The sequence below is a fragment of the Mus musculus genome, chromosome 8 (assembly GCF_000001635.26).
Source record: "Mus musculus strain C57BL/6J chromosome 8, GRCm38.p6 C57BL/6J".
Classification (NCBI taxonomy): domain Eukaryota; kingdom Metazoa; phylum Chordata; class Mammalia; order Rodentia; family Muridae; genus Mus; species Mus musculus.
In genome coordinates this window covers 75,092,811-75,164,069 of record NC_000074.6, presented here as the reverse complement: position 1 = coordinate 75,164,069, position 71,259 = coordinate 75,092,811, and the positions used below count along the sequence as shown (strand labels likewise).

General features: G+C 46.8%; 2 protein-coding genes across 4 annotated transcripts; both read right to left on the bottom strand.

Moving 5' to 3' along the window:
* Positions 1-35,630: 35,630 nt before the first annotated feature.
* Positions 35,631-54,602, bottom strand: Mcm5 (minichromosome maintenance complex component 5). Of its 3 annotated transcripts, none has more exons than NM_008566.3 (17): positions 54,449-54,561; positions 54,196-54,370; positions 53,854-53,980; positions 53,642-53,770; positions 51,354-51,526; positions 49,750-49,905; positions 48,052-48,218; positions 46,377-46,548; positions 44,702-44,813; positions 43,147-43,290; positions 42,793-42,858; positions 42,356-42,532; positions 40,966-41,078; positions 40,101-40,229; positions 39,127-39,269; positions 37,706-37,833; positions 35,631-36,847 (listed from the first exon to the last, which is right to left on the bottom strand). In NM_008566.3, the coding sequence occupies exons 2-17, from the start codon at positions 54,360-54,362 to the stop codon at positions 36,746-36,748; spliced, it is 2,205 nt and encodes a 734-aa protein (NP_032592.2). In that variant the 5' UTR covers positions 54,363-54,370; positions 54,449-54,561; the 3' UTR covers positions 35,631-36,745. The 3 variants fall into 3 exon arrangements, 2 of the variants coding, with proteins under 2 accessions (NP_032592.2, NP_001289469.1); NM_001302540.1 differs by having other exon boundaries at positions 54,473-54,561; XR_001778410.2 differs by having other exon boundaries at positions 36,373-36,847; positions 40,101-40,248; positions 54,449-54,602.
* An 8,874-nt stretch (positions 54,603-63,476) lies between these two features.
* On the bottom strand, positions 63,477-70,452 carry Hmox1 (heme oxygenase 1). The gene is made up of 5 exons (NM_010442.2): positions 70,298-70,452; positions 68,094-68,214; positions 66,729-67,220; positions 65,205-65,304; positions 63,477-64,184 (listed from the first exon to the last, which is right to left on the bottom strand). Exons 1-5 carry the CDS (start codon positions 70,318-70,320, stop codon positions 64,051-64,053), a joined length of 870 nt encoding a protein of 289 aa, NP_034572.1. The 5' UTR covers positions 70,321-70,452; the 3' UTR covers positions 63,477-64,050.
* Positions 70,453-71,259: the final 807 nt, after the last annotated feature.

Sequence of the window (71,259 nt, the reverse complement as noted above, 5' to 3'; positions counted from 1 at the left end):
TCTCCCTTTTTAGACTAGGAGACAGCATCAGATCTCCAAGGTATTTTGGGTTAGGAAGGATTTTTATGTGATGATAAACTCCTAGGGTTGTAAAAGTATATACACTCAGGTTAAAAGAAACTGACTTATGTCTAACTACTTATCTCTTTGCTAACTGTTCAACATTAGCCTTCTAGATAAATTTGATAATTAAGGTTTATAAATTTCTAAAGTCTATTCAGGTTAACAGTAATAACTTAAAATTATATGTGTAGCTCTTTGTCTTTGCTTACTTTATTAAGTTTTAGCTATTTAGATAAACTAAGTCTCAACAAGAAACTTGATATTCTGCAATGGTGCACTATTGAAAAGGATCAAGAGTTTCTAGTCTCTCTATGAACTTTGTTTATAGTTTAAAGGTCATTGCATTGATGGATTAAAGTTTTATTTGGATGATAAAAAAATCTTCAATTAGCCAGGCATGGTGGTGCACACCTTTAATCCCAGCACTTGGGAGGCAGAGACAGGTGGACTTCTGAGTTCAAGGCCAGCATGGACTACAGAGTGAGTTCTAGGACAGCCAGGGTTACACAGAGAAACCCTGTTTGGGGAAAAAAAATCTTCAATTAAACTTTAACCATCCTGTCTTAATTTGGGTTTTATTGCTGGGAAGAGACACTGACCAAGGCAACTCTTGCAAAGGAAAACCTTTAATTGGAGCTGGCTTACAGTTTCAGAGGTTCACTCCATTATCATCATGATGGGAAGAATGGCAGTGTGCCATGATGGAGGAGCTGAGCAGAGGGGGATGGTGTGACACTGGCCAGACTTGACCATATATGTCCTCAAAGTCCCACCCCCAACAGTAACATGCTTCCTCTAATAAGGCCACACCTCCTTAAGTGCTGCTCCCTATAGCCAAGCACTCAAACACATGAACCTATGGGGGCCATTCCAACTCTAACCACCACACGTTCCTTGGAGCAGGAATATCCTCATTCTTTTTTCATTGCAACGTGCTAAGCAAGCTAAAGCCAGAAGCCCTGTGGCTGAGTGAGCACCAGGAGGAGAGCCTGAGGGGCTACCAAGCCCTGGATTCTGTGCCTCAGTGACAGGTGGTCCTCTGGTGACAGTCTCAGGAGCCAGGGTGCTGTCTGTGGATGGAAACTACTCTAAGGTGTGTGTCATTGCACGGTCCCAGGGGCTTCTTGCCTCAACACTGTACAGATGGTGCCTCTCCTCCCTTCAGTGGACAGCATCTGTGGAATTGCTTCTTTTCTTTCTTCTAAGATCAAGCTGGTCTTGATTCATGTAGCTGAGGTTGACCTTGAACTCCTGATCTTCCTGGCTCTACCTTCCAAGTGCTGAGATTGCAGGCTCATACCATCAAGCCCAGGGACAGTCTCTAACTTTGCTCAGGCCTTTTGTTGGGTCCTCTGACATAGAACTCACCAACTCCTCAACCTCAGGAGATCCAGCGGAGAGCTTGGGGGACAGACACATGGTAGAAGGAGGTCTCTGCCCTCCCCCTCTCTCTGACCTCCATTCTCCTTCTTCTCATCATTCCTCTGACTTTGTCAGAGCCCAGACTAGGACCTGACATGGGATTATAGGGGAGAATGTCAGTCCTGAGCTGGGAGAAAGCTGTGATTTCCCAGTGTCCTTGCACTGGGTCCCATCTTCACCTGGCCTTTGTGTATCTTCCAAGTTGAGGACACATGCTGCTAACCAACTCATCTTCTTCTAGCACCCCTTCTGGGTGCTCAGGGTATGGGACCCAAGTATTGTGGGAAGCGTTCTTTGGGCCTGTGTGGTTGAACCTCATCCCGGTCACTAATGTCCAGATGACTTTGAGCAAGAAATCTGTCCTTACTGCCTCTGATGGCGGGATTACTCTTCACCTCACCTCCCAGGATGGTGTTGAGGTAATTGGGTGAGTGTGACTTGCAAGTGTGCAAGTCCATCTTGTGCACTTCAGTGGGACCTCTGTGAGCTGCAAGCACCCACTTCAGGCTGCATTTGCACTGTTGCTCTGCCAGGCAAGGGCCTGAGGCAGCCGTGCTTCTTTCATTCCAGCCTCGATTTTCTCTGCTGTTAAGTGGATGTAGTCGTCAAACCTATCATGATAGAACTGTGAAAGCATACAGTGGCACTGCCTGGAGTTAGGCATGAGGGCCTGGCTCTGTCCGCCATGGCTTCATGGGCATCTGTGGAACTGGAGGGAGAGGCTGTGGGGAGGGAGGGTTGTCACCCACCTGCTGGGTTACACAGGGCCAAGCAAAGACCCAAAAGAAAATAACACAGCCACAGAAGACCCACTATAGATACCTCTTCCTCAGAGGTATCTGTTTCCCTATTCTCTCCCAAGATTCCCTGGGGAAATGGCCATGGGTATAGACTCTGTGTAATCAAGAGAATGAAGTGGCTTTCATCTACTCATCCCATATAGGCAGCCATAGTGGAGACAGTGCTGGGGAAGAAAGGCATGAAGTCGTTAGTGTAGACTAGCTGGTGTCTGGATGAGTCACTTGGCCTCACTAGGCCTTGTCATCACCACACCATGGCAGAGTTGGGCTGAGAAGATATTGATCAATCCATATTTGTCAATCCATTCTGGAAAACCATGTCTATGGTCTGAGATGGCTGTTCTGGGTCTCAGCTCTTATCATTGCCCAAATATTTTCTTGCCCCTCTGCGAGTTGCTGCCTTGAAATGCCAAACCCAGGCTTCTCTGAAGACACTGGGTCGTCCAGGCTCCCTGGTATCGACACCTTGCCCCTATACCTGTGCTGCAGCCCAGAAGAGGCAGACCTGATAAAACCATGTGTGGCCCCACTCAGAGGACAGTAAGAACTCATTTGTGGTAAGCATGCCACATGCTGGGCTATGGGCAAATAATGGAAACAACGCCATGAGGTAACATTCATGGATCCACTGTATGAACAAGGAAACTGAGTCCCAGAGAGGCCAAGCCACTTCCCAAGGATGCTCAGCTGGTGTGTGGCTAAGCCAGGATTCTTAGTCCTGGGAAAGTGGCTCGTCCTGTAACTCAGAGCTCTGGGGTCAGGAGGCTCTCTGGGCTCATGTCCTGAGTATGAGGAATAAGGAGAAAGCTCAAGGCCAAGAGACAAGGACACCTTGCAGCAGGTGAGCGTGTGAGCTCTGTCCTTCTCAGCCTCTTGCTTCTGAGGACTGCCTCACAGCAGACTTTCTGTCACAGGTTCTAGGTCCTGGCAGGGTCAGTGGGAGAACCAGCAGGTCAGTAGGGTTTAATCACCACACAGGGCCTCCTAAAGCCAGCCCAGAGTCCCAGAGGCCTCTCAAATGAGGGCCAGGACAAACCTGCTGTCCAAGACTGCTGAACAGACTAGTCAACTGCACACCTCACTGGAACATCACGGAACAGCCTGGAGTGTGCCCTTTACCATCAGGAGGCTGAAGCTGGGCTACATAACAAGACTCTGTCTCAAGAAAGTAAAATAAACAAAAAGAATACTGAAATAATCTCACTGGCTCCACACATAATCATAGTGTGCTAATAAAAAGTGTTAGAGCACTGGCTGCTCTTGCAGAGGACCGGGATTCGATTCCCAGCACCCACATGGTAGCTTACAATGATCTATAACTCCAGACCCAGAACACTTAACACCCTCTTCTGGCTGCTATGGGCACTGTATACACGTGGTGCAAAGACATGCATGCAGGGAAAACACTTATTTATAGACATAAAACTAAAATGAGAATTTTTAAGATCTATTTTTATTGTATGTGTATGAGTGTTTTACCTGCATGTATGTCTACATATGTGTGCATGCAGTGCCTGCAGAGGCCAGAAGAGGGTAGAGGGGGCTGCTAGAAGGAGGTCAGTCAGCGTGTGCCAGCTCTACAGCAGATGTCTCGTCAGAGTGGGTGCCTGAGCCCTGTTTGAGGTTACAGCCTAAGCACACTGGAGAAATCAGCATGGAAGATCTAAAGGCCCCTTCTATGGCTTATGTCACTTAGCCTTCCTGACACCGGTGACATTGTCCTCACTGGCAAAATTCCTATGCATGACAGTATACCACAGCACAAGCCTGGGTGTACTTTCACTATTTGACTTTCCCAAACCTGCTCACAGCCTGCCCAGCAGCGACAATCACACTTCGCTTGCCTGCGGCACGTGGATTACTCAGTCAGGAGGAGACAGAGTTTAGAAACAGCTTAGGGAACAGAGTGAAACTCTGTCTCAAAAAAAAAAAAAAAAAAAAAAAAAAAAAAAAAGAAAACAATCAAATCAATCCAAGGACGCATGGATGTGATGCAACTTGGAGACCTGTCTCATGCCACCTGAATAGTAACATTGTGGAGAGCACATGAGAACATCGTCTTCTCGGACAGGTACAGCTCAGGCTAGAGTACATCTCAGCCAGAGAAAGGGAACTCCTACCTGCAGGCACATCTGCCAATCCATCTCCTACCCCTTACCTGGCCTTGACTTCACTCACTGTCATGAAAGACAATGGGAGAAACAGGGTCAAAACTGGATTCAGCCGCTCGATGCACACAACATGCTCACATAGCAGGTCACAGCTTCATCCCTGAGCAGACATTTCATTTTCTCAACCAATCTCTGTCTCTCTCCACTCTTACCCCAAACCCTGAGGAACAATGATGGTGCTAGTGTCTCCATGAGGGACACAATGTGCCTCACTCACATGGCAGGGACCGTGGAAGGGGGTTTCACCAATGGCCTGACCCCAAAGCCTCACAAGCATCTTAGAGGACATGTGTCTAGGAAGGAGGCTGACCCTCCTAGGCTTCTTGCTAGGTGTGCTGCTAGGTTTCCTACTCTGCCCCAACTTCCCTGCCCCACATAACCTCAGCCTGAAGACACAGAGCCTAGGCATCCAAATTTCCTCCTGACTCATCTGTCACCTGCTAGCAGAAGCTGAGTACTGCAGGAGTTGAACCGTAAGCTAACAGTTCCAAGCCCATGGAGTCTCACCTTCAGTTTTAAGCTCATGAGGCAAGTAACTTATTCCCTCCCACCCTTCTCTGATGGGGATATCTCAGGCTGGAGTGCACCAAGAGCATGCTAAGGGTCCCATCCCCAGGTCCCCAAGGGCCAGGGCCTTACCTCACAGTCTTCTGTGATTACAAATAGAACAAACCAACCTAGTATCATGCTGGGCAAGGACCAGCTCTCCTCATCTCCATGGGAACCAGAGAGCACAAGTTCCAAAAGGGCGATGAGTTCCTGAGACACACAGCCTAAAAATCAAGTTTCTGTCCAACAATAACAACCCACCATGAAATTCTGCCATGAGACGCTGGTGAGATGGCTCAGTGGGTAAAGTTCATGTGACAGGAGCCAGGGGATCAGAACCCATCTGAATGCCAAGCAGACATAACAGCCCACCCATAGTCTTAGACTCGAGGGAGACGCAGAGGGCCTGGGGCCCTAGGTAGCTGGACTCAACTAATATAGGGTCAGTGAAAGATGTAACTCTGTCTAGCTCTGCCATTCACCAGCTGTGCAAACCTAAGATATCTTCCTTAATCACTCTGAGCCCATTTACTCATGTATATGAGGAGTCTATTATCCAGAGGCATGATAAGACTTGACTGATTGATTCTGTGATAAGGATGGAGCCAGGCTTTCAAGCTGTTAGGCAAGTGTTTCCTTTGTTTTGGACAGTTTACCTGTTGCCCAGGCTGGCTAGGAGCTTGCTATGCTGTGAAGGATGACATTCTGTTCCTTATTCTTTTGCCTCCACTCCTGTACTGGGATTATAGGCCTATCTTCACGCAATCACATAACAATGAATTGTAGAGTTGATATGTGTCCCCAACCTGGGCACTGCACACTGATCTTGTCTTTCTGAGCCTCACTTTCTCTTTAGAAATTGAGGCAGGGAGTTCAAGGATCTTTCAGGACAGAAGCTGCTGTACCTGTCCCCTCTGGCAGGATAGTAGCTCCAGCTTGCTCTTCAGTCCCCCAGATGAGTGGCACTCCAAGGCTCACATGGCATTTGGCATGTCAGTCATGTTGACATCTCCTCTCTGCCCCCTCCACCCAGCACGTCACCGTGTACGAGTGGGATGCTGAGTGGGTGCTGGGTGCCAGCAGGGGCAGCTCCTAGGAGACATGCATTGATGAGCACAGTTCCCCAAGATCATTGCCCTTCTGGACCTAGAACAGAGCAGGCAGATCGCCTTTGGGCAAAGCTGCCTGGCCCCAGCTCTCAGGAGTTTTTAGTAAGTGCAGGATAGAGGCCAGGATCTTTGTATGCAAAGAGAGCAGCAACTTCAGAGGTCTCAAGTTCATTATCTCTGTGCTGAGCTCCTTTCAGCTGTCAGCCTCCCAGGGAGCAGAGAATAGGATTCAATTAGCAGCTTCCAGGGAGCTTCGGGAATGTCCCCACGGAGTTCCCCTGGAGTTCCCTAGCCCATATAGCCATACACTCTACCTGCCATGCTCAGCTCAGCAGCAACCCAGGGAGAGGCACAGGCACTTAGTGAGATGGGCAACTGATTTGGAGTTACACGGTAAGGAGGGACTTGGTCAGGGTGCCCCTCAAGCTTGGTAAATCTTATGTTGCACTGCAGGAACTCAGCTCCAGTGAGACCAGAGTCCCTGAGGACTCCGCCATTAAAGTGCTTGCCTTGCAAGCATAAGACCTGAGTTCAAATGCTCAGCACCCACTTAAACAGCTGGGTAGTGTGGCATGGCCCTGCAATCCCAGCACTGAGAAGAGGAGACAGAACGACCCAATAATATCTAACCTTGTCAAATTAGTGAGCTGCAAGTCCAGTGAGAGATGCTGTCTCAAAAAATAAGATAGAGACCTGACATTAACCTCTGACCCCACACAAATGTGCACATGCATAGATATGTCATATACCCTAAATTAAAAAAAAAATCTAATTATTGATGATGCTTACAGTCAATGTACCTCACAGCCAGTGTCAATTTGCCAATGTCTAGTGACACTTTTGGTTGTTATAACTGAAGGATGCTGCTGGCATCTGATGGGTAGACAAGCACTCTGAAGTGGCCAGGCAGCCCTCTCCAGCAGGGTGACATTTCTGGGCATCAGTGGTCCAGCATCTGAAAACACAGTAGCTACTGGAAGCCAGTCTTAGACACCATATCTATGACCTGTAAACTGTAAGCTCCACCTGCTCAAAGGCTAGGTAACTTCCTAGAATGTTGAGAGTTCTTGAAGAAGCCTTATGGGAAAGTACACTGGCCGCCAGGTTTGTCCTTATAAACCCCTGAAACACTCAATCACAGTCATTTCAGCCGGGAAATTCCAGGATATGATCCTAACCAAAGTCCATCTCTTGGTCAGTACTTAATATTTAATAAGGTGGGACTGGTAAGATGGCTCAGTGGTTAAGAGCACTGACTGCTCTTCCAGAGGTCCCAAGTTCAATTCCCAGCAACCACATGGTGGCTCACAACCATCTGTAATGGGATCTGATGCCCTCTTCTGATGTTTCTGAAGACAACTACAGTGTACTCAAATATATAAAATAAATAATTCTTTTAAAATATATTTAATAAAGCTTGTTTTAAATTTGGCCCAAAAAGGTGGAATTGGTTTTTCTCCAAGATTAATAAAACCACCCAACAACCTAACAGGATACATAATGGCAGAGAATAACTTAGGCTCAGAGAGGCCAAGGAACTTGTCCAAATTCACAGAGTTCCTAAGAGATGCTTTTCTGGGACTCCACTGTGTGCCCTCAGAGTCAAAATGGTCCTCCAAAATGTTCAAACACATGCATGCACAGATTATGATGTGTTCTGGCCAGGCTCAGCATCCAAGGGGGCTCCTTGCTGATCAAGTCTTTGATACCCTGTTTTACTCCCTGGAAGAGAAGTCCCCAGAAAGGTCCTCACACACTCCTGTGCCATGTGTCCTGCTCCTAGGAGGGTAGTGAAGAGACTGTACAGGAGACACTCAGGGGCTGTTCTCCTCTGTGACATCTGCTTATTTAATGGAAAGGACAACATTCTCCAGGACACCATTGTGGGGTAAATATTTACTCATCAACAGCAGCAGGGCCTGAGATGAACCCTGAGACTGTCCCACAGCTGGAGGGTGTGGCAGGGAGGGAGGCAGGCAAAAAGCATAGTAGTCTCCTGATGCACAAGCCCATGGAGTCTCACGTGACAGAAGGCACTGCGACCTATAGAACTGTCTCATGGTCAGGAGCCCAGGGCCCTCCCTTTCCAATCCTTATGCAGTCTCTCAACCTCAGACAGGTGTTTCTGGGTCTGGGATGAAATGGGTGGCAGTAAGACAATAGGAGAGGTAGGGAAGATGACAACCTGATGTGGGGGCCAGCATGGCTTTCTGAGTGTCTCTGTCCCTTCATTCATCTCTGACTCTGCCCCTCCATCTCACCATCCCTCTCTTCCCTATGCCTCTTTCTGATTCAGTCTTTCAATCTTTCAATCTCACCTTCCCCTCCCCCACCCATTCTGTGTGTGTGTGTGTGTGTGTGTGTGTGTGTGTGTGTGTGACTGTGTGTGTGTGTGTGAGTGTGTGTGTGTGTGTGTGACTGTGTGTGAGTGTGTGTGTGTGTGAGTGTGTGTGTGAGTGTGTGAGTGTGTGTGTGTGTGTTCAACTCTGCCTGTCACTTTCTATCTATCCTAGGTGTTCTTTGTCTATCCCTCTGTGTCTTCACTGTCTGAAGGGACAGCACTGAGACATAGCAAGGAACAGAGCTCTGAGAGTTGGCACTGGAGGCCAGTTCTCCACATCTAGATAGGGACTGTGTGATCTGCAGGGAGGTTGGCCAGCTGCGATTTGCCCAGGACTGCTGGACAGTAGCAGAGGGTCCAGGGAGGACAGAGTCAGGCAGGAGGCTATGAGGCAGGAGTGGTACCGGAAGAGCCAAGAGCAGGAAGCCACCATGGGCGTTTTACCATCTGTCCAACCAGCAGCTTAAACTGAGCCCTCCATTTAACCACTTCAGTTTCCTCATTTGTAAAAGCAGGATAGTGATGACTCCCTGTCAGCGATGGGGAAGGTGCTAAGGTCACACATGAGGGAAGCCAGCTGTGGGACCACGTGAGCCCATCCCTCCCTCTCAGCACATAAATATTTGCTAAGAGGGAACAAGTCTTGCACCAAACAGAGTTATTTCAACTTCCATCTGTTTGCACAAGAACTTGCCATCCTGGGACAGGTTGGATGGGAAGGAGGCCTGATCCTAATATGTACACAGAGCTCAGTGGAGCTGTTATGCCCTCAGAGACAGAAGTTCTATCCTGATAGTTCCTCTCAGTCCTACATGCCATATGGATACATACACTAGAGGCCATGAGACATTTTATTTAACCTGGAGCAAGCACGGCCCTAAGTGCCTCTTGATCACAGCCAAGCCAGAGGCAGTTACTCAATATGGTGCTACTTGGTAACTACTTTATATCAAGCAGACAATCACAGCACAGCAGCAATACCATTTCAGAATGGACACTAGCAATGAATCTGGTGAGCACAGGTGGTTGGCCAAGACCAGCAGCAAGGCAGTCTGCAGTTTAGCTGGTACAAAGGGCCAGAAGTAAGTCTGAGCTAAAAGGCATCTGGCAAGCCAAAAAGATAGTTGCTGGCCTGCTGCAGTTAGAGAACCATGATGGAGTGAGGCCAGGACATGCAGCACAAGTTTGCATGAAAGTGACAGTAGGTGCTATGGTAAATCTCCATCCCACTGCCTAGGGTTTGGTTGTCATATAAGGTTAGAGGAGCAGGGTGTCAGAACCCATCATGTGGTTGCTGGGAATTGAACTCAGGACCTCTGGAAGAGCAGTTAGTGCTCTTAACTGCTGAGCCATCTCTCCAGCCCCCACTTTGACTCTTTTAAAGGAAGACATTTCATTGGGGCTGGCTTACAGGTTCAGAGTTTTAGTCCATTGTCATCATGGTGGGAAGCAATGGTGACATGCAGGCAGACATGGTGCTGGAGAGGTAGCTGAGAATTCTACATCTTGATCAGCAGGCAGCCGGAAGAGAAAGCAGCACTGGGCCTGGCTTGAGCATTCCAAACCTCAAAGCTCACGTGTAGTGTCTCACTTCCTCCAACAAGGCCACCCCTCCTAATTGTGCCACTCACTATAAGCCTACAGGGGCTGCTTTCATTCAAACCATCACAGATACTGTCCATACACTGAGACAACAAAGTTTGATTTAAATATTTCTGTTGCTCTAGCAACCTTCTCAGCTGGTTCTTGCCATCATTCTTGATCTCAAACAAGGATGGGAACGTCTGTTTCAGTTGAAAGCTTTTGGTTGCCAAGGACCCCCTTACAGCATCCTGGGAGTGCAGGTGGGCTTCAGGTGAGGGGTAGGGTAGATCTGTCTATTGTTGGCCCAAAATAGGCAACGATGAGACCAAATGAACTTCTGGGACACAGTGTGAAAGTGAGAGGGGCATTTCAGGGAAGAAAGGATAATGACTTGCAAAATGTCTTAATTCATCCGCTCCATCATGCAAGTGCCATTCATTCATTGATTCACTTGTCAAAATCAGCTAGCCAACCGTGCAGTGGTGGCACATGCCTTTAATCCCAGCATTTGGAAGGCAGAGGCAGGCAGATTTCTGAGTTTGAGGCCAGCCTGGTCTACAGAGTGAATTCCAGGACTGCCAGGGCTACACAGAGAAACCCTGTCTTGAAAAACCAAAAAAATAAATAAATAAAAATTCAGCTAGCCAAGCACCCTTTCTTTTTACCTGAGGGTCAGATGGATGGGAGACTAGAACCGCTGCCACATATGCAGCACGTCCACCTAGAGGAAGAGGGACTCAGACAGGCCAGTTTCTCATCTGAACTTATCTGGAAACAGCCTAGGAACACAATTGTATCTAAAGATATTTGAAGTTCCAAGGAGATGGCTGGGCCAATGGTCTAAGTTTCTAACCCTGAGACAGGGTTTTCCATTCCAGGCCTAATTAATCCTCCCATGAGGTGAAAGGGCTGATCCTCAGGGTGGGCAGTGGTAGGGCATCAAGGTGGTAACTGAGCAGAGGATGGAGAGGCAGCAAGCTTGGGAGGAAGGTCCCATCTTCCCCAGGTTTGTCAGGCATAAAGGATCTAGGATCCAGGGGCTATTCTCCCAGCTCTAGGATCCAGGGGCTATTCTCCCAGCTCTAGGATCCAGAGGCTAGTCTGTCAGCTCTCTGAACAACTTCACCAGAACTTCCTTCCCCTATTTTGCAGATTAGAGGTTCAGGGAGGTTGAGTAAGGTCACCCAAAAGTACACTGCTGCTGGGAATCCACCCGTGGGCTGGTTCTCTTTAAATTTCCTCATTTAATTCTGCCAGCATCCCAGGAGGCGGACTGCATTATCTTTATTCTGCTGATGAGGAAAACAAACCTGATTCTTGATAGCTACTGGGAGCATGAAGCTACTGGGAACATGCAGCTCACCTGTGGGCACACAGATATGGGGAGAACAAACTACAGGGAGCTACAGAGAGCACTCTGCTATGGGAAGCACACAGCTCACATGGGAGCACTCAGCTCCTGAGAGCATGCAGCTATAGGGAGCATGCTCCTCACCTTAAAGCATGCAGCTATGGTGAGGCCACAACTATGGGGAACACACAAGTCTTAGGAACATGCAGCTACAAGGAGCATACAGCTCACAGGAGCACATGGATCTTGAAGGTATGCACCTTTGAGGAGCACACAGCTCAGCTGGGAGCACTCAGCTCCTGAGAGCATGCAGCTAAGGAAAGCCCTCAGTTCTGGAGAACAAACAGGTCCTTGGAAGCATGCAGTTATGGGAAACACACAGCTCCTGGGAGCATGCAGCTATGGAAAGCACACAGACTCACCTGAAGAATGACCAAAGGCCTTGCAGCCTGGGACCCAAACCCAAGCTTGGTTCCCAGCAGTCAGGGCTGCAGAGAGTCCACACTAATTATTGTGTTTCCTCTCCTCTCTCTCTCTCACATAGCCCCGCTGCTGATCCTTCCATCTACACAGTGCCCTGAGCCTCATTCTTCATCCAGATCTCTTCCCACACTCAAAGCCTGCTCGAGAGCACTCAAGGCCCATTGTACCTGAAATGTCTAGATGTATGGGAAGAGGGGATGAACACAGAGGGATGACCAAACTGAATGATGACACATAGAGTTCCTTCCTGTCTTCCTACTTTTCCTTATGTCTGAAATCTCCCACGAGAAGTATTTTTAATGTCAGGCTAGATAGCAGATGTCTGTAATCCCAGCACAAGGGACACTCGGGAAGGAGGAGTGCCACAATTTCTAAGCTAGCCTGGCCCACATAGTGAATTCATGGCCAACCTGGATTACAAAGTGAATCCCTGTCTCCAAAAACACAATTAGGGGTCTAGAAAGATGGTTTGGTGGTTAAGAAAGCATATGGCTCTTGCAGAGGACTGGAGTTTGACACAGGTCAAAGGCCAACAAGGGGCAGACTGCAATTCAGATTGGGGCAGCCCTGGTGTTTTCAGTGATAACTCTCTAACACACACTTGCTTTCAGCTTCCTATTTCAAGATGAACAGGAATTGCTGTGGGCTGGTGACTTGAGGACAAGACAATCCGGAAAGTACCAAGGCAGATCTTCCCAGGAAGGTCTCCAGTTCCTGGAGCTTCAGGCTTCTCTCCTCAGGTGCCCTGGTTATCCCCTGTACACGGTTCAGTGCCCACAGCTGGCACTCTGCTTGTCTATCCTGCCTCCAGGCTGTGGGCCATCAGAGTCATTTCTTCCCTGCCAGCCATTCATATTCGCAGAGCCTGAGCACTCTGGAGGCTGAACACAGAGACTGGGCAGGAAACAAGGTTTTCTGGACTACTGGTGTAAGACTTAGCTCTAGAGTCAAACTAGAGGCTTTCCTTTGGCCCCACATCCGGACACTTGGGCTTGTTGGTAAGGAATGTAGAAGGTAAACTCTTCAGCTAGGTCCTTATAGAGCCTCTATCTGTGGGAGGGCAGCAAATGGTCTTTCCTTCCCCTGAACCCTGCCTCCAACACCACGCTGCTTCTTCCCTTTGCTCACTTCCTATTCTGTTTGGGTGTACCCACTAAAGCAGAATTTAGGATGCCTCCTCTGGCCATTCTGCTCAGTTTTGTTTTTAATCATTTTTGTTGCTGTTGTTACAATTAGTGTGTGTGTGTGTGTGTGTGTGTGTGTGTGTGTGTGTGTGTGTGTGTGTATGTGTGTGTGTGTGTGTAAAAGACTGCAGGCCAGCTGCAGTGCACATGCAACAATCAGAAGACAACTTGCCCAAGTCAGCTCTCTACATCCACCATGTAGGTCCTCAGGATCAAACTCAGGTTATAGAGTTTTTCTGAATAATCCTGGCTGTCCTGGAACTCACTCTGTAGACCAGGCTGGCTTTGAACTCAAAGATCCACCTGCCTCTGGCTCCACAGTGCAGTGATTAAAGGCATATGCAATTACTGCCTGGCTACTTTTTTTTTTTAAGATTTATTTACTTATTATATGTAAGTACACTGTAGCTATTTTCAGACACACCAGAAGAGGGCATCCTATCTCATTACAGATGGTTGTGAGCCACCATGTGGTTGCTGGGATTTGAACTCAGGACCTTCAGAAGAGCAATCAATGCTCTTAACCATTGAGCCATCTCTCCAGCCTGCCTAACTACTTTTTAATCTTTTAGATGTATTTATTTTATGTGTTTGAGTGTTTTGGCTGCATGTGTATATGCACTAAGTACCTGGTGCCAACAGAATCAGAAGGCAGCTTTCTTCTGAAACTGGAGTTACGGATGGTTGTGAGCCACCATGTGAGTGCTGGGAACCTAACCCAGGTCCTCTGCAAGAGCAACTAGTGTTCTTAACTTTTGAGCCATTCTTCAGCCTCTTGATTGGTTTTTGATTATAATTTGAAGAGCCAGGCATGAAGAAGTATTTACTGAGTGGACCCTTCATTTTTTTTGGCTGTGTCAGCTTAAAAGTGTGTACTTGCAGGGTGCCAGGCAGTGGAAGCATGCAAACAAACAAACAAACAAACAAAACAAAAAAACCCAGAGACACACAGGAAGAAAGAAAATTCCGGAGACACCTTATTGATAAAGAACTGCAGATCAGAGCAGAGCTGGTATTGGCTGTTGAAATGTAGTGTGGCTGGGTGGCATTCTGAGTACTCACTCCAGGTTTCTAAACATGTCTCTCATAGCTTTATAATCTGTCCCAAGTGCCTCCAAAAGTACAAAAGGGCTGTGGAACATACCAGGGTCCATAGTAGAAGCAGATGATACAAGATGTACCTACTTACAAGGTCACATTTATTTCTGCCTCATTGAAAGGCCAAATGAGACTCAGAAAGGTCACAGTACCAAAAAGAGGCAGCCCTGGGGCCAGGGCTAGGACAGTGTGACCCCTGGGTCAAGGCTCTCATGCAGACAATCACTCTCTAGTATTAAGGTAGTCTACCTACTGAGCCCCTACTTCCTCTACACTAGCAGAAGGTGGTCACATGGGCAAAGGAGTCAGGGAGGGAGACTATTCCCTGGATTGTCCCAGACATGCCTGAACTAAAAGGAAGCAGGAAAGGTCCCGATGGCTGATGACGGCTCTGTCTCTCATTACACTTGGTACTGGCGATGGTTGCTGTTACTTTGAAGGTCCATACCTGCCTGTCTCTAGCACAGTGTCTGCCTCATGCCTGCCCACCTACATGCACTCAGGCCCTCAGGAAGAACCCCGAAAGCCCACCTTGGGTACAGGGCTTGGGGTTCTTCAGTGGCCTCTACCATGCCTAATCCCAAATATTTTCCAAGCATGGTCAAAGGCACTGGATACAGAACTATGCACACCTAACAGCAGGCTCTGGATCACAGCAGGTGCTTTGTCCTTTGAAGTTCCAAGTTTATATCTTCTCAGCTGAGTCCTGCCACATAAAACAAAACATGACTCCTGTCTCTAAGCCTTCCAGTCACATGCCTAGAAGCCCTGGATCCCTGGCCTGACACCCCTTCTCTACCACCTTTCCATTTGCCAACTTCCTCTCCTTTCTCTCCACCTCCCTTACCTTCCATCCCTTCTGTTCCCTAGCTCTAACCAGTTCTAACCCACAACACTAATGCCAACACAGATGGGGTGGTACCCCTATTGCTTGCCAGACACTCTGGGTATCTTTAATAGCACCATCTCTGCCCCCCATTTTACAGATATGGCACTTGAGGTACTAAGAGGCTTAGTAACTTGCCAAGATTGCTGCATCTGTGGTGGTAGAGTAGGGTTCAAGAATGTGGCCTGCGGGCTAGAGAGATGACTGCTCTTGCAGAGGTCCTGAGTTCAATTCCCAGCAACCACATGGTGGCTCACAACCATCTGCAGAGGTATCTGATGCCCTCTTCTGGTGTGTCTGAAGACACCTACAGTGTACTTACATATAATAAATAAATAAATCTTAAAAAAAAAAAAAAAGAATGTGGCCTGGCTCCCTCCTGCCACACGAACAGTCCCAGTCCCAGCCCAGTGCCACAGACACTGTGGACAGCCAGCAAGGCATCATGATCTGTTGTTGGGGGCTGGTCTTCCTGGGCTGAGCCAGCTCTGGCTGCTCCTCTCACTGGCTCCAGCCTGCCTCTAGGCCACAGAACTTCTACCTCCTGCCCTGTGGATATTTCAAAGTAGTAGCTTTGAACGATCATACCTGCAAGCTAAGCAGTGTGATTCCTCTTCTCACCTCTTTGCAGGCACTGCCATCCTCTGCACAAGCCCTCTCCCTTTGCTCTCCTGGGCAGGGCCCTTTGGACACAGGCTCCTATGCCACTGCCTCGCGCTCCTGCTCAATGACAGGCTCTGGGGTTACCTAGATTACAAACAAGACAGTCTGGCTGTCTCCACTGAAGCATGGGCTTCTATACTCTAAGAGTATTCTGGGCTTAAAGTAGGCCATCCCACATGGCCCTGAGTGGACTGTAAGGTTCTGAAAGTAGTGTCATACAGCATGTCTGGCCATGTCCAGTATCATGGAGACACAGTTAAAAATCTTCACTCTGCCCCTGAGCCTACAGTATGTACGAAATAGTCAGTCCTGAGCTACAGCCACTGAAAGTCATTGAGGATCAGGTAGAAGCTAGGGTCTGGGAGAGCATCTTGCTAGCATGCATCCCCCTTCTGCATGCTTCTCCAAAAGGCCTTGGCCAGCCTCCCAGCCCTGAGGCCCCTGCCCTGGCTCAGGTCTGTCTCCAAGCCCTACGGTTCCTGAGAGTTTCTGCAAGTATCATTACCACCAATTTAAGGGTTCTGACATGATATGAGGGAAGCCCAGGACATGCCAGGCCCCATTGCACGCTGTATTAACATTTCAGAAATGCTATCTGTGGGGATTAAGACTAAGAACAACTGTGAAAACCTGCCAGTGGCCCCTAGCAACATGCAGGTCCAGGTGAGCCTCCCTTTCATGATGGTTAATATTGTCCACCTGACAGGATCTGGCATCACTAAGATTCCAACTAAGAGACAAACCTCTAGATATGTCTGCGAAGGGGTTTCTAGACTGGGGTAGTTGAGGTGGAAATATACACCTTAATATAGGTTGTATCACTGCATTATCCAGAGTTCGAAGTTGAATAAAATGGAGAGAGACCCTGTACAGCAGACAACTTCCTGAACAAAGCACAAATTGCTCAGGCTCTAAGATCAACAATTGACAAATGGGACCTCATAAAACTGAAAAGCTTCTGTAAGGCGAACGACACCGTCAATAGAACAAAATGGCAGCATATAGATTGGAAAAGGATCTTCATGAACTCTACATCTGACAGAGGGCTCATATCCAAAATATATAAAGAACTCAAGACATTAGACACCAACAAACCAAATAACTGAAGTAAAAACAAAAATGGGGTACAGAGCTAAAAAGAATTCTCAACAAAGAAATACTGAATGGATGAGTAGCACTTAAAGAAATGTTCAATGTCCTTAGTCATCAGGGAAGGAAAGAAGGAAGGAAGGAAGAAAGGAAGGAAGGAGAGAAAGCAAGAAAGCAAGAAAGGAAAGAAGGAAGGAAGGAAAAAGGAAAAAGGAAAGAAGAGAAGAAAAGAGAAGAGAAGAGAAAAAAGAAAAGAAAAAAGGAAAAGAGGAGAAAAGAAAAGAAAGCTGGAAATAGTTGTACCTCAAGACCTCAAGACCACTCCTGGGCATATACCCAAAAGATGCCCCACTATACCATAGGGATACTTGTTTAACTATGTTCATAGCAGTTTTATTAGTAATAGCCGGAAACTGGAAACAACCTAGATGTCGCTCATCTGAAGAATGGATAAAGAAAATATTGTATATCTACAAATAGAATACTATTTGGCTATTAAAAACAAAGACACCATGTTATACAGACAAATGGATAGGACTTGAAAATATCATCCTCACAAGTCCCTTCCGCTCGACTCGAGCCCCGGGCTACCTTGCCAGCAGAGTCGTGCCCAACACCCGCAAGGGCCCACACGGGACTCCCCACGGGATCCTAAGACCTCTGGTGAGTGGAACATAGCGCCTGCCCCAATCCAATCGCGCGGAACCTGAGACTGCGGTACATAGGGAAGCAGGCTACCCGGGCCTGATCTGGGGCACAAGTTGCTTCCGCTCGACTCGAGCCCCGGGCTACCTTGCCAGCAGAGTCTTGCCCAACACCCGCAAGGGCCCACACGGGACTCCCCACAGGATCCTAAGACCTCTGGTGAGTGGAACACAGCGCCTGCCCCAATCCAATTGCGTGGAACCTGAGACTGCTGTACATAGGGAAGCAGGCTACCCGGGCCTGATCTGGGGCACAAGTCGCTTCCGCTCAACTCGAGCCCCGGGCTACCTTGCCAGCAGAGTCTTGCCCAACACCCGCAAGGGCCCACACGGGACTCCCCACAGGATCCTAAGACCTCTGGTGAGTGGAACATAGCGCCTGCCCCAATCCAATTGCGTGGAACCTGAGACTGCTGTACATAGGGAAGCAGGCTACCCGGGCCTGATCTGGGGCACAAGTCGCTTCCGCTCGACTCGAGCCCCGGGCTACCTTGCCAGCAGAGTCTTGCCCAACACCCGCAAGGGCCCACACGGGACTCCCCACGGGATCCTAAGACCTCTGGTGAGTGGAACACAGCGCCTGCCCCAATCCAATCGCGCGGAACCTGAGACTGACACCCGCAAGGGCCCACACAGGATTCCACACGAGATCCTAAGACCTCTAGTGAGTGGAACACAACTTCTGCCAGGAGTCTGGTTCGAACACCAGATATCTGGGTACCTCCCCTGCAAGAAGAGAGCTTGCCTGCAGAGAATACTCTGCCCACTGAAACTAAGGAGAGTGCTACCCTCCAGGTCTGCTTATAGAGGCTAACAGAGTCACCTGAAGAACAAGCTCTTAACAGTGACAACTAAAACAGCTAGTTTCAAAGATTACCAGATGGCGAAAGGCAAACGTAAGAATCCTACTAACAGAAATCAAGACCACTCACCATCATCAGAACGCAGCACTCCCACCCCACCTAGTCCTGGGCACCCTAACACAACCGAAAATCTAGACCCAGATTTAAAAACATTTCTCATGATGATGATAGAGGACATCAAGAAGGACTTTCATAAGTCACATAAAGAATTACAGGAGAGCACTGCTAAAGAGTTACAGGCCCTTAAAGAAAAGCAGGAAAACACAGCCAAACAGGTAGAAATCATTAAAGAAAAACAGGAAAACACATCCAAACAGGTGATGGAAATGAACAAAACCATACTAGAACTAAAAGGGGAAGTAGACACAATAAAGAAAACCCAAAGTGAGGCAACGCTGGAGATAGAAACCCTAGGAAAGAGATCTGGAACCATAGATGCGAGCATCAGCAACAGAATACAAGAAATGGAAGAGAGAATCTCAGGTGCAGAAGATTCCATAGAGAACATCAACACAACAGTCAAAGAAAATACAAAATGCAAAAGGATCCTAACTCAAAACATCCAGGTAATCCAGGACACAATGAGAAGACCAAACCTACGGATAATAGGAATTGATGAGAATGAAGATTTTCAACTTAAAGGGCCAGCTAATATCTTCAACAAAATAATAGAAGAAAACTTCCCAAACATAAAAAAAGAGATGCCCATGATCATACAAGAAGCCTACAGAACTCCAAATAGACTGGACCAGAAAAGAAATTCCTCCCGACACATAATAATCAGAACAACAAATGCACTAAATAAAGATAGAATATTAAAAGCAGTAAGGGAGAAAGGTCAAGTAACATATAAAGGAAGGCCTATCAGAATTACACCAGACTTTTCACCAGAGACTATGAAAGCCAGAAGAGCCTGGACAGATGTTATACAGACACTAAGAGAACACAAATGCCAGCCCAGGCTACTATACCCGGCCAAACTCTCAATTACCATAGATGGAGAAACCAAAGTATTCCACGACAAAAACAAATTCACACGATATCTTTCCACGAATCCAGCCCTTCAAAGGATAATAACAGAAAAGAAGCAATACAAGGACGGAAATCACGCCCTAGAACAACCAAGAAAGTAATCATTCAACAAACCAAAAAGAAGACAGCCACAAGAACAGAATGCCAACTCTAACAACAAAAATAAAAGGAAGCAACAATTACTTTTCCTTAATATCTCTTAATATCAATGGACTCAATTCCCCAATAAAAAGACATAGACTAACAGACTGGCTACACAAACAGGACCCAACATTCTGCTGCTTACAGGAAACCCATCTCAGGGAAAAAGACAGACACTACCTCAGAGTGAAAGGCTGGAAAACAATTTTCCAAGCAAATGGACTGAAGAAACAAGCTGGAGTAGCCATTTTAATATCGGATAAAATCGACTTCCAACCCAAAGTTATCAAAAAAGACAAGGAGGGGCATATCATACTCATCAAAGGTAAAATCCTCCAAGAGGAACTCTCAATTCTGAATATCTACGCACCAAATGCAAGGGCAGCCACATTCATTAGAGACACTTTAGTAAAGCTCAAAGCATACATTGCACCTCACACAATAATAGTGGGAGACTTCAACACACCACTTTCTTCAAAGGACAGATCGTGGAAACAGAAACTAAACAGGGACACAGTGAAACTAACAGAAGTTATGAAACAAATGGACCTGACAGATATCTACAGAACATTTTATCCTAAAACAAAAGGATATACCTTCTTCTCAGCACCTCACGGGACCTTCTCCAAAATTGACCATATAATTGGTCACAAAACAGGCCTCAATAGATACAAAAATATTGAAATTGTCCCATGTATCCTATCAGACCACCATGGCCTAAGACTGATCTTCAATAACAACATAAATAATGGAAAGCCAACATTCACGTGGAAACTGAATAACACTCTTCTCAATGATACCTTGGTCAAGGAAGGAATAAAGAAAGAAATTAAAGACTTTTTAGAGTTTAATGAAAATGAAGCCACAACGTACCCAAACCTATGGGACACAATGAAAGCATTTCTAAGAGGGAAACTCATAGCTCTGAGTGCCTCCAAGAAGAAACAGGAGACAGCACATACTAGCAGCTTGACAACACATCTAAAAGCCCTAGAAAAAAAGGAAGCAAATTCACCCAAGAGGAGTAGACGGCAGGAAATAATCAAACTCAGGGGTGAAATCAACCAAGTGGAAACAAGAAGAACTATTCAAAGAATTAACCAAACGAGGAGTTGGTTCTTTGAGAAAATCAACAAGATAGATAAACCCTTAGCTAGACTCACTAAAGGGTACAGGGACAAAATCCTAATTAACAAAATCAGAAATGAAAAGGGAGACATAACAACAGATCCTGAAAAAATCCAAAACACCATCAGATCCTTCTACAAAAGGCTATACTCAACAAAACTGGAAAACCTGGATGAAATGGACAAATTTCTGGACAGATACCAGGTACCAAAGTTGAATCAGGATCACGTTGATCATCTAAACAGTCCCATATCACCTAAAGAAATAGAAGCAGTTATTAATAGTCTCCCAACCAAAAAAAGCCCAGGACCAGATGGGTTTAGTGCAGAGTTCTATCAGACCTTCAAAGAAGATCTAATTCCAGTTCTGCACAAACTATTTCACAAAATAGAAGTAGAAGGTACTCTACCCAACTCATTTTATGAAGCCACTATTACTCTGATACCTAAACCACAGAAAGACCCAACAAAGATAGAGAACTTCAGACCAATTTCTCTTATGAATATCGATGCAAAAATCCTCAATAAAATTCTCGCTAACCGAATCCAAGAACACATTAAAGCAATCATCCATCCTGACCAAGTAGGTTTTATTCCAGGGATGCAGGGATGGCTTAATATACGAAAATCCATCAATGTAATCCATTATATAAACAAACTCAAAGACAAAAACCACATGATCATCTCGTTAGATGCAGAAAAAGCATTTGACAAGATCCAACACCCATTCATGATAAAAGTTCTGGAAAGATCAGGAATTCAAGGCCCATACCTAAACACGATAAAAGCAATCTACAGCAAACCAGTAGCCAACATCAAAGTAAATGGAGAGAAGCTGGAAGCAATCCCACTAAAATCAGGGACTAGACAAGGCTGCCCACTTTCTCCCTACCTTTTCAACATAGTACTTGAAGTATTATCCAGAGCAATTCGACAACAAAAGGAGATCAAGGGGATACAAATTGGAAAAGAGGAAGTCAAAATATCACTTTTTGCAGATGATATGATAGTATATATAAGTGACCCTAAAAATTCTACCAGAGAACTCCTAAACCTGATAAACAGCTTCGGTGAAGTAGCTGGATATAAAATAAACTCAAACAAGTCAATGGCCTTTCTCTATACAAAGAATAAACAGGCTGAGAAAGAAATTAGGGAAACAACACCCTTCTCAATAGTCACAAATAATATAAAATATCTTGGCGTGACTCTAACTAAGGAAGTGAAAGATCTGTATGATAAAAACTTCAAATCTCTGAAGAAAGAAATTAAGGAAGATCTCAGAAGATGGAAAGATCTCCCATGCTCATGGATTGGCAGGATCAACATTGTAAAAATGGCTATCTTGCCAAAAGCAATCTACAGATTCAATGCAATCCCCATCAAAATTCCAACTCAATTCTTCAACGAATTGGAAGGAGCAATTTGCAAATTTGTCTGGAATAACAAAAAACCTAGGATAGCAAAAAGTCTTCTCAAGGATAAAAGAACTTCTGGCGGAATCACCATGCCAGACCTAAAGCTTTACTACAGAGCAATTGTGATAAAAACTGCATGGTACTGGTATAGAGACAGACAAGTAGACCAGTGGAATAGAATTGAAGACCCAGAAATGAACCCACACACCTATGGTCACTTGATCTTCGACAAGGGAGCTAAAACCATCCAGTGGAAGAAAGACAGCATTTTCAACAATTGGTGCTGGCACAACTGGTTGTTATCGTGTAGAAGAATGCGAATCGATCCATACTTATCTCCTTGTACTAAGGTCAAATCTAAGTGGATCAAGGAACTTCACATAAAACCAGAGACACTGAAACTTATAGAGGAGAAAGTGGGGAAAAGCCTTGAAGATATGGGCACAGGGGAAAAATTCCTGAACAGAACAGCAATGGCTTGTGCTGTAAGATCGAGAATTGACAAATGGGACCTAATGAAACTCCAAAGTTTCTGCAAGGCAAAAGACACCGTCAATAAGACAAAAAGACCACCAACAGATTGGGAAAGGATCTTTACCTATCCTAAATCAGATAGGGGACTAATATCCAACATATATAAAGAACTCAAGAAGGTGGACTTCAGAAAATCAAATAACCCCATTAAAAAATGGGGCTCAGAACTGAACAAAGAATTCTCACCTGAGGAATACCGAATGGCAGAGAAGCACCTGAAAAAATGTTCAACATCCTTAATCATCAGGGAAATGCAAATCAAAACAACCCTGAGATTCCACCTCACACCAGTCAGAATGGCTAAGATGAAAAATTCAGGTGACAGCAGATGCTGGCGAGGATGTGGAGAAAGAGGAACACTCCTCCATTGTTGGTGGGAGTGCAGGCTTGTACAACCACTCTGGAAATCAGTCTGGCGGTTCCTCAGAAAATTGGACATAGTACTACCGGAGGATCCAGCAATACCTCTCCTGGGCATATATCCAGAAGATGCCCCAACAGGTAAGAAGGACACATGCTCCACTATGTTCATAGCAGCCTTATTTATAATAGCCAGAAGCTGGAAAGAACCTAGATGCCCCTCAACAGAGGAATGGATACAGAAAATGTGGTACATTTACACAATGGAGTACTACTCAGCTATTAAAAAGAATGAATTTATGAAATTCCTAGCCAAATGGATGGACCTGGAGGGCATCATCCTGAGTGAGGTAACACATTCACAAAGAAACTCACACAATATGTACTCACTGATAAGTGGATATTAGCCCCAAACCTAGGATACCCAAGATATAAGATATAATTTGCTAAACACATGAAACTCAAGAAGAAGACTGAAGTGTGGACACTATGCCCCTCCTTAGATTTGGGAACAAAACACCCATGGAAGGAGTTACAGAGACAAAGTTTGGAGCTGAGATGAAAGGATGGACCATGTAGAGACTGCCATATCCAGGGATCCACCCCATAATCAGCATCCAAACGCTGACACCATTGCATACACTAGCAAGATTTTATCGAAAGGACCCAGATGTAGCTGTCTCTTGTGAGACTATGCCGGGGCCTAGCAAACACAGAAGTGGATGCTCACAGTCAGCTAATGGATGGATCATAGGGCTCCCAATGGAGGAGCTAGAGAAAGTAGCCAAGGAGCTAAAGGGATCTGCAACCCTATAGGTGGAACAACAATATGAACTAACCAGTACCCCGGAGCTCTTGACTCTAGCTGCATATGTATCAAAAGATGGCCTAGTCGGCCATCACTGGAAAGAGAGGCCCATTGGACTTGCAAACTTTATATGCCCCAGTACAGGGGAACACCAGGGCCAAAAAGGGGGAGTGGGTGGGCAGGGGAGTGGGGGTGGGTGGATATGGGGGACTTTTGGTATAGCATTGGAAATGTAAATGAGCTAAATACCTAATAAAAAATGGAAAAAAAGAAAAAAGAAAATATCATCCTGAGTGAGGTAACCCAGAACCAGAAATATACATATGGTATGTACTCACTTTGAAGTGGACATTAGGGGCTAGTGAGATGGCTCAGCTGGTAAGAGCACTGACTGCTCTTCCAAAGGTCCTGAGTTCAAATTCCAGCAACCACATGGTAGCTCACAAACATCCTTAATGAGATCTGACACCCTCTTCTGGTGTGTCTGAAGTCAGCTACAGTGTACTTATGTATAATAATAAATAAATCTTTTTAAAAAAGAAGAAGAAGAAAAAGAAAAAGAAGAAGAAGAAGAAGAAGAAGAAGAAGAAGAAGAAGAAGAAGAAGAAGAAGAAGAAGAAGAAGAAGAGGAGGAGGAGGAGGAGGAGGAGGAGGAGGAGGAGGAGGAGGAGATGGAGGAGGAGGAGGAGGAGGAGGAAGAGGAAGAAGAAGAAGAAGAAGAAGAAGAAGAAGAAGAGGAGGAGGAGGAGGAGGAGGAGATGGAGGAGGAGGAGGAAGAGGAAGAAGAAGAAGAAGAAGAAGAAGAAGAAGAAGCAGCAGCAGCAGCAGCAGCAGCAGCAGCAGCAGCAGCAGCAGCAGCAGCTGCAGCAGCCGCCGGGCATGGTGCCACACGCCTTTAATCCTGGCACTTGGGAGGCAGAGGCAGGCGGATTTCTGAGTTCAAGGCCAGCCTGGTCTACAAAGTGAGTTCCAGGACAGCCAGGGTTACACAGAGAAACCCTGTCTCGAAAAAGAAGAAGAAGAGAAGGAGGAGGAGGAGGAGGGGGAGCAAGAGGAAGAAGAAGAGGAAGAGGAAGAGGAAGAAGAAGAAGAAGAAAGAAGAAGAAGAAGAAGAAGAAGAAGAAGAAGAAGAAGAAGAAGAAGAAGAAGAAGAAGAAGAAGAAGAAGAAGAAGAAGAAGAAGAAGAAGAAGAAAGTAGTAGTAGTAGTGGACATTAGCCATAAAGTGCAGGATAACCATACTACAATCCATAGACCCAAAGAAACTGGGCAATAAAGAGGTCCCAAAGGAGGACTCTCTAATCTCATTCCGAATGGAAACTATTCGTTGAAGGTGGATGGAGAGAGGGAACTAAGTGGAAAAGGGGGTGAGGAGGCAAATGGCACGGGAAATCAGTTGTGGGGAGAGAGAAGGAGGGAGAGAACTGAGAGTGAGAATGGAAATCAGTAGGGGCATCTCTGGGACTAGCTGGAGGCCTGAGATGGGGGAGGATATGGGGAGTCTATTGGAGTGACCCTAGCTGAGATTCCTACCAGAGGGGGGTATAGAGACTGAAGTGGCCACCTCTGTAGCCAGGCAAGAATGCCAGAGAAGGGAGGATACTAATCCACCCACAAAACCTTCAACCTAAAATTTGTCCAGCCTAAAAGATGTGCAGGGATAAAGACGGAGCAGATACTGAGGTGACAGACAACCAATGACTGCCCAACTTGAGACAATCCCATGCCATGTGGGAGAGCTAACCCCTGACACTATTAATGATGTTCTTCTATGCTTGCAGACAGGAGTCTAGCATAACTGTCTCTGGAGAGGCTCCATCCAGCAGTGGAGAGAGGCAGATGCGGAGACTCACAGCCAAACATCAGTTGGAGCTCAGGGAGTTTGTGGATGAGTTGGCGATAGGATTGAGCAAGTCGGAGAAGACACCATACCATACATAAGAAGACAGCATCAACCAATCTGGGACCATGGTAGCTCACAGAGCCTTGGCCACCAACATAAGAGCATGCAGGAGCTGGACCTAGACCCCGTACACATCTGCAGCAAATGTGCAGTCAGATTTTATGGGCTTATTTCTCAATTGAGGTTCCCTCTGCACCCAGTAACTCTAACTTGTATCAAAATGACATAAAACTAGCCAGTACATCCATTCCTTTCATCTTAATCACACATTGCTTTCTGATAGACAGATGCATAGAGAGCAGGGGCAGCCCAGCCCTTTGCCTACTCTCAGGAAGAAAAACCCAAAAGGTGGCCCAGCAGGCCTGATAGGGGTAGGAAAAGACTGCAGGCATCACATCACACTTCAGTACAGGAGAAGGGCCAAGTTTTGGAGGACAGTAGGAGGGGTCAAGAGGCCTGTTGTCAGCCAGGGCTACATCTGGCCCATACTGCTGTGCTTGGCCATCAGGAGACGGGCTCATAGGATAAAAGCTACAGCAGGGAACCCAGAGACAAGATCAGGGACAAAGCTGTGGCTGTATAGACCAAGTTCCAAAATAAGCCCTACTCACAGAGTGTTTGGTCACCATGGCAACACTAAAGTTCTGCATAATCTGAAAGACTCACCACCCGCAGCCTTCTCTCCTTCCCTGGGAATCAACCTTCTGTCTCCAGGAGCCTGCCTAGGTCAACCACAAGTATAGGAACATTACATCCACTGTCCTGAAGACCACTGGGGTCTTCTGAGTTCACCCTCATCATCCACAGCCTGCAGGTCTAAACACTGAGGTTCTGAGACAGACGCCCTGGCTGGGTTACACAAGCCGGTACTGCTGGGATTCAGGTCCCAACAATCATTTGGAGGCCTAGACCAAGCTCCTGTCTTTCTCCATACATCTCAAGTTCCTCATTCCTTCTAAGTCTGTTTCCCCTCTCCACCCAAAGCATGGTTGGTATGGAGATAGCAGCTCTTCATCCTGCCTGAGTGCAGCCATGGAGACCAGGGATGCTCTCAAATAGACAGGGACACCAGCTCCTGAAACAGTCCCTTGTCTTCAGACTCAGTTACAGCAATGAACCCTGTGGTGTCTATTAGTCATTCCCTCCTGTGGGATGATGATGTCAAAGAGACTGTCCGTTAATGCCTTACATGTGCCCCAGGATTTCTCATTACACTTCTGGAGACAAGTCCTGCCCTGTCTGGACACAATAACTTTAAGTGATGTAGGCTTAACCAGTCCATTGTTATGGCTCATCTCTCTAGAAGTTGTGACTAATACAAGAGAAATGAATGATCCAATCAGAGTCAATCAGATATTGACAGATGATGCTGAACAAAACACCTCTTTTTCTCCCCTGGGATGAAAGGATGGGGTTATTCAGGTTGCTTCTTGAAATTTCCAGTGATTTTGTTCTATACCTTATGGAGAGAGTACTTCAATCAGCATTAATGCATCAACTAAATCCATTCTAGCTAGCTGAGCAAAATGCTAAATGCCTATGCTTTTGGTATCAATGGCCCGGAGCTCACAACAGACCTGGACTGCCAGAGCTGAGTGGCTCCAACTGCCACAGGAAAATTGTGGCACTGGGAAGTCACCTCCAGGGTTATTCCTGTTCCCCACCACTGACCACATAATACTCTGTTCCCTGAACTTCTCTCCCTGCTAATCTCAGCAGATTTAGAGGTTAGCCTGTGTATGAGCATCTTGATTGTATGAGTTAGACGCTATCCAGGATGCTAGCTACACAGGAATCTTGGAAAAGTAGTAAAGTTTTCCAGGCAGACACCTTAAGTGAGGGGTGTGGCTATGTTGTCTGCACACAAATAGCTGCCCTGCAGCTATCATAGGGACCCCACCACAGGTTCCCTGTCACATCATTTCTTATCTTGGGGCCTCAGACTGTTCATCTGCTACTTGACCTGTCCTCGGTGCCTCTCAGAGTGGTCAGGAACACCAAGCTAGAACAATAGGAGGAAAAGGCTTTGTACACTATAAGGAGCTGGGCATCAGGGAGAGCATTGCTTTTTAGTAGATTGTTCCAAAAAATGAACCCAGAAATGGCAAAATGACATTTAAGGTCAGCTCCTCAGCCTTAAGCTGCCTTGAACTTGAGTTTGTGAGTCCTGCTCAGGCCTCAGGGCAGTGGGAAGCAGAAGAATGGGAGGACAGTTGGCTCTTAGGAGGCAGTATTGAGTGTATGAGGTCTCTGTGGCTGCATAGTAAATGTCTCAGTAGCTTGAAATACTCACTGTCCTTGGTTCCTGGGGATTGGCTCAGCACAGCCTAGCTGGAATCTCTCTTTTATTAAACTGCAGTCTCCTAGGAAAGCTGGATTGAATGAGGAGTATTTCTCATCTCCCTCACCCAGCTGCTGAGCCAGCCTCAGATCTCACTGTGTGCACAGAGGAGGCACACTCCAGCAAGTTTGAAATGCAGAGAGGGAACAGGGCCTTGGTGCCAGCTCTCTTATCTCTTCCTCATCCCTTTCACCGTGCCCCTCCACTGCCAGATTTTAGTTAAATCTAAAGAGTGGCTTACTCACAACAAAGTAGAGTGACTGGGAGGAGGGACTTTTATGGCCAGTTTGCAGCTATCTAGACCAGAGCCAAGAAAAGGCATCTCAGGCTACAGCTGCAGGCACAATACTTCAGAGAAAGGGACAGGCAAAACAGATGGGGTGGGCCAGACAAAAATACCCTCAGCTCCTTAGGCCTGCCAGTGTTGGTGGGAAAGCTCACAGGAAGCCTCGGTTGGCCATTATTCCATTCCCTGTCATTACTCTATTTCTATAGATCTGCCCCATGGAAAGGTAAGACAGAGAGAGGCAGAATAAATGATGCAGGGCTCTCCCCCCACTAAAATGGGGGCACCAAAAGGCAATGTGGAATCACTCAAGAACCCAAAGGCTTTCCATTCATTTTCTAGTCCTGGGGATTACATGTCTGATTAAATGGCACACCCTCTCTAGGTACCAGGAGCCATGTGAGGGAGATGAGAAAGTTCTCATTCAATCCAACTTTCCTAGAGACTGCAGCCTGATAACAGAAGAGATAAAAGTCCCAGCTAGGCTGTGCTGAGCTAACTCCCAGGAACCAAGGGCAATGAATATCTGCTGTTTCAAGCTACTCATCTATTTGTAACAGGACAGCAATCTGACACAGGGCCAAGTCTGCTCTGCTACAGGGCCAGGGTTATCTTACAATGCCAAGAGCATGCCCCCAGTTATCCACAGAATGGCATCTTCAGAGGGCCCTTTTTCATAAACAAGAATGTTGACCATCACTAGAGGCACGGCCCCAGCAGTCCTTCCCTCCCGTCCCCTCCCCTCCCTCCCAAGTTTGACTTCCTATGCTTACTTTGCTCTCTCTCTCTCTCTCCTCAGGAAGCCCTGCCAGTCCTTTCTCTACTCTCTAGGCCCTCCCAGAGTCAGCCAAAAGAGGTCAGACAGGCTGGGCTTGAGCAAGGGACTGAGCAGATGGCCTGGGTCCAGGCTAGAGAACTGCCAGGTTTAGCATAGGAGCTTGGGATAAGATGCTTCCAGACTCCCATGATGCTCCCTTCCCCACTCAGCTCTGCAACTAAGGAGCATGTCCATGTGGGGGCTGTGAACAGAACTGTCAAAACAGAACCCTGGCTTTCAGGCTGCAGGCTTATATAATGCAGCCTGCCACCCCCACTCCCTGCCAGCCCCTTGGATGCATCTCAAAGTATAGGGCCACCAGGAACCCACAGCCAGAGCATTCATGGAGTTTTATTACCTTAGACTCACAAGGCAATGCTGACATTCTCTCTGGATCTTTCTCTCCTGCTTTGTTCTCTATCTTCTGTGTCCAGGACACACATGGCAGCCAGGCAAATACAGATGAATGAACTAAAAGCTTCAGTAATACTGAGACACACCTCAGAGAAAATGCCCTGGGCCCAGCATTGACACATTTAATCCTAAACTCTCACAGTGTAAGTAGAATTAGCCCTATGATATAGACTGATGAGCAGTGGGGAATGCAGGCAAGCATGAATGGACGATACCATATTCTCTCCCTGGAAAGGGGCTGTACCAGGTGAAATAAAGCCCATCCTTGGCTGGGCGATGGTGGCGCACGCCTTTAATCCCAGCACTGGGGAGGCAGAGGCAGGTGGATTTCTGAGTTCGAGGCCAGCCTGGTCTACAGAGTGAGTTCCAGGACAGCCAGGGCTACACAGAGAAACCCTGTCTCAAAACAAAACAAAAAACATTCTTGGGCAGAATACCAGAGCAGGGAACTGTTGCATTAAAAACATGCCTTTTAACTGTTCTAACAGGCTAGGGAGGAAGTCCAAAATATTTTATCAGTCAGGATAAATAAGATTAAATGAGTAACAAAGAACCCACTGCCTTAGTGACATAAAACTAAGGCTTATTTGTAGGGGTGAAGACAGATTCCATTCATGTTGCCCTTCCTAGGAACTAACCTGGAATGACTGATGAGAAGCTAAAGAAATGGTATGTTAATTATTACAGGCTGTGAACTAGCTATTGGCCAGAGCTAGTCACTGGATCACTAAACATGTAATCTTCAGCAGGCCCAGATGAAGAGACTATGGATTTTGGGGAAAGGTGAGATTCAGGGCTTGTCCTGTGCTGAGCTCAGAGACAAGATACTTAGCAAAGCCTTCCCAACAACCAATGTTCCATTCAGACAGAGAAAGAACAGGGCAAACTACAGCTGGGGCCTGACAGAGGGCAACCTGCTTCCTTTATGATGGCCTCAGAGAGGAGCTGCCCAGACAGAAAACACACCCAGACAGTACAACCTTCTCATCAATTAAAAACCCTCCCTTCCAGGGCAACCTCATGGGGAAGAAAGACCGCCTACAGTAACCCATAGCTCTCTGAATACTTAATTCTCCTCTTCTGAGGCAAGAAAGTGGATTTTCCGGGATCAGCTGTGCCTAAGATGAGGACTCCCTGGAGAAAGGAGGAATAAAAGAAAACCAGACGTAGCTCAGTCTTCAGCTGCTAGAGAGGATGTAACCCTACCATGCCCTGAGTAGAGAATCAAAGGGCTAAGAGAGGCAATGATCACACAGGTCTTGTCCGTGGTGAATGCTGGAACCCAAGGGCTAGGCTCTATATCCATTTGGGGCCAGGTGCCCAGGCTTTAGAAACTGTGCCCAGTTCTAAGATTCCACCAGTCTATATCAAGAGATACAAGAAATTAAGTCATCTCAAGAGGGAAACCAGGGACCGGGGTATACCTGGAAAGACGCAAGGCATGCCTTTTTTTTTTTTTTTTTTCCATTCATGCATTACTTCACATGTGTATTTGTGTATGCATATAAACCAAGTTCATCTATGTTGTTAAATTTTAACAAACATTGCTAAGATGTCAAGTAGCCAGCAGACTTGTAGATCAGGTGCCCTTTGTTTGAATGCCAGCTTCATTCTGTGCTGTAAACTTTAACCTCACTGTGCCTCAGTTTCCTGTTCTATAAGGGGAATACCTTTTTTCTTAGGTCCACAGTGGAGAAAAATAGCAGTATGTCAGTAAACTCCAGTGTATGGCAAAGCTTGTGATCACATACAGGTGGTGAGTTCCTGGGTCCACTGGGTTGCTGAGGCCCCCTGGGGAGACTGCACAAGAGCATTGGAACAGGCCAAATTGGGCTATACCTGGTACTCTGTCGCCCTCTCATGGACACCATCCTCCTAAAACCCCTGACAGTCAGGTGAACCACTTTCAACAAAATGTCGTTTGAAAGGGCACAGGGTACACGTTTAATCCCAGCACTCAGAAAGTAAGAGGCAGACAGGTCTCTAGATTTAGGTCTACAAAGAGTGACAGCCAGATCTATGCTAGAGGCTGCTGAAAAAAAAAAAAAACTAAAAAAGAAAACTAAAGGCAAGGCTAGATGTTAAGGATAGTGTTAAGGATAGGTAAGAGGCTACTTTGGAGCTTCTAACCCAGGATATTGGAAATCTCTGGATGTCTCAGAAGACGTCCAGGATCAGGAAAAACAAGTCTCCCCACGAGAACTAATAGTCCATGCATGGCATACTCCATACATGGCATACTGGGCCCTTTCAACAGGACCCACCTGTTCCCGACCCTTGCTGCACCCAGGTCTGTGTTAACACACTACCCCTTTTCAGTGACAAACAGCTTCACACAGGCTCTGGCATTCCAGGAAAGCAGAGGTGAAGCTTCCAGTAAGCTGCTGCTCTTCCCAGGCCTCCACCCATTCATGTCCCCAGAACATGGCTGAGTGCCAAGGCAGGTCTACATGGACCTCTGCACACCTTCAGAAGGCTGAGACACTGTATATCACTGCCCTGATACACAGAGTCAGAGCAGCCTGTCACTCAGTTGTATGTTACTCAGAATTGTGGGGTAGGGGGCTGGAGAGATGGCTCAGCGGATAAGTGCACTGACTTCTTCCAGAGGCCGAGTTCAATTCCCAGCAACCACATGGTGCCTCACAACCATCTGTAATGAGATCTGATGCCCTCTTCTGGTGTGTCTGAAGACAGCTACAGCATACTCATATAAATAAAAATAAATTTTTAAAAAAAATTTTGGGGGGTAGTGGGCACTGTAGAATATGTGGGTGTCTAGTGTACTACTTGGCACACAGTGAGTGCAGAATTCACCACTCATTCATAAGGTGCTGAAAACATTTTGGCAGAGGAGGGCATCAGAAAGCAGCCCTGGACCCTCCATGAAATTCTTTCCCAAACCCTTCCCCAAATCCTGTCCCTACACAAGTAGAAACTTGGTTCAAGGTGGCCAGAAGTTCTTGACTCCTGAGCCACTTTGCTCCCCATATAATGCCTTTTTCTCTTCAATGTGTCTGATGAAAGATTAAGGCTAGGAACTTTCCACTCTGTGGGCAACAGGGGCTTACACCCCAGCCCCACCCCACTCCTCCTGTCCTAGAAAGAAGCCTGTTCCCCCACCACCTATCATGTTAAAAAAGCCCTAGACACCAGCGCCTCAGACCTGAGTACAAAGTTGTTAGGTAGTTATGGAACAGGTATGGTAGCACTTGTCTTTAATCCTATTAAACGTAGAGACCTGTGGGTTTGTTAAAGTGGGCCCTAATCTAGCCTGATTGGTATCCTTTCACTTTAACACATACACACACACATACACACACACACACAGAGAGAGAGAGAGAGAGAGAGAGAGAGAGAGAGAGAGAGAGAGAGAGAGAGAGAGAGAGCGAGCGAGCAACTGATCTGGCAAACCATGGATGCAATTGTCTACCTTAATCTATTCCACACCATCCACAGCACCCTTTGCTGGACTGTGGGTAAGGTGCTAGTACCAACCCATCCTCATGGCCATTCTCTTAACCTCAGCCTGAACTTTGAGAAAGGGGAAACAATGGAAAGGACCCTAAACTGCCTATCTATTGCTTGGAACTTAGTTTCCTAATAATTCCAAAATTTGCTGTCAAGGCAGCTCAGTCCCTAGAAGAGCCTGCCTCATCCTTAAATCGGTGCTCACATCTTTTTCTCCCCCCCCCCCCCCGCTTTTCTTTTTATTCAAGACAGGGTTTCTGTGAGCTCTCATCCTGGAACTTGCTCTATAGATCAGGCTAGACTTAAACCTAAGAGATCCACCTGCCTGCCTCCCTAGAGCTGGTGTTTAAGGCGTGCACCACCAAACCCAGCACCCCTATTTCTTAATAGGAAATTAAGGCTGGGATAGGTACAGTAAGTAGCTGAGTTACAATCTGAACCCAGGCCAGTTGGGTTTGGGCCCATGTACTTACACCAGAACTTTACCTTACCGCCTCATCTTTCAAGTAGAAGAAAAAACCCTCACTGATTTAACTGAAAACTACCCTTTGAACCATACCATGTTCCTGTGGTGCCAGGATTGAAAACCTGGCCTCACACATGCCAGGAAAGCAGTCAACCACTGAGCTGCAACCCTTGGCTCATAAATACCAACCTACCAGTGTTCATGTTTAAGCACACGGATCTGTATGCCTCAGCAGGTAAAGGTGCTTGTCACACACATCGGATGACCTGAGTTTTCCCAAGAGCCCATGTAAACATGCAAGGAGAGAACAGACTCTATGCAGTTGCCTCCTAAGCTCCACCCATGTGGCATGCTATTTAAGACCAACACATACACACCCACGCACAATATGAAAGATTTACATCTAAAACCATAACATACTTAATAGAAGTGAAAAACTTACATCTAAAACCACAAAGTTACCCTGTGAAGTGTGCATCTTCTGCCACTTCCACCTCAACAGTCTGAGAAAACTCATCTTTTGCATTTCTGAAATTCCTTGTTTTTGTTGTTTCTTTGGGATGGGGTAGATGGCTCCGCATCTAAAAGCACTGGCTTCTCTTCCTGGGGACCCAGGTTCAATTCTCAGCACCCATAGAGTTCACAAACACCTGCAAATCAAAGATCTAACACCTTCATACAGACATACATGCAGGCAAAACACCAAGATGCATAAGATAAAAATAAAAAATAGTTTAAAAATAAGAGAATTGGGCTGGGCGGTGGTGGCGCATGCCTTTAATCCCAGCACTCGGGAGGCAGAGGCAGGGAGATTTCTGAGTTCGAGGCCAGCCTGGTCTACAGAGTGAGTTCCAGGACAGCCGGGGCTATACGAAAACCCTGTCTCGAAACACACACACACACACACACACACACACACACACACCCGCAAAAAAAGAGAATTGGCCTTATTCTGGTACTTGTAAATGTTCCTCTAAAATAGTATTTTCACTAACACATTTTTATGTAGATTGTTTTTGAAACAGGACCAATCTCTTATAGCCCAGGTTGTAGCCTTGAACACTTTGAAACTGAGGACAACCTTGAACTCCTGATCCTCCTGCTTCCATCTCCTAAATATGGGAGTTACAGGGATGCTAACTTCCATGTCTGGCCTGTAATCTTCACTGTACGTATGACTTCTATGGTGGCTAAGGTGACAGTGTGTATGATTCCCAACAGCTTGTCATTAACAGTTGCTTAGAATTTTGCCAGAAATCCTCCACACCTCATGCATTTCAGTAGAATCCTCTCCCACGTGCAGTCTGGGTCAGACAATATGTGATGGTAGATGCAGCAGAGCTCAGGTGCTAACATAACAGGCCATTGCAGCCCATTTGGGCCCGTACCAATCCTGTCACTGCGTGACACGAATATATGTCTAAGGACAAATAATATTTAAGCTGAAAGACCAACCAGGGGATGTGAAATGTCTATCTATACCTTGGGCAAGGGACCAGACCAGGAATCACCAGGACGCCCAAGCATGCCAAGGCAAAAAAAAAAGTGAAAATCAAGTTGCTGTCTGGGGAAGCAATGAAAGCAGAGCAAGCAGCAGGGCTGAGTCCTCAGAGCACTGCTTCAAATCCTACTTATCTGAGACACTCATGGGAAGGTGAGGAAAAGAGGGGAAAGTGTGTCCTAAGACCATCTTGGCCATACTTGCAGGGCTACAGTAACTTAGCCCCAGCAGCTCAGGCCAGTGTCTCGTAGAATTAAAGGTTAGGATCCAGTTCAGATTCAGAAACCAACCAATCCTTAATTCCTGGATATTTTCCTGGGCATTTTTCCTCGTGCTGTGGCACACCGAGCACTGCCCACTTCCCTGCAAGCCAAGCTTGTCTCCCTTAACACTGTGCCTGCCAGCCAGGGCCTACCAAGAAAGAGGTATCATATCGGCATCTTCCACTCAACTAAGCACTCCTGCAGGCCCGCATGTCCATGCATCCTCAAGGCCTCAAGTAGGATGAAATGTTCTTACCAAGCCTGCCCTTCCAGACAAGCACACTCTGTTCCAAGTTTGCAGACCAATCAAAAAGAAATGGCTATGGCCATTCGTCAGGAGCAAGCACATTTCCAGGAGGGAGTAAGAAGCAAACACTTCAGCCAGGCGTGGTGGCCCACACTTTTAATCCCAGTACTCAGAAGGCAGAGGCAGGCGGATTTCTGAGTTCGAGGCCAGCCTGGTCTACAAAGTGAGTTCCAGGCAGCCAGGGCTACACAGAGAAACCCTGTCTCAAAAAACTAAAAAAAAAAAAAAAAAAAAGCAAACACCTCAAGCAACAGCCATTTCAGCACAGGACGCCATCTACGAGAAAGGCCTGTGTATGTACTTCCTGTTCTCTCAAGCCTTCCTCCTACAGTAACTTTACTGTTGGTGACTGCAGTGTTTTCAGCACTAGCTTCCCATTTATAAATGTACTTTACATAACAAATACTTAAATATTTCACTGACTTTTCCTTAATTTTATAAATTATAGATTTCTAAAATCATAATTTTCGGCATTTTGGTAATACGAGGTGTTGGGTGTCTTCTTTTAACAATGTTGTCACTAATACCTCCTACTGTGCTGAAGCTTGCTCAGGTACTCATAGCTCCTTAACTGATAAACCCTGACGTCTGGTTCCTTCCCCAGACACCACTGAGGCCCACTTGCTATAAATAAAGCCCTGGAGACATTCTACATTGGAGTCTACTTGGGTTTTCACTGACAGCCACTCACTCACTGAGCTCAGCTTCATCAAATTTGTTTGCAGATTAGGAAACTGAGGCAGACAACTCAATGAATGATCCAGTTCTCACATTAGGTGCTGCTGAAGAAAGCTGAAAGAGTCAACCTTGTATTCACACAGCACTACTATCATACTGGGTCCACTGACCTTAGCAGCCAGGGACTCAATTGCTTTATTACCTCTGTACATACAAAGAAGCTTGGCAGTGAGTGGCCCGGGAGCCAATATACAGACCCATCTACATTCCAGGGCCTGTTCCTGCTCCAGACTCATCTTGTTGAGAAGGCATGACAGGGGATAGACACCCAGAGCAGAGAGTCCTCAGACACTCAAACACAGTATGAGGCCAACAGACCAAAGTACATTTCCAGGGGCTGCAGATGTGCTGCAGACTGCAGTCTGAGGTGGAGAGGCAGGGCAAAAGGAGGTTTGGAGCACTGACTGGGAGATAGGGTGGTGGCAGCATTTCAGGCTTGAGGGTTGATGGGCAATGGGCTCACTTGAGGCGATAGAGCACCTTGCGCTGCATACGGTGTTGGATCTCACCCCTGCGTAGCATGAGCTGCAGCACCTTTCGGATAGCGTGCTCTGGATATTTCTGTAGGAGGGAGCACAAGACAGATGCACAGGTATATCATTATGACCCAAGGGACCTGATGCATCACCGGATCATAGACAATTTTAAACAGACAAAAAATATCCACCTCCATTCTCCCTTGACTTCAGAAAAGTGTGTATGTGATGATGCCTCTTGTGTACTAGGTAAGTACATATATCGACTTTATGCACCTAGTATTAGGAATAATCTCATTTTACAGAGGAAGAAATAGGCACAGGCTGTCACTTGTTTGGGTCATATAGCAATTAAGTGAGCTAGGACTTAAGTCCCTGTGACCCTAGAAGTCAAGCTTTCTCCAGCCCCAGCCTCAGGCAAGACTAGTCTCTTCACTTATAGAGGGCCAGTATCTGTTACTGTATAATTTACTTCCAGGAGCAAACGGAGAGGATACACAGGGAAGGGAACGAGAAACAGAAACCAGGGCTATCCTCATGATTTTAAAGGGCACAGGCTCCTACTGGTACCCCAAACAGTACCTCCTGTGCATGTTATCAGTAGCCCTCTTCCCAATGGGCTGCAAGGCTAACTCATCTGTTTCTGGTCCTCCCTACCATGTAAGGATCTAAACAAGGGAAAACCTAAGAGATGGGAAAATTGGGTATTGGTTTCTACAGACCTGTCTTCCTCCTTTCCCTATAAATAGCCAACCCCAACTGTAGACTGTAGCAGTTCCTACAAAAGGAACAGTGGCTCAAACATCCCCATCCCAGCACCCCTCTGCTGAGCACAGAACACTGTATGTGATGGCTGAGTGGGAACCAGACTAAGAGAACCAGCAGGACATCCTCTGTATCCTGGGCCTGGCTTGTAGACCCAGGGTTAGAAAGGCTCACTCACCTGTTTGGTGAAGTCCTGGACAATGCTGTGTTCAGACACCTGAGAGCCAATGGCAAAACGGCGCTTGAGTTGCTTCTCAATGCGGCTCAGCATCTCCTGGTCCTCCTGGGTAGTGAAGCCCTCCACCCCTGTCAAGAGTGCAATAGGGAAACTGGGTGCTAGAAACCCCAGTTCATCCATACTGGAAGGGCCAGAGAGATGACAGCCTCTAACTAGAGTGGCCTGAACCAGAGAAAATTAAAGACAGAACACCATTATGACAGTGAAGGCCTCACCAGGGAAGTGAGAATCAAGTAATATGGGGAAGAGTGCTCTAGGCAGAGGGAAAGGTGACAGAGGCCCTGCGACAAGCACAGAGCTAGATAGCAGAGACACCATGAGAGTCCGGTGCCTCGAGACCCTATGGGCTACACATACCAAGGCAACAGGAACAGCCCTAGAAAAGACTCTGAAGGGAGCAGAGTTTTTATTTGGTTGGGTTTATTTATTACTTCATTATTTTTGAGGAACAGTGTCATTGTATAGCCTTGGCTGGCTTCAAATCTCCAACTCAAGAGATTTTCCTAACTCTCCACAACCATGCCCAATGGAAGTATAAGTTTTGAGTTAAAGAGAGCAAGAAGGGAGAGAAGGCAGAGCCCTCTAGAGTACAAATCTGAGAAGCCCTGAGTAAGCAAGAGGTGTACAATCTTATCAGGTAAGAAAGAGAACCACTCCTCCAACATACCTGGCCCAGCTGTCACTGCTCCTCTTAATTCCTTTCAGTCACTACCTTTAACAACCTCCTCACCTATCCCACCAAGAAAGATTAGAAAGCTTGTGGAATGGGTAGGACAGGAACCTTGGGAACTTACAGCTCTGGCATTTAGACAGTGATTGGCAAATGGGAAACCAGATTTACTGTCAGATTAAGGCAGATGTAACTCTGGTTGGCATATCACCAATCTCAGAGGCTGAAAGAAGGCAGTAAACATTAAGGCTCAGGGGCCAAGAGGCATGTATTTCACCAAGACTGGTGACCATGACAGAAGATCTGTCAGTCTCATCTCTATGACAGGAAGGACTGACAATCTAGTGTGCCAGACCTGGCTGTCAAAAAAAACCAAAACAACAACAACAACAACAACAACAAAAAACCAAAAGAAACCCGAGGCCACAAATTGGGAAACTCTAGAGTAGTTCTGAGCTTAACAGGGAGGACTCCCAGCCACTACTTACCAGCGACAGGCCTACAATTACTTTTAATGAACTGACTCAAGAGGTCTAGAGAGAAGCTCCTTCCTCCTACAATAGCTAAAACATCCAGGAGAGACGCAGCGGAAAGGCTATTATCAAAAGCATATCCAGGAAGCACCCTGCCAGCCACCCGCTAACTAAATCTCTATCCTAGCGTCCAAGACCACAGTCCAGCGCTTACTCACCCGACAGATTGCCAGACAAAGCAGCATCCAGTGTGGACACCTGGAACAGTCTCAATGCCTCCTCTACATCAGCCTCAGTGGCAAAGGGCTGCAGTTTCATCTTACTGAGGGCCTCAGCAATGCGCACAATAGCCTCCAGCTGCCTGTTGGAGCAATAAAGTACTCAAAGGGCTCAGCCCACATTCCCTCCTCTGATCCTCCAGGAAAGACCAGGGCCAAGGTTGTTAGGACTGCAGGGGAGTTTGCTGGCTATCCTGATAATCTATTACCCTTTATTCTTAGTACTGGAACCCAATTTTTATTCCAGCACATGCTGCCTGCTAAGGGATATTTCCTGACTTTTTGGTCTAGATGTGGCCTGTAAGTTCTAAATCCATGCATCATATGAAAATATCCATTAAAAAGCATATCTTCCTCCCACTGTCTTTCTTGTTGCTCAAAATGTGGACACGATGGCTATACCTTCTAAAACCATATGGGGCTGAAAGGTTGGCAAAGATGAATTTAACGGAGCCCATACAGCTCCAAAAAACCACCATGAACCTACTTCCCAAAGTTTAATAATGAAAATAAACTTCCAACTTAAGCTACTTTCTTTGGGTTTCACTATACACAACGAGATCTACTTGTAACCAATCAATGCTAGAGATATAATTCAGCTCAGGTAGGCCCCAGCTCTTACTATATTGTCTATAAATGATGACCCAGTGAAAATCTGTAAATTTCCCTGTAGCTACATTGTCGGTCAGAGTCCTCCCCTTCCCTCAAACTGCCTCTCAAAGAGGGAAGCCAGGCAAAATAAAGTAGTGAGACCTACCCAGGCATCTCCAGCCTCAAACACACACAACAAAATAATTAGGAAGACACAGCACATGGTCCCAGATGACTCCCTTGCCCAACCCACCCTGGGCCTGCATTATGAAAATGGCAGTGGCCAACTGGCCCTGCTCTCTGAGGTGAGCCCACTTGCTCACCGCACAGTGATGGGGATGCTGGAACGCCGGTCACTGTCCCTCTCATGCTGACGAGCCCCACTCCGCATGATGATGTAGCGGTTTTTCAGCTTCTCTGCTGCCTCTGCTGATAGCCGAGGTCCACACCTCCTGCAGATTGCAGAGTGAGCTAGAGTAAAGCCAGAAAGGAATCTTGAGGTTGCCCCCACCCTGTTCCCAGGCCTCTATCGGCTCTCAAAGATGAATGTTCCCAAACACAGCTTCCTGTGCATAATATAGCTGATAAGTCATTTGAAAGAGATTTAAGAAAAACTTGACCTGGCTATCAGCAGGTGTCAGACATGGCACCTCTCTGAGATAGTGGGAAGTGAATCTGAACATATGTACAGAAAACTACTTTTATTTATTTATTTAGTGTATATATGAGTACATTGTAGCTATCCTCAGACACAGCAGAAGAGGGCATCAAATCTTATTACAGATGGCTGTGAGCCACCATGTGGTTGCTGGGAATTGAACTGGGGACCTCTGGAAGAGCAGTCAGTGCTCTTAACCGCTGAGCCATCTCTCCAGCCCAGAAAACTACTCAATGCTGGCTGCAGTATGCTGTCTAGCTACCAGGTGTACACTGTTCCACCAGAAACTGAGGGCCCCACAGGAGCAGGAGGCCCACCAGGGAGCAGGCTTCCCAGCAGTCTTCAGCTCCTCCACTCTACCTCCCTCACTTAAGAGGATGAGAAAAGTTAAACTCATGGAGAGGGTCACAGTGACAGATAAGAATAGAACAAAGTTCAGAACAGGGTTACCAGGAAATCCTAGGTAAGGAGCAGAACAGGACTGGGCTCTCCCTCTATCCAAAAAGCCCATGTTATCTCCCAGCACTCACGCTCGGCAGTAGGCAATGAACTTCTTCATCTTGGCCAGGTCGATCTCACCCTCCACAGCCTGTGTCTGTGTCAGTGCACTCACATGCAGAGTCATCACATGTTTGGCTAGCATCTAAGGAGCACAGGGAACACTGGGTCAGCTCACAGGTTTAACAGACAAGATAAAATAATATGGCAAGTGCTTCTGCTCCAGTCCCTTTGGCCTGTCCACTCTCACTGGGGCAACTATCTACTTAAGCATGGAAACTGGACATATCCAAGCCAATGAGGTGAAATAATACGGCAAATGCTTGTGTTCCAGTACTTTTGGCCTATCTGTCCTAACTAGGGCAAGTATCTACTTAAGCATGGACAGCGGACAATACCCAAGCTATTCTGCCACTTCTATTATAACTACTAGAAAAGGCTTCATCTTCTTCCTTTCAGGACAGTTAAATCAATAGCTAATGTTGCAGGATATTTGATCACACTATGAACCCTGAGATTTTATTTCGTGTTATGGCATGGCTCAGCCCTTTAATCCCAAACAATGAAGGTAAAATTAATTTGTAGAAGGAAACACCCATGTTTGAAAGTGATATCTAATTGAGTGGCAGACAAACTGATGAATCAGAGAAAAATTTGACAGAAAAAGATATGCCCAAGTCTCACAAGAAAAGAAAAAGAAGCTACTTAAGGGGCAGTACAAAGAAGAGAAGGAGGCAGTTTTACTGGGACAATTGTAGAGATAGGTTTCAGAAAAAGAACAAACTAGACAGGGATGAAGACAGAACAAGCCAGAAAATGAGAATGAGCCGGAAAATTAAAACATATTGCCAAAGTTAGTTTGAGACCAAGCAGAGCAATTCAGAGAAGCAGGGAGGCACCAGATTGAATCAGCCATCTTGAAAAGGAGTCTGAGCCAGCCAGCCAGAGTTCAGAAAGCCTGCACTCCTCAGCCTGGCCAAGATAGGCTTTGTCTTTACCATCACAGGGAGCAACTGTCTAAGAATTAAAGCCTCCAAAAGGGAAGCAGAAACAGACAGCTGGTCCAACAACCTAGAGCCTCATGGGAACTATACCCATAGGTATACCCATACTATACTCATAGCCTTATCAAATTCCATAAGCTATTTTCTTTCAGAAATTTACTAACAAGGGTGGAGAGCAGAGCTCAGTTTTTTAGCTTCTTGCTTAAAAAAAAAAAAAAAAAACACACACACACACACACAGGGCATACCTAGGTCTTAGGACCCTAGGTTCCTCTCCAACACTCCATAAGCCACTAACAAGTCATTTCATATGCTTCCTTCCAGACTATCTAACCACTAGCATTTCTGTGGCTAAATCTCTTATTCAATTTCATGACCATGAACCTATCTGTTGTCACCAGCCTAGCCCGAGACGTACCATGTCCCTCTCCTCATTGTGCTCATCTTTGACGATGAAGATCATATCAAATCGGGACAAGATGGTAGGCATGAAGTCAATATTGTCCTCCCCTTTTGTCTCATCCCATCGGCCAAACACTGAGTTGGCTGCAGCCAGAACAGAGCAGCGAGAGTTCAAGGTGGTAGTGATCCCAGCCTGAAGTAGAAAGGGGAGTAAATGGAGCAAATAACCAAAAATCCTGGGACAGGCCTCTCCATCACATATGAACATATGAACTCATACATTATGTACACGCATATATATGTGTACATGCTTACATGTGTGCACTCTTGCTCCCCCACCCCCAGTTCCAGGCCCGTTGCTGCTAGCACAGCGTTGGGCAAAGAGGACTTGGCAGCACACATTAGTGCAGCCTTAGGAGGACTTAGGATTGCTGAAGGGTAGCTGTCACTCACTTTAGCAATGGAGATGGTCTGCTGCTCCATAGCCTCATGGATTGCAACACGGTCATCTTCCCGCATCTGCATTGAGAGTTTGTCTATCAGAATCCCATCCCAAGCTGGGTAGAGTGGCAGAAAAATCTAGGAACCGTAACCATTCTGTAGTAGACTTCAGGCCAGTCAATAGCAGATAATCACACGGGCTTGGCTTTCACTTTTTTCCAGAGTACCCCAGAGAAGCAAAGCAACCTATCCCAAGTTCCCCCAGAGTGATGGGCACAAGAACTATATATAAGTCTCTCAGGAGGTATCTGCTACCACACCTGAGGCCACACACCCCAGTCCTGTGACTAGAAGACTTAGACTCACCTTGTCAAACTCATCAATACAGACAACCCCACCATCGGCCAGAACCATGGCTCCACCTTCCATGATGAAGTTTCGAGATGAGGGGTCCCGTATCACTGAGGCAGTCAAGCCAGCAGCACTGCTACCTTTCCCAGATGTGTACACCTGGGGGAGACAGGAGGTGTCAGTACTTAGTGCCAGCCCCAAAGGGCAAGAGCTCAGAGGGCTATGACTTACCCACATCACGCTGCAAAACTGGTTGAACAGTACAGAACTCAAGGCCTAACTGGGCCTCAGCCTTTCCTTCCTCTTTGGAAGGTTCACCTGAGCTACAGCATATCCCGGTGACATTAAGTATTGATCCCCAGAAAAGAATATATTTGAAGCTGGCCTCAGGGTTGGGGATTCCTGGCTTTTAGGAGGTCTCTATCCTGAGTCCATCATCTGTAGCATACAGGTATTTACCCCTTGAAATACAGTAAATCCTACCTGAGGTGCATGTGAGACATACTCAGGTCACATTGTGCTAACATGAATGCCAAATACTCAATACTTGCATGTTATAAGCCTGGGATGCACCTCAGTGGTAAAATATTTGCCTAACATGCACAAGATTTGGGGTTTAACTACACTGAAAGGGAAAAAAAAGCTTATATTAGACTACAGGCTAAACAGATTATACAAATGAATTCCAGCCGGGCGGTGGTGGCACAGGCCTTTAATCCCAGCACTCGGGAGGCAGAGGCAGGCAGATTTCTGATTTCTAGGCCAGCCTGGTCTATGAAGTGAGTTCCAGGACAGCCAGGACTATACAGAGAAACCCTGTCTCGAAAAACAAAAACAAAAAAACCACAAATGAATTCCACCTATTCTTACTTTCTATAAGACTTAACATGGCACAACTTACATTTTCAGGCCTTGATATTTCTGTGAGACAGTGCCAATGTGGTTAGCTTTAGCAACCTCCTCTCCATCCAAAAGCACCACTTCCCCATTTCACAGACCACTAGTCAGTTGTCACATCCACCCTCCTCTCCCTGATCCTCCCAGACTCAGGGCACCTGGGTCATTAGACACACTGCCTTGAACCTTGTTCTAAAGTTCCCCAGCAGTGGGATCTTGAGCAAGACACTTTACCGCTCCACTCCTTATCCAATACATAACATGAGCAGGAGCACTTCACAAGAAGACAAATAGTTAAATGAGTAAAAACTTAGTAGGTACTTCAGCAAGCATCTGGTCCTTCTTGATTCCAGCTACTATCATAAGCAGCGTCATTACTTAGCAAATGAGTATAAGCTGATGCTCAGGGAATCTAGGCTACCTCTTCCAAGTCCACTGCCAGGCTGAGAAGCAAAGCAAGCCTGACTCAGTCTAATGCTCTTACCACCCACCTCTATGTACACACCTTCCTTTTCAAACCCCCTCTGCCATCCTGACCAGAGCCAAGATGAATGAGGAAGAGGATGTGGTTGAATCAGACCCCATGCATGTCTAGGAACTAGGCAACTCTACTCTGTAGCCTTCCTCCCTGCGGAACACCTAAGCCACTAGAAAGTTGTCTGCAGCCACTTACCCCAATGGGAGAGCACTTCTCCACAAACTTCAGAAGCTGAGACTTGGCTGTACCAGGGTCTCCCAACATCAGCAAGTTGATATCACCTCGGCGAGTGAGTCCATCTGGGAGCCTAGAGACGATAGGTAGGTAGAAGACAAAGTAAGAATCTACTTGAGGGCTATCCTCTGAACTAATCCATGATCTTCCCACCTTAGTCTTCCAGATTCTAGCATTATAGTTATGTATCAGCACTCTTGGCTTTATGTGGGCTGGTCACCCTCCCGTAAGAGTCTCAGAACAGGTGGAAATGACAGAGTCTGGCCCAGAAACAAGCTCACACCCCGTTCTCTCATTCCTAGCCTAACATTGGTAAGGTATTTCTCAGGAAGGGAAGTAACATAAATGGCACTGAGGGCTGTGCACACTGAAGAGTAGACATAGGGCAGAATCCAGCCCAACCTGTTACCTGAAGTAAGTCCTTACATTCTCTGTGCCTCAGCTTCTTCATCTATGAAATGAATACAACAGTAACATCCATATAGACTGCTGAGAGAATGGGCTGGGTTCAGGACAGATGAAGCATTTACAAGAATGTTCTGAATGTAGTACAAAAAGCATATTACACAGTAGCCACTAGAATAGACTGTCACTGCTGCTACAGTCTTGAGCTCAATTATTTTAGAGTTTCAAAAGAACACAGGAAGCCAGGAATGGTGACCAACATCTCTAATCTTAGAATCTGGGAGACCGAAGCAGGAGGATCATGAATTTGAAAGACAGCTTGATTACATAATAAGACCTGTTTAAAAAGAAAAACCAAAAGAAAAAAGAAAGAAAGAAAAGCAGGCTAGAGATGGCTCAGTTAAGACTACTCTTCCAGAGGTCCTGAGTTCAATTTCTATCAGTCACATGGTGGCTCACAACCAGTCGTAATATTATCTGATGCCCTCTTCCAGTGTGTATGAAGAAAGCGACAGTATGTTCATGTACATAAAATCTTAAAAAAGAAAGAAAGGGCTGGAGAGATGGCTCAGCGGTTAAGAACACTGACTGCTCTTCCAGAGATCATGAGTTCAAATCCCAGCAACCACATGGTGGCTCACAACCATCTGTAATGAGATCTGATGCCCTCTTCTGGTGTGTCTAAGGACAGCTAAAGTGTACTTACATATAATAAATAAATAAATCTTAAAAAAAAAGGAGAGAGAGAGACAGAGAGAGAAGGAAAGGTAAGGAAAAAGAAAAAGGAAGAGGAGGGGCTGGAGAGATGGCTCAGCAGTTGCTCTTCCAAAGGTCCTGAGTTCAAATCCCAGCAAACACATGGTGACTAACAACCACCTGTAATGAAATCTGGTGTATCTGAAGTCAGCTACAGTGTACTTAAGATATAATAAATAAATCTAAAAGAAAAAAAAAAAAAAGAAAAAAAAACCAGAAAGGAAGGAAGGAAGGAAAGAGGAAGAGGAAAAGGACATATGACAATTTCTAAGTGTCAGGTATTTCACAGGTCTCATTCAGAAACTTTGGTTCAAGGTGGCATCTCTCACATTAGACCAAAGAGTTTCCCACTGTGCTCCCCAGGGCCAGCAGGCTGAGGGACCTGGGAGACATGGAAGAACACACCTGGTCCTCATCACACAGATATCCTCCTGCAGCAGCCTTGTCATCAGCACCTTCCTCCCAGACCCCTTACCTCTTCCGGGAACCCCCAAAAAGCAGGCAGGCAATGGCCTTCTTCATATCCATGCCCCCAAAGATGGAGGGGGAAATGCTCTTGGAGATGAGCTCATATATGTTGGGGAGGGCAGCCAGGCGACGAAATTCCTCCTCTTCCTGTGGGCTGACAGACCCAGCAAAGCTTCGGCCTAGGAGGGAACAGGTGCATACATGAGCAAGGGGCATCTCCTCCAGCCTACTGCTGGGCCTAGACCTAGATCAGGAACACCCTGACCTCTGTCAACATACACACACCAACAGCTCTCAGCACCAGGAGGACGCACACAGTCTTACTCAGGAAAGTTAAGAGTACAGGACTATATCAGTCTTTCAAATCTCAAAGATCCAGAGAGGAAAAGAAGGTTCCATACAATCAGGCCAGATCACAGTGCCCTTGGGGACCACTGGAAAGTCTCTCATAATGCAGACAGAGTAGAGAACCAACACAATTGCTTGATCAAAACAGCATGGTTCACTTGAGTTGCTGAGGAATGGAGAAGGTAGGGTGGGACCAAGTGGCAGAGGGGCTTGAAAATCCAAATCCAGGAGAAAGAGTGGGACTCAGAGCAGGGAGGTAAGACGTGGTCAGCCCTGGGGATGAAAGTAGAGCAGCCAAACAGCATGCTTGCTGAGGTTAGGGGATTAAAAAAAAGGGAACTGAGGAAGATCTGGAGGGTTTGCTAAGCAAGGGAAGGGATGGCTAAGGAAGAACCAGTTTCAGAAGATGGTAACATTAAGTGATATGGCAAGTCAAGGAGAGTTAAAGTCTGGAATATGGCTAGATGAATATGTGGCTTTTCCAGTTTTAACCAAGGGAGTTTCTACCAACATAGAATATGGACACAGTACTCAAAACTCCATCACTCTAGACCATATGTAGGGACCAATCCCCAAGGTGACTCCCACTGCCCCTAGATGTAAGCATGAGCTCTCTACTCCATCTGAGAGTTGAGGCTATTTACTTGGCCCCTACCACTCAACCCAACTCCTACTAGAGATCCTGTCATTTGCACCCCCACCAGCCTTGAGTTCCCACCAACTCTCCTCTATACTTGAAAAGATCCTCCTTCGCACCTCCATCCTTCAAAGCTATTGCTGACACTCCTGATAGATGAAGCCTTCCCACAATGCTCTAGTTCCTTTTCCAGACCTCAATTAAAGCAGCTCAGTGTCAGACACCTATCCTTTAGGGGATCTCTTCCAACTAGATTCTGTCTGCTCAACCCTCATGCACTTTTTTCTCTCCACCTACTAAGATGCAGCACAGGATACACACCACATCCCATCTATAGCACTGAGTCATGCAACTCAATCAACAACCTCAGGGCAGGAGCTACAACTAAACCAATAAATAGACATTTTTAGGGCAACAAATTTTTGCTTACTGTAAAAATGAACACTCTAGGATAGGGAATATAGCTAAGTGGTAAACTATCTGCCTAGTATGCCCACCATACACACACAAACACATACGACATGCATGCACACACAAACGCATGCACGCGCGCGCGTACACACACACACACACACACACACACACACACACACACAAGTAAAGCACATCCTATCCTAATGGTTTGAGCAATTCAAGAATGCCAGGTTATCACATGAGCAGCTTGTTAAGAGAAGTGTAGAAATTCAAAGCAACTCACCAGAGCCATCTGTGTCCACCTGGATGCCCAGCACTCGGATGTACGAGCTCCGGATGCCCACACCTACCCTGTCCCGGCCCTTGCTGGGGTTCAAGCCAAACTTCTTGATGGAATAAATGCCCATGATGGTGACCCTGTTCCCAGGAACAACCTTGTCACACAGGTACCTGAGTAAAGTACAGGGAGGGAAGATAAAGAAAAGCAAATCACAGTGTGGTCAGCTTAGTATTTCTACCCTAAGTATCACTATGAAGTCAGCTCAGTCCTTGCATGGTCTAGAGTAAGAGAACCTTTCTCTACTCTTGCTACCTACACATCAGTCTGGATAGTTAGTACAGTGTTATAATACTGGCCTGACTCTCACTAAATTCAAGAGGTCAGAAGCTGTACTGGTAGAGGTGAGGCGCGGTGCCCTTGCCCAGCCTTCAGAAGTCCTAGGTCATTTGAGCTGTGACCAAGCTCCTTTGGGAAAACTTTCTCCTCAAACCCTTAAGGATAACTTGCTAGTGCCAGTGCCACTCTCCATTTCTGCCTCTGCCACACTCCCTGAGCTCAGCCAAGTCAATTTGCCTCTAGGTTTTTAGTCACCCTTTTAACAATAAGATGTTAACCGACCAAAGCCTCCATGTTTCCCTGGAATCAGTGTTACTTCAAGGACCATAAAGTAGCTGTGTGACTTCAGAGAAATCACAGTGCCTCTCTGAGCTTGGAGAGATGACTTTGACTTGTCTCAGCTGTTGGGAATCAAGCAAGGTAACAAACTCAAAGGTGTTCTATATACTATCAAATCAGTTTCACCGAGAACCGTTTCTGCCACCTACACTGTCCTATTAACTTCCTACTCATTCCACAATGTAATTCTCAAGCTCTTTGGATACTCAGAGAATACTCTAATACAATACGCTCAGTTGTGCTAAGGAATTGTGTTAAACTCTTGATATGCCTTTTCAGGCACTTTGAAATAGTTCAGGCCATTTTACTGATTGAAAAAAAAAAGGACTTAGAATATAGCTTTCCCAAGATCCCGAGTGGCACATTCTTGCCAATGATAAAGCTGACAACTGTGGATTTACTCCCCAGAAAGTTTTACATCTGTACTCATCATCAGGTATATGAGCCCAGGGTAAGAACTCAGGGACTGCCGGGCGTGGTGGCGCACGCCTTTAATCCCAGCACTCCACTCGGGAGGCAGAAGCAGGCGGATTTCTGAGTTCGAGGCCAGCCTGGTCTACAAAGTGAGTTCCAGGACAGCTAGGGCTACAGAGAAACCCTGTCTCGAAAAACAAACAAACAAACAAACAAAAAGAACTCAGGGACCTGTAAGCCTTCTTCTAGGTCATTTTGTAACTATTCAACCAAACCAGGAGGTCTTAACAGGAAGGTTGGTATGTCAGCTAGATAGGAGCTAGCACTGCTGCTAGTTATCCAGCTCTGTGCTGAGAGGGCTAGTCTCTCTGAAGATACACAGGCCTTAGTTCTACTCACAAAGTCACCTGACCCCCTCCCCCAGTTTACAGTACTCATGTAAAATAGGAGTGGTCATGCTTTGCAGACTATGGGAGACAAAAAATGCCAATGTCAATGAGAAGCACCAGACAAAGCAAGAGCTCCAGCTTACACACTGGGCACCAGACAATCTCTATGCTGTACCAGAGTGGCATGGACACCAACCCACAGCCCCTACATACTTACACTTACCTGTCACAATAAAGCTGCATGTGCCTGGGCATCTCACCATGAGGGACTGCATCAGGCAGCTCCTGCAGTTTCAGAGTCTGGAAGTCCACACACTTGCACTTGTCAGGCATGATGAAGTATGGATCCAGTGGGCACTTTGGGCGCCCAGCCTGATCCCTGGGCAGGGGAAGAAGTGGTCACTAGAACTACCCTGAGAACCCAAAGGTGAGGCACGCACACCCATTCAGCAAGTCAGCCCTGAGAGGCAACAGCATTATAAGGCAGAGCTGGAACACAGCTGGGAAAGACCTAGGGCAGGGTGCTAGATTCAAAGTCAGATCTTCAGGGATCTTGGCTTCTCCACGTCACACTGAGGTGGCAGGCACACATCGTTCCCTCATGAGGCCTCTTGTCCTCATAGGTGAAGGAGCTATATCATCCAATCCCTTACTAAACTGTATTCTTAGCCTAGTATCTTTTCTAGTGAGATTTTATTTTACCACTTCTAGACCATTCTGAGGGTACAGACTCTGAGGCCTATACAGTAAGTCTCTTCAGCAAATATAGGTAAGGACACATAGCAGTAAACCTAAAGTCCCTGGTCTGTGAAGCTAAATTCCCATCAGGATTGAAGACCATCTGCATAATATAAAGGCATGCAGTAAAAATAGGCAGATGAGAGTGTGCAGACATGTATGTACCAAATGCAAACATAGGATAAGGAAGGCATCTTAGATGACAAGGACATGCAGGGACACTGTGGCAGTCTGAGTGAAGACCACTTAGGGAGAAGAGAATGCAAGTGCACTAGACCAAGGCAGGCTATGGAAGAGCTTCTGTATAGGGAATAGACTGAAGAGCAGTGAAGGTGGACAAGGGGATAGGAATGAGCTACTCTGTGGCAGCAGGTGAGGGTAGGCAACAGTCTAGGACAATGCCAGTATGCCTCAGGCAATGTGGAAGCTGATAAGAAACTAGAAGAGAAAGCCAAAAGCAGCCAAGATGCAAGTAGAGTTTGTTAGGTCCAAGTTGGCAAATGTTTTCTGTTAAGAACTATACAGTAAATTTTTAAAGTCCTACTAACTGGAAGTCCACACATTCTACCACTATAGTTTAACAATATGCTAAATATCAAGTAGTATAGTCATGTTCTTAGGCAGTACAGTGGGCACACTGTACTGGTCTAGCCCAGCAATCCAGTTTGCTTTAGAAGATTCTGTAAGCCAGCTGGTGATGGCACATGCCACCCAACACTCGAGAGGCAGAGGCAGACAAATTTTTGAGTTCAAAGCCAGCCTGGTCTATACGAGTGAGCTCCAGGATAGCCAGGGGCTTAGAGAGACAGAGAAACAGTTTCCATATAGACTCAATCCCCTGGACTGTTTCCTCCCCAACCTTGGATTCCACACACAGGCCATGTGGATTATTATCCAGGTGGGGCAAAATTTCAACTGCCTGAAGGGACACTGGGCTGGGTATATTGATCCTGCCTAACTCAAGGATAGAGTGCTTCCCAGTCTTTGCCTTAAGGTCTCTAACAAGCAGTACAGGCAGCACTTGCCAGGGTTGCCAGCTTTTTTGATACTTCAGGTCATTCCCCAGAGTCCCTTTGGCTACACACTCACATATTGCACTTCCTGGGAAGGGCATAGCCCTCTAGGCCTGGGCGCATGGCGATATTGGTGAGGGTATTGTGGCAGCTGCGGCACTGAATGGAGATACGAGTAGCCTTGGCACGGACTGCAGAGGCTGAAATGATGATGCCAGGGATCTTCACCAGGTGTGACATCATGTCTGACTGTAACAAAGCCACAAGAAGACTTGATGATTAAGGAGAACGAGGAGTTATGTGAAGGGCTGAGGAATGACACGGGCAAGATCTGGAGGTGACAAATCCATGGCTCATAGTTTAGCTCAGACTTTCCAGAGCACCCACCTAATGTGAGGTAACCTGGGCACCAGGTTCAGGAGCCTCATACACAAGCACTCACTTTTCAAGGGCCTTGCAGAGCATGGCAAGGGACTGGGAGACAAGGGAAACATGAAACATATTTTACGACAAAACCCAGAAGACCCAAACTCCAGCCCTGACAGTAGCTTCCTGTGCTGTTCCAGAGAATTGACACAAGACAGAGGCCCTGGTGCTAGCTCAATTTTGTCACCAACTGCTATGGACATTCTGTCAGCCTCAGGTTCACCATCTTAACGACTCCATCTCACTAGATACTAACACTAACTGTTAATTGTGATGTTACTATGATCATGTTACCAAACAAAGGGTCACACCTATATACCAAGAAGCCAGATTAGCCACTCATCCTCAAGTAGCCAATTAAAATATTCACAGTAAAAAGCAGAAGGGGGAGACGTGTTCAAGAGGGTCACCCTGGGAAGAAGAGCAAAGAGATTGGGTAGACTCTTTATCCACATCCCCTGAGCCCATCCTCAGGCATCCTAAAGTTAGATCAAAGTTTAAACAGAGTCAGGGGTATGTCTATCAAGTCAGCTTGATCAAGCTGTGTGGTCCCACCCACCATTGACCCATCACTGTTTCTCTACTGTAAAACCCATTTCTAGAGATAAGAGTTTCCACTAGTGGTTCAGGCTTTTCTTTCCCAGGTATGAATGAGATTCCTGAGGAAATCCCAAATTCGGGGGGGAGGGGGCACAATTGTTTAGTGGTCTGATAGCTAAAGTGTCTCTTTAGAATGTATTCATTAGACCATTCATTAATAGTCATGCTGTAAAAATGATTCCTTGTGCCAGACGTGGTGGTGCACACCTTTGATACCATCACTTTAGAGACAGAGACAGGTGGATCTGAGTTCAAAGCCAGACCAGTCTATATAGTAAGTTCCGGACAGCCAGAGCTGCTATGTAATGAAACCCTGCTTCAAAATAAAATCCTCACCTTTCAGGGACATATACTGTTAGGAGTCAGTAAAGTCAAAATGGCTGGCCTGTTACTACTAATCATTAAGCTAGATGACAAGTCCTCTTCTTTTTAGTCTCTGTTATCTTCACTATACACAGTGAAACATTCTCACACATTCCATTGCTTTCTGTGCCAGCCTCACCAGTCTACAGGTGAGACAATCTCCCTACCATTTCTCCAACTCGGGGCATCTTGGGCTAGATTAGAGAACACACACATGCACAAGACTCTTAAACTATGAAAGGGCCACAAGCATGCCAGTGATAAGAATGTAGGACAATTAATCCCAGCACTCGGGAGGCAGAGGCAGGCGGATTTCTGAATTCAATGCCGGCCTGGTCTACAGAGTGAGTTCCAGGACAGCCAGGGCTATACAGAGAAACCCTGTCTCGGAAAAAAACAAAACAACGAAACAAAACTAAAGGGCTTAAGCCTTAATTATGATTCAGGCTTAAATCAAGGAATGACTTGTACCAGAGGACACCTACGAGATGATTTCCATTGGTTTCCCTGTTGCAATCCTTCATTAGACTGAGTCTGGTGGAACACTCTTCAAGGTTTTGACCCGACTGGCTACACATCAATCAATTTCAGCTCCAACAACACTTCCTCTAAAGTATTCTTCCTCAACTCTCTACCCTCTCAGCAATAGCCACATTGTCCCCACGTTCTTTTCTTTTCGAGACAGGGTCTCATGTACACCAGGCTTCTACTTCTGCCTCCCAGTTATGGATGGCATTTACTATTTTTTTAGTCTCCCTGATGGATAGGAACTCACTGTTGTTCTGCAAGACTCAACTCTGCCTTCCCTTTAAGACATCAACCCCATTGAGGTAATTTTACACAGGATAAAGACTAAGTTAAGTCAAATGTCTTGGTCAGGGTCACACATCTGGTGCTCCAAGCTACCTGTCTCAGACGCCTTCTGCACCACACAGCGGCCATGCCACCCTGACTAGCCATTCAATAAACTCCTACCTTCAGAATCCGAATGCTCGACGGGCTGGCATCTGACTTGAGCATGACCTGGATGTCTTGGAGCAGCTCATCTCCAGCTGGCCGGGGCCGGGTCACCTCATCTGCCACCTCCTTGGCAGCTTCCTCAAGCTGAAGAAGAGGAAAGGCATAAGCTGCTGGTGATGATGGGGCAGGGCCCGGGTTTAGGAGGCTCTGAAATGGGTGCTACTCACCAGCTGTAAGTGCTCGGCCGGCTGTTTATGCAAGTGGTCAGCCAGTTCCTCGTCAAAACTGGCCAGGTCCTCCATCTCCACCTCGATCCAGTATTCACCCAGGTTGTAATGCCGCTTGAGTTCATCTCTTTAGTGGTCAACAAAGGGGCAGAGGGACAGGAAGGGTGCATTGAGGGACCGTCAGCAGCAGTGCCTGTGCACCCCGGTCCTCACAGGCACCAATGCCCCCACCTCTCTCAAAAGACACCTAATTGTAGACCACTCTATCCTAAATTTAGGCCTGAAGAGGGACTGTCAAGAAAAGGCGTCCCCCGTAAGAATGGTTCACGGACACTGTCGCACCTGTACTTGAAGGTGAAGCCCGTGCGATCGGTGCCCACTCGGTACTGTCTCAGGAACTCCTTGAATCGCCTCTGCAGTTGCGACTTGCGGGCCTGGCCCTCTTCCGCACCGGGGTCGCCACCGAAGCTGTCGCTGTAGAAAATGCCCGGGTCGTCGAAGCCCGACATGACTGTACCTGGGTCAAGGGAGACAGAGAGCTGAGCACCCCGGGGCGGCGGGAGCTTCCCTAGACGGGGTCCCGCAATTCCCTCACCTCACAGCGGCGCGCCACACGAACCTCAGCCCTCCTAGAGGAAGCCGACTTTCGCGGGAAAAACCAGCCTCCGCGTTTGTCCACCGCGGTCTCTGCGCTCCTATTGGTTCGTTCAGCGCCGCGGATAGCTATTGGACTGCTCTGCGCCGGTTGAGTCCCGCCTCCAAGGCCTGGTTCCCAAGATGATTGGCTGTGGCGTCTTGGTGACGTCACGAGTCAACTCTTTCCGGTCTCCATTTTGTGAGGCTGGACGTTTTGGCGCGAAAGTTCTTGGCGCTAGCAGCTAACCGAGCAAAGATGGCGGAGAGGCTCGGGAGCTTTGTGAGCGTTTAAACCTTAGGCCTTCGGAGAAAACCTAGCCCAGTGGCGCAGGTCTGTCAGCCCCGCTCCTCGTAAAGTCTAAGCAGGAGGATCGCAAGTTCAAGGCCAGCCTGGGTGACTTAGGGAGCCCCTTTCCCAAGTAAAAAGGTGGGACTTGAGAGATGGATCGGTGGTCAATAGCGTTTGCTGTACTTTTAGAAGACCCAGTCTCTGTTCTCAGTACCCTAGTCAGGGGCTCAGAACTGCCTGTGACTCCTGCTCCAGAGAACCCAATGTCCTCTCCTGGCCTCTATGGGCCACGTACATGTTAGATGTAGAGAGAGAAAGATATATGTATCTGTACATAAGTACACTTTTTTTTTAAGTAAAAGGAAACGGACTGGAGCAATGACTGAGCAATTGGATACAGACACATAAATAAAAAGTAGACTTATCAGCCCTCCCCCATATCTGCTAGCACTAGGGAGGCTGAAGAAACCCTGCCTTTAAAATAAGTATATGAGAAAACCACCCCTTTCAGAGCTGCTGTGAGAAAGCAGTATGCCTGAGGTGTACTCTTGCTCCAGCCCGGCAGGAGGTGCCAGAGTGCTGTCTCCGCAGCTTTGGGACCAGGTGGCTCACCTTCCCCTACTCAGATAGTACCAAAGCCCAGGAAGCCAGGGATGTTTTCTTTCATTCAGATTCAGACGAATAATTATGATGACTGTAGAACTTTTTTAATTCCTTGGCAATGCTTAAACCATGCAAAATTCATGGCCAAATTCCAAATGGAAATCTTGGGGGGGGGGGGAGGCAGATTTAGCATAGCAACCTTAGTGTAGATTTTCCTTTGAGTTCCTCCCATCCACACGAACAAGTGGAAACCTATTGCTGCAGCAACCATTCAAACATATATTTACAGAGAATAAAGTTTGAGCATTTTTGCAATTAAAAAAAAATACCAGGTGAATCTAAGACTTGGTTTTCTCAGCATTTCATGGTAATCCCTGTGTGCCAAGACAGGTTTAACACATTTTATTTTAGATTGCTTTATTTGCTTCTTGACCAAAATCGAGGCTGTTCTTAACAGTTGTCACCAATAGCAGGGATGTAATTCCGCATTGTTGGCTGGGGCTTCCCCTCAGGTACAGATGGAATGCTGGACTTAGGCACTGAACAGAATTTTAGCAAAAGTCAGAGTGAAGCAGAGTCAGCAAATTCACTGGTCAAAAGACAGAGTCCTATGCCTGGGCATGGTGGTGCACGCCTTTAATCCCAGCACTTGGGAGGCAGAGGCAGGCGAATTTCTGAGTTCGAGGCCAGCCTGGTCTACAAAGTGAGTTCCAGGACATCCAGGGCTACACAGAGAAACCCTGTCTCGAAAAACCAAAAAAAAAAAAAAAAAAAAAAAAAAGACAGAGTCCTGGCGACATGGCTCGGCAATTAAATGCCGAGCTGCTGGGACTGCTCTTGTAGACAATCAGTTCTCTATGGTGGCTCACAACCATCCAGGGAGCCTGATGCCCTCTTTTGACTTCCACAGGCACCAGGTATGCATGCAGTAAATAGGCAAAACACATACATATATCTTTAAATATAAATCAACTGCCAGATGTGGCGCATGCCTTTCATCCCAGCACTCAGGAGGCAGAGGCTTTACAGAGCTCTACAGAGGAGAGGCTGAGATTGAGCAATTCCAGGAAAGCAGGAATACAAAGAAACCCTGTCTGGGGAGAAAGAAAGGAAGGAAGGAAGGAAGGAAGGAAGGAAGGAAGGAAGGAAGAAAGAAAGAAAGAAAGAAAGAAAGAAAGAAAGAAAGAAAGAAAGAAAGAAAGAAAAGAAAGGAAAGAAAGAAATAAAGGACTTAAAAATAATAACTTTTTTTTAATTTTTTTGCATTTATTTATTTATTTATTTATTTATTAGGTATTTTCCTCGTTTACATTTTCAATGCTATCCCAAAAGCCCCCCATACCCACCCCCCCAAAATAAGAACTCTTAAAAAAAAGAAAGAAATGGATAGATAGACTTAAGGAGAGAGGAATGAAGGCATAAGTCTTTCAGATCCATTAAACAGGCAACTTGGGGACTTTGTAGTTGAATGACCCTAAACTAACCTGGTAGGAGGGGAGAGGAATGTGTTGTTTCCTTAACAAAAGGTTTTCTTAACATTGCAAAAGGGGATTTATTAGACTGGTGAAGGGATTTTATAAATGAGATTATAAGGTGATTTATGAGGAAGACAAAAATTTGGTTCAAGGAGGTAGGTGAGGTAACTCAGAGAGTACAGATACCTGGCTGCCACACACACAAAGAGAAAAGGGATAGAAAGTACAGATTCAGAAACTTTTGTTGTTGTTGTTGTTGTTGTTTTTAAGTAGGGTCTTCACAGTGGCTTTGGCTGGTCTGGAACTTTCTATGCAGATCAGGATAGCCTTGAACCCGTAGAGAACCATCTGTCTCTGCCTCTAGGATTAAAGGCATTTGACATCAAGCCTGGCTGGAAAGATTTTTTTTTTTAAATAGAAACCCAGAGGCCCACCTGCCATATGGCATAGCATGGGCACCACTACAATGAGCAAGTGTGTGGTAGAAAGATGGGAGAGAAAGAGAAGCAGGATGAGTTAAGCACTGTGAAGAGAGACGGAACCGGACGTGCAAAAGCGAGGAGGAACAGCCAGATGTGAGGAGCCTGCACTGCCTTCTGAGGCCAGGGTGAAGTCCCAGTCTATCCTGCTGCTAAGGGCCATGCCTGGGTCCATGACCATACGGCAAATAGGGGTCTGTGTTAGTGTCCATGGTCCATGTTAACACCAAAGGCCATGCAGGTATCCCTGATCTGGACTGCCTCTTGGGACCATGTTATTGTCAGGGGCAGACCTTGCCCTGCCACTTGCCTGAGAAGCACGGGTAGAGTTGGCTCCAAGGGCATGAGAGCCGGCCCAACTCCTTGCCAGCTGTTGAAGTGGAAACTTCTAGGTCTTTGGATAGTTGGTTATATCAAACGATGTTTTGCTGGGACACAAAGGTGAAAGAATGTCTTGCCAAAGCAAACACGTGAAAGACTGTTTTCCTGACGCAGACACAGGTGAAAGGATGTTTGGATATAGCAGTCATGTAAAAGGACAGTTGATGAAGGAGTATAAATAGGACTCCACAGACAGTGGGAGACGAGCACTGAGCCTTGGTTTGATTTGTTCCACCTTGCTATTCTTCACTAAAGACACACATGTATTCATTCACCTTACACAAGTTGAGCTCAACTTGTGGTAACACTGCCATTGAAAGAAAGTTATCCAAGAACCTGCTCGTGAGGTTCCTGCAGCAGCTTGTCACGGCTGTGGCCTTGCCTCAGGCTAGTTGGTGAGCCTGGCAATTTCTTCAGGATTGAGCTACAGTTGCTGCTTCCTACTTGATGTCTGCTTGCTGAAAGGACTTGACTAGTTGCCGGTTCATTCCTAATGTGTGCCTGGTGTCTGCCTGCCTAGAGGACGGGTCTACAGCTGCTGGGTCATATTTGGTGTTTGCTTCAGGACTGAACTGCTGCCCAAGAAGATCAAAGCTCACCCCAAAGAACTATTGCTGAACAGGTCCACCTCTCCCATATCCTAATAACTTTTCTCTTCTACCTTTGCTGAGTGGTGGGCTAGAAGAGAGGTTGAACCCTTATTAAAAGTAGGTTGCGCTGGATAGTAGTGGCGCATGCCTTTAATCCCAACACTTGGGAGACAGAGGCAGGTGGATTTCTGAGTTCAAGGCCAACCTGGCCTATAAAGTAAGTTCTAGGACAGCCAGAGCTATACTGAGAAATCCTATCTTGAAGGAAAAAAAAAAGTAGGTTGCAAAAAATGTATGCCTATATCCTGTGGCACTTGAGTGAGCTAGCCAGAGCAGTGCTTGGAGAGCTAGTCCCCGTGGTGTGGTTGTGAGAATGTTGGCCCAAATGGCTTGGGCACAGCATAACTGGTCCCACTCCTTGCCTGGGCCAGGGGTGCAGGAGAACTGGTGGGCTGAGCAACTCAGCTACCAGCCCAAACCCAAATCCAGGGCTTTTGAGTTAGCCTATACCAACATCCAGTCCATCTATGAACTGCTGGAGCTCCTGAATGGGTCTGTCCTGCAGAATCAAAGCTGCAGGATCTCCATGACACAGAGCAACAAACAGTATATCCAAGAGAAGTCCTAGTGAAGATCCAGTATTGATGGTACAGCAGAAGCCAGAGGCCTCAAACCAGACTCATTACAATGAGCATTTGCAAGTAAAGAAATGTGGACAAAAGGCTATACTGTGGGACACTCAGTGACATACTGCAGTTTCCATGGTGAGATGTTTTTGGGTTTTTCTTTTTTACTTTTTCTTCAAGGGCACAGGTTGGATAGGAAGGGATGGGGAGATGCGTGGGATTGGGGTACACAATATGAAATTCACAAAGAATCAATAGAAAGTTTAAAATATATATATACATGGATCTATTTACAAACTCTTCTCTGTGTAACCCTGGTTATCCTGGAACTCACTCTGTAGACCAGGTCAGCCATGAACTCAGAGATCCCCCTGCCCTCTACCTCTGGAGTGCTGGGAGTAAAGGCACCATGCAGGTCCATTTTTTTAAATCAAAATCATTTTGCCGTACATAGATCACATGGAGAAGTTAAGGAGTCAGGGAGGTGACTCATTCAGTAAAGTGTTTGCTGTGCGAACATGAAGACCTGGTTTTGGTTCCTCTGTACCCACTTAGAAAAGATGGATACAGCATTTGCCTGTAATCCCAGTCTAGAAAAGTGGAGACGGCAAATCTCCAAGGCTTGCTGGTCAGCCAGTCTAATCAGTTGATAAGTTTTAAATTCATAAGAGACCTTGTTCCAAAAATTAGCACAGGGCTGGGAATCTAGCTCAGTGGTAGAGTGTGGGGCATTGGGCTATACACAGACAGTCTGGTCTCCAGTCGAGCTGAGGTCTGAACTCCAGTAGAACCTGGTGGTGATAATTCACCTACATGGGACGTAGGTGTTCCCTCATGTCTCCTGGACCCCTGACTCCTGTAGAAGTTACCGCCCCTCCAGCCCCCACAGGAGAAGCGTGGCTTTTAGTCACATACACAATGTCCCAAGCTTCTGACCTTCAGGCTAGACTCCTCCCCAGTTACCTAGCAACAACAAGATAACAAGCCCACCATAAGAGGGGCTGCTTGGCCCCTCCTCAATCTCTAACCTTTCTTACTGTCTAACCTCTCTTACTTTCTCTTCTCTCTCTCTCTCTCTCTCTCTCTCTCTCTCTCTCTCTCTAACCTCTTACTCTCTAGCCTTTCCTCTTTCCCTCTTTCCCCCTTCCCTCCTCTTGGCCATGGCCGGTCTCTCTCTCTCTCTGTCTTTCCATCTTCTCTCTCTTTTCCTCTGCCTTTCTACAATAAAGCTCTAAAACCATAAACTGTCTCTGTTCATCAAGGCCTGCTGTGCTTGGATGATGGGATAGGCTTTTCCTAATGAGCCGCGCCTAATCTCCTATCTGAAGGCCTTCCTGTGCTCCAGCCAGCCTGCGTGGGAAGTTCTCTCCCTCTGCCCTCTCTCCTGTATCTCCGGGGCTGAGAATGTTGCCCCCGGGGCCCCTGGTATTGCAGACTGCCCCTTGTCCACCCCCCCACCCCCACCGAGTGGGGTCAGTGGTTTCACACAGCCAGATGCCCACCCAGGGCCGAGTGGAAAGGGTCCAGCAGTCCTCCTATGTCTGCCTGCCCAGAGCACAGGAACTCTGGCCAGCCATGGGCTCTCTCCCCACCCCCCTTCCCCTACATCCCTCAGCCCCACAGTAGAGTGCCTTCCCAGCATGTGTGAGGCCCTGAGTTCACGTCTCACTACCAAAAATAAATTAATTAAAAAACAAAGTGGAGAGTGACTGAGGAAGACACCCAACTTTGCTGGTAGCCTGTATAGATTTGGTGTACCACCCCACAAATGTGCACCTATGCATGATTGTTTGTGCATCAGAAGGTGTGAGAGCCCCTAAAATGGATACTTGTAAGTCACCATGTGAGTACTAGGAACTAGGCTCAGGAAGTGAGCCATAATCTCTCCAGCCCCTGTGTTGAAACTCTTGACCAGTAAGCTAGAAACATGAGCCAGATGGAGACAGGTGAGGGTGGCTGGGCTCTCTTCCTGCCTATCCCCGCTTTGCCTCTATCAGTAAACACTTGAATAACCACGAATATTTGGAAAGGCTCAAGGCCTTATCCCTAGCCAGAGAAAACTAAAGGTGACAAAATCTCAGTCAGTTTGCTCCAGCCAACCCTGAGGACAGGACCTGTTGGCTAATCTCTAAGATTCTCTAAAAGGCCCAGGGCCGGCCGCAACTGTGGCTTAGTAGAAGAGCACAGAATTGGCTTGGGTAAGGGTCCTAGATTTAATCTACAGCACCACTTGTGCTGGGAAGTAAAATGCTCATCCACCAATGCACCAGTATATGGTGTAGCTCAGTGGCAGAGCCTCACCTAATGAGAACAAAGCCCTGGATCTGATTCCCAGCGCTGGAAAGAAAGACGGGGCCGCGAGTCCGTTCACGCTGGACGCTGTTTCCTATTGATATAGTTAGTCCTCTTTCTAAGTCTGTCCAGTTTTAACTAGTTTTGCTCATCTCTTGACAATTGACAGAAAGTCTATTCTTTTATAGAATTCAAAATTGTTTTTCTTTTTCTTTTTCTTTCTTTCTTTTCTTTCTTTTTTTCTCAAAACAGGGTTTCTCTGTGTAGCCCTGACTGTCCTGGAACTCGCTCTGTAGGCCAGGCTGGCCTTGAAATGGCCAGAAATCTGCCTGCCTCTGCCTCCCAAGTACTGGGATTAAAGGCCACCATTGCCCAGGTTTTTCTCTTTTTTCCCTTTTCTTCCCTTTGTTTGCTCACCCTTTAGGTACTGGTGTCTGAACCCAGGGCATCCTATATGCTAAGCAAGCATTCTACCACTTAGCTATATCCCTAGCCTTTGTGTTCATTTAATTTTATATGTATAGATGTTTTGCCTGCACATAAGTCAGTGTACTGCATGTGTGCCTGGTGCTAAAGAGGACAGAAAAAGCCATTAGATCCCCTGGAACTAGACATATAAACTGTTATAAGCCACCATGTGGGTGCTGGGAATCAAACCAGGGTCTTCTGGAAGAGCAGGCAGTGCTTTTAAGCACTGAGCCAGCTCTTTAGCAACCCTCCCCCAACTTTTCTTACTTTATCACAATACATTAAAAAAAAAAAAAAAGAAAAGAAAAGAATGACTTCTGGACCTGGCTGCATGTATATAAGACTCCCAGAATGCCTTTCTTGTATCGTGACTCTGAGATACCACCTCTGATCTCTGTAGCTATGTGCCTCCATGGAGTTCTGGAGTTTCTGTGCAGACTAGTATTTTGACATCACTATATTCCCTCTTCAGCAGTTAAAGACAGAAGTATCGCTCATTTTTCCAGTGAGCAAAATGAGATTTGAAGCATTGTGCCCAAGACCTGGTAATAGAGTCAGTATGGGGGACAAAGATCTCCTAACTCTCAGCCCTCTGGTACTGGTAGGACATAGTAGGTACCTCATCCCTGTTCTGCCTCCAGTGATGTTTTCCCATTCCCAGAGCGGGAGGTACAATGATCAGAAGACACTGGCTTTCTGTGCATAAGCGAGCTAGGAGTGATGGAAGGCCTTGGAATTTAACTTGCTTCTCAAGACACACAGGTGAGGTCAGCAGCATCATTGTATTGTCACAGGCGGTGAATCTGAGTCACTGTGGGGTTAAGTGACCAACTCCAAAGTGGAGTAGCAGATGGTTCAGCAGGTAAAGTGCTTACTGCCCGAGCCTGAGCTCAACCTCCAGAAGTAAAAACCTTACAAAAATGGAAGGAGGGAGCTGTCTCCCCACACTGAGCCCTGTGGTCTTGCATACCAATAAGTGCACTCACAGTAAGTGAAGCTAGAAGAGAAAACACGAAGCCAGGCATTTGCCTCCAGTCTCCAAGTATCGTTACTCAGAGCGTATCAGCTTTATCCCAGCTCTGCCCATTTCATCCTAATTAAATATGGAAGTGTTGGGGCTGAAGAGATAGGTCAATCAGTAAAGACCTGAGTTGGAGCCCATGTAAAACAGACATGGTGGTGTGTGTCTGTAATCCTAGCACTCGAAAAACAAAGTGGACTCACCAGGTGTGGTAGTACATATCTTTAAACCCAGCTCTTGGAAGGCAGAGGTAGGAAGAACTCAATGAGTTCAAAGCTAGACTTAAGGCCAGCCAGGACTACGTAAGAGAGACCCTGTCTTATGTACAGGTACCATCCTATCTCCCCCCAAAAAACAAGGTGGATTGGCCAGGTGTGGTAGCTTTCATATGTAATCTTGGCATGAAGGCAGAGGCAGGCCTGTGATACCTGTAGCTCAAGGCCAGCTGGTCTACATAGGGAGTTCCTCCAACAGAGTTGCATAGTGAGATCCTACAGTTCATAAACACACCTGAGGTTGATCTCTGGCCTTCACATGCACACACACACACACACACACACACACATCTGTGTACACACAAACACAGTCTGGAAAATCTGCCCAACTGCTTTGCCCAACTGCTTAAAGCTCACTTCCAAATCTCAGGCACAGCCAACCATGGCAGCTACCAATGCTACCTTCACCTGCCCTCTTCCTGCCAGACACTGAAGAGACAAGATGAGCAGGGCCCTGCTCATAGACAGCATAGACATGAATGCACTTCTAGTGACTGTTAGATAATGCCATTTATTATTTCACACAGAAGTTAGAGACCAAGGTTACAACTATTAAATAATTCTTTCCCACCCACCCCTCAAAAGATAGCCCCACTTTGTTAGGAAAAACAAGACAAAACAAAACAACAAAATACCATTACTCTGGTAGAACTGGGGAAATAATAAAAAACAAGACAGAAATACGAGACAGAAATGTCTGGAAACGGATATCAAAGTGGCCATGGCACTGGGGGACAGCAGTCGTGGTCAGTCAACATGGATGCTTACAACCATGGGCACTGGGCTCAGAACAGCTGCTTTTACAGGCCAGTTTTGGGGCTCTGCTGCAGGATTTGGGGCTGCTGGTTTCAAAGTTCAGGCCACTGGCTGGATGTGCTTTTGGTGAGGGAACTGTGTCAGGTATCTCCCTCCATTCCAGAGAGAAAGGAAACACAGGGAGTGGGCTAGGGACCCCAAAAGCTTTCTTAGAGGCCCAAGAGAAGAGAGCCAGGCAAGATTCTCCCTTACAGAGAGAAGGCCACATTGGACAGAGTTCACAGCCCCTGGGGGCCAGTATTGCATTTACATGGCATAAATTCCCACTGCCACTGTTGCCAACAGGAAGCTGAGAGTGAGGACCCACTGGAGGAGCGGTGTCTGGGATGAGCTAGTGCTGATCTGGGGTTTCCCTCGGGGTGTCTCTGCAGGGGCAGTATCTGAAGGAGAAAAAGACAAGGTCAGACTCACACAGCCCGGGGTGGATGACTTTAAAGTCACACAGAGCACAGGACACTCGGTGTCATGTCTGCTACAGTTCCAGTCCAAGGCCAGGATCTGCTACAGCACAAACCACTAGCCACTGCTCAAATACCTTTAAAGATAGGAGTTCACGAACTCCCCCAAGCTGTTCATTCTTCTATGCCACATCAAACCAAAGTCCCCTGATCCAAAGAGGTAGCTAATTCTATCAGGACTGACCACATTTCAGCCCACCAGAAACAGTACCACTAATAACAGGGTTGTGGGGTCCGGCCTCCGTTGGGAGAGCCTTGGGCAAAAGGTGGGCCCATTCAAGTAATCAAGTTTCACAGAACATGCCCTGCCCAGCGTCCATCACCCACTCCCTGTGCCATACTGTCCCAGGGTAACAGGCTCAGTGAAGGCACATTTTGTGTCACTTTGGTCTTTTTTGAAACTTTCTCCTGCTCCAAAGGTAATACAGCAAGGCACAGGAGAAGGGCTGACACCCAGAGTCAGGTAAGTACATGTCTCCTTTGTCTCTCCTGGAGGGTCAGCAATAGAAATAGGTTCCCAAATCCTTGCCTTATATGGGGACCTGCTTGGAAACCTTTAGTGGGTCTGAAAAGGTAAACACACCCTAGCTTTTTATGAAAGATTGAAGCAGAGAGATTGTTTGATCTCTGCTAACAAAGCATGACTGTGCCCCTCCCCCCAAAATGGGAGGAGGGGTCTAAATGGAAGAATTTCTATGCCAGTGACTTTTAAGGGCTTTATATGCACCTCAGTCAATGAGCTACATAGCCCCCAACTCCTGTTTTCCAATGTGGAAAAACTGAGGTAGAAAAATCTTATAGCTCACCCACAGTCACATACTACCAGCTTACCCTGGGCGCTTTTGTCTGTACCCTATTTCTGATTTAAAACATTCAGCAAAGAGGAGAGTAAAGAAGTCCCAGCTGGGCTAAGGAGAGCCAGAAGCAAGAGGCCACCTTTACCTTGCACCAGGCTAGCAGGCCTCTGACGAAGTGACGCCATCTGTGAGGGACTCTGGTCTTTGTGTTCCTCTGTCAGCATCACCTGCAGCTCCTCAAACAGCTAGAAGACAAGACAAGACATACTGCCTGTTAATGATACTCACGGGGTGGGGGGACCCCAGCCGAAGGCAGGACTTGAAGCATGTTATGAAATATTGTACAAATGACACAACCTAAGGAAACTATCACACACCCATGTGTCTTTCACTTACCTCATCAGAGATGTGAAAGGTTTAGTTGGCCCCCTGCCTGTGCCCTCACTTGGATCCCACCAGTAACACTGTCCTGAATCAGGACTTCAGGATCTTATTTGTGTCCCTATGAGGAGAACTAGTTTGTTCCTCTGAAATAACACATAATGTATGGCTGCTGTGCAGCCTACAGCCTGTTCTCTCTTCTTGACTGTGCATTGGTGAGTTCCTCCTTGCTAAGCCATGTGCCATGGAGTTTGCTAATGTGCTTTTGCAGGTGAGGAAACCACAACTCCTGGAGTAGGGCTTGCTTGAGATCGACCAGGGATGAGGATGGAGACCCAGTTCTCAGCTGGGCCTTTGTCTAATCTCTTTTCTTGGAGTTTTGTTTTGTTTCTTTAAGACAGGGTTTCTTTGTGTAGCCTTGGCTGTCCTAGAACTAGCTGTGTAAAGCAGGCTGACCTGGAACTCAGAGATCCTCCTGTCTCTGCCTTCTGCGTGCTGGGATTAAAGGAATGTGCCACCACTTTCCTGTTTCTAAACTCATTCTTTATACCATATCCTCAGAAGGCCTCAGATGGATGGTCTAGATGTAGTTGAGTTTAAGAGATTTGAAAGGTTACTTCTCTAACAGGCGCTTGCCTGGTAGGACTTTTAAAGGATCTCAAGGCTGAAAGTGGGAGCCAGAGGGTCAACAAATTAGAACCCTGACCACCATAGCATCCATGGTTCCAACAGGACAGTCTACTCCCCTCCAGCTCTGTCTTTCAGGGCCTTGCTCAAAACAATGAACTAAAGACAGTTCAAAGATTAAGAGCATTAATTGCTCTCCAGAGGATCTGAGTTCAATTCCCAGCTCCCACATGGCAGCTCCCAGCTGTCTGTAACTCCACCGCCAACAGATCTGACACCAAGCAAATATGCATGCAGGCAAAACATCAATGCACAGCAAATAAAAACCAGTAAATGGCACCTGAAGTATCTGGGCATCGGAAACCCTTACAGTGCCAACCTGGCTATGCACAAGTGCACAAGCACTCCAGGTCCAGCTGCACCATCTCAGAGGACATCATCTCTCACAATAAGAGAGCGATAGCATCAGTAAGTTTTACCCTGTATTACTCCTCCCACAGGGACTGAACTGTATCAACGGAGGATAAAGAGATTTGCCCACAATCACCCAGCTAGAAAGCAGCAAAACAGGACCCTGGTCCCAAGTCTTTGTACTAACTATGACTCCAGGACCCTCCCTCCAATTAACTGGAGTGTGGCTCAAAGAAGCAGTGGGGCTCACCTCAATGTTGAGCAGGAAGGCGGTCTTAGCCTCTTCTGTCACCCTGTGCTTGACCTCAGGTGTCATCTCCAGAGTGTTCATTCGAGCACGATAGAGCTGTTTGAACTTGGTGGGGCTGTCGATGTTCGGGAAGGTAAAAAAAGCCAGGCCCTCCCCAGAGCTGGGCAAGGCCATGGCCTTCTGTGCAATCTTCTTCAGGACCTGACCCCCTGAGAGGTCACCCAGGTAGCGGGTATATGCGTGGGCCACCAGCAGCTCAGGGTGAGTGCGCCCCACCTCGTGGAGACGCTTTACATAGTGCTGTGTGGCTGGCGTGCAAGGGATGATTTCCTGCCAGTGAGGCCCATACCAGAAGGCCATGTCCTGCTCCAGGGCAGCCCTTCGGTGCAGCTCCTCAGGGAAGTAGAGTGGGGCATAGACTGGGTTCTGCTTGTTGCGCTCTATCTCCTCTTCCAGGGCCGTGTAGATATGGTACAAGGAAGCCATCACCAGCTGAAAAATAGAGTCAACTTGTCCCTAGAAGAGCCTACATGACTGCATTCTGGAAGGTAGGCCTCCTGTCCCCACCACCCTCCACTCCCCCACCCACAGTCAGTGTACTCTACCCTGTGTCTGATGTTTGCTACTGGCATCAGTTAAACAACCGCAAAATCAGTCTATTGTATATACTGTGCATTTAAGCCCGGCTGTCGAAACCCCATTTCTCAGGCAAGAAGGCTCGGAGGTTAAATGAGGTAGCCAATCTCACTGTGGGGACAGGACACTGCAGGGCTAAGGCAAACTTCTCCTTGCCTTCAGAGGCAAGTTGAAATCGGGTCAGGAGATCTGGGTGCAGTGGTACATGCCTGTGGTCCGAATAGGAGGCTGACACAGGAGAACTGCGTGTTCCTGAACTGTGTAGTGAGACCCCCATCTAATAACCCAAGAGCTCGAGCTCGGATTGTGGGTCAGTGGTAAAGAACCCAGCCAGCATGTACGAGGCCCTGAGTTAACCAGGTCAAGAGCACAGGCTCCGAACCTAGGCCATCTTTGTTTGATTTTGGTCTTTTCCACCTAAAGCTGACAGGATGGCCTCTTATCCTCGATGAGTCTTCTTCCCCTTATGCACGTCAAAGGTTGAGATAAGAATATAACGGGACCAACTCAGAATACATGTTCCTAAGCCTTAACCATCCTGCTGCACTGGCCCCACCCCCACCCGCATCACATCTTCTCCTCACTGAGCCACAGTATCAATGTAATAAGGTGACTTCCTTGGACAGGCCCTCATCATTCCTGGCTCCAACCTCCCCGTTAAATTATTGGCATAAGCACTGGGCATACCTGCTATACCCCAGTGCTCTGGTCAACCTACACGTCACATACCTTAAAGCCTTCTCTGGACACCTGACCCTTCTGAAAGTTCTTCATGAACTCAGCATTCTCGGCTTGGATGTGTACCTCCTTGGTGGCCTCCTTCAAGGCCTCAGACAAATCCTGGGGCATGCTGTGGAGGAGGAGAGGAGAATCAGCAGGGGATCAAGCGATGTCTGTGAATGATTAGACCTGCAGAATAGCTCCAGCCTCCAATGTTGGCCAAGCCACCGTCTTAACCATGCAAACAGATGTCAGTCATTAAGTACTATGGGATATTGTCCCCAAAACCACAGGCAGAATCCCTATTCTAGTTATTTCCAGTAAAGGGGAGGCAAGGTATGGCCTGACCACAGTGAAGAACCATACTAGTCCAACCACTATGCTCAAAGGGAGATTTTTTTTTTCCAAGACAGGGTTTTTCTCTATGTGGCCCTGGCTGTCCTTAGAACTCACTCTGTAGATCAGACTGGCCTCAAATTCAGAGATCTGCTTACCTCTGCCTCCTGAGTGCTGGGATTAAAAACATGCACCACCACAGCCTGGCTAAGGGTAGAGACTTTGGTGAGCTTTTAGATCCAACCTGAAGACATTTCTTTAAAAAATTCAGCTACAGATTTTACAACCAGCGGAGTGTGATGTTACACATCCTTAATTCCAGCATTCAGGAGGCAGAGGGAGGGCAGATCTCTTAGTTTGATGTCAGCCTGGTCTGTCTACATAGTGAAGGAAGTTCAGCACAGGGCTATATAGGAAGAGTCTCAAAACAAACAAACAAACAAACAAACCCACCAAATCCAACTTTCACACACACACACACACGCTCTATACTCAAAGTATCTGCATTAAATAGTTTCTGTAATCCAGCAGGAGGATTGGAGAGTTTCAGACCAGTCCGGCACGATCTTTAAATCAAAAAGGTGCCGATACTGTACCTTAGTGGTACAGTGCTTGCCTAGAATGTCTGAAGTACTAAATTCAATCCTTACTGCTAAAGTCAGGGATGAGGATTAAACACTGGAAGGAGGCTCAGCCAGGAAAAGCACTTGCCACCATGCCTGATAAGCCAATCTTTCTTGGAACCCACATGGTGGTCTGAGAAATGACTCCTTTCAAGTCCTCTGACCTTCACATGTTTAATGTGTCACTCTACATGCACAATAAATAAAATGTAATGAGACACTTTAAATAAAAATATAAAAATAAGGTTGGTGGGCTGGAGAGGTGGCTCAGCGGTCAAGAGCACTGACTGCTCTTCTAAAGGTCCTGTGTTCAATTCCCAGCAACCACATGGTGGGTTCTGACACCTTCATCTGCTGTGTCTGATGACAGCTATAGTGTACTCATATACATTAAATAAATAAATAAATAAATACATAAATATTTTAAAAAAAAACTTTTTTTTAAAAAAAGTATGATTGGGTTTATTAAAAAAAAAAAAAAAAAGAGCTGGGTGGAATGGCACATGCCTCTAATGTCAGCACTAGGGAGGCAGAAGCAGACAGATCTCTGAGTTCTAGGCCAGCCGGATCTACAGAGTGAATTCCAAGACATCCAGGGCTACAAAGAGGAACTCTGTCTCAAAAGTCAAAGAGGAGAAGGAGGAGGAGGAGGAGAAGGAGGAGGAGGAGGAGGAGGAGGAGGAGGAGGAGGAGGAGGAGGAGGAGGAGAAGCCAAGCATGGTGGTGGAGCACGTTCAATCTCAGGAAGCAAAGTGAAGCGAACTGGAGTTCAAGGCCAACTTGATCTACTAGGGAGTTCCAGAGTTCCAGGACTACATAGACCCTGTCTCCAAAACAAAACACACAAAAACCCCTCCTCTCCCCACACACCCCCAAACAAAAAACACCCCAACCTCAGCACCCTCTAGTTCTGCTACTGGCCTCCCTGCATCTTACAAATCGTCTGAGGTTGGAAATTGATAAGTGACCACTCCGCGCCAGCAAAAGACAAGCTCCCCAACCCCCAACCCCAAGAATAGTGAGTACGGGTTCCAGGACTTAGCAGTGCGTTCACCATCCCTCAAACCTGGATACTACAAGACACTCCCAATCGTCACCTCCAGCGTGTCAGAGGAGTGAATCACATTTTCTCCCTCCAGCTTCCCATAGCTACAGGTAGACTGGGCGGTAACTCGTCCCCTGGCCCCGCAGCCTGCATTCCCAGGCAGGATAAGGGACACCGGTCACAGCTCCCTTCCCCACACAGTCGCTTGCCTGTCGGGCTGTGGACGCTCCATCACCGGACTGGGCTAGTTCAGGCTGGTTCTGCTCGATTCAGGCTCCGGGCTATGCTCGAGACGGCTCTGCGCGGGCAGGCTCCACTCACTGGTTGTATGCGGAAACTCTGGAGGCGACTGGAGACCGTGAGCGAGCAGCTGCCCGCGCCAGCCCTTTAAGTACGCGGGTCACGTGGTGGCCGCCCAGCTGAGCCGGCGTTCTCGCTGCTGTTGCAACATCCAGCCCGGAGGCGGGCCCTGCCTGTAAGGGGATAAATCATATGACTCTGGCAAGTCTGTTACAAAAAAAAGGGAGAGAGAGAGAAAAAAAAGAGAAGAGAAGAGAAGAGAAGAGAAGAGAAGAGAAGAGAAGAGAAGAGAAGAGAAGAGAAGAGAAGAGAAGAGAAGAGAAGAGAAGAGAAGAGAAGAGAAGAGAAGAGATCTGAATGAGTTGCCTCTTGGCAGAATTTGGGTCCTTTCCAGAACCCTCTACTCTACTCAGTGACAGGAAGACGGGAGTAGCCCTTCAGGAATCTTGAAGGTTTCAGAACTATAAGACGATCCTAAATGTGAGATGCTGGTGGGCAAACCCAGGGATTGACCCACACTACCTGAGTCTACCTTCCCGGAACTCTTAGGATAGCTGGTTTTTTCAATCCTTTATGTTCACAGTTCTGCTTGGTTTGCTGACACTTGCCTTGATTAACTTTTCCATGGTTTATCCCTATATATCATGGTGGGGACATAGATGGCTCCAGTTTTACAGGTGGGGAATCTGAGCTGGAGGTTGAAGTGTTCTGCCCAGGGTCTCATGGAGTGCAGCACCCGAGTGTTTGGCTGCCTTCTCGGCGCTCTCCTAGAACCTGGTCCACACCATGACTTCCTGATGCCCAGGTACAGAAGACTGTGAAGTCAGGACACATAGCTCTGACACATCTATCACCACAGATACCCACTGCT

Bases quoted from the DNA above. Each gene is read 5' to 3' on its own strand.
- Hmox1 (NM_010442.2), bottom strand. From the start codon at position 70,320: ATGGAGCGTCCACAGCCCGACAG. The intron at 68,215-70,297 runs GCAAGCGACTGT...CCTCCTCCACAG, and splicing joins GAGCGTCCACAGCCCGACAG to CATGCCCCAGGATTTGTCTG. The intron at 64,185-65,204 runs GTAAAGGTGGCC...TTTCTCCTTCAG, and splicing joins GCCTGCTAGCCTGGTGCAAG to ATACTGCCCCTGCAGAGACA.
- Mcm5 (NM_008566.3), bottom strand. From the start codon at position 54,362: ATGTCGGGCTTCGACGACCCGGGCATTTTCTACAGCGACAGCTTCGGT. The intron at 53,771-53,853 runs GTGAGTAGCACC...CCTCTTCTTCAG, and splicing joins CGGCCGAGCACTTACAGCTG to CTTGAGGAAGCTGCCAAGGA. The intron at 51,527-53,641 runs GTAGGAGTTTAT...GCTTTGTTACAG, and splicing joins CGAGCATTCGGATTCTGAAG to TCAGACATGATGTCACACCT.